Source organism: Amblyomma americanum, chromosome 7 (assembly GCF_052857255.1).
Source record: "Amblyomma americanum isolate KBUSLIRL-KWMA chromosome 7, ASM5285725v1, whole genome shotgun sequence".
In the NCBI taxonomy this organism is placed as follows: Eukaryota; Metazoa; Arthropoda; class Arachnida; order Ixodida; family Ixodidae; genus Amblyomma; species Amblyomma americanum.
In genome coordinates, this window is record NC_135503.1 from 68,364,436 (window position 1) to 68,435,559 (window position 71,124).

Genomic DNA, 71,124 nt, shown 5'->3' on the forward strand with positions numbered 1-71,124 from the left:
AGCCTGCCACAACAAGCTTTACTTATCATCATCAGGAGAAGCCACCCAGGTATGCCAGGAGAGGAAGGGGGTTAACCGATGGGGATAGAAATTAGACTAAAGAGAAGCAGGACAGTAGAAGAAAGAGTATGTAAGATTGGTCTAGGTGTTCAGGGCAGTTGTGGCAGGAGTGGTCCGAACGGTAGGGGCATAAATGGAGTGTTGGTGAAATTAGTTTGTTTGTATGAATTTTACAAAAGGTATGAGCCTGGGAAATAAGGAAACGGAGCTGTGGGCCTGTGAGAGTGGAAAGCTTCTGTCTGGATTGGAGGTAGCACTAGGAGATGGCTTTCTTGAATGGAAGGCCCTCATCACACAATTATGGGCTGGATCATTGGATCGCTAGAGCCCGGAGAAGAGTCTCGCTGGAGAACTTACTAGACAGCTCATTTCCAGCAGTTCCTGAATGCGCAGGAACGCTGATCTGTCGGTGCTGCAGATCAGCTAATACGCTCCCCTTTTCTTCTAACCACCTTTCTCCTGTCAGGGGCCCCTACCTCAACCCACCGGATAGCACCACCTTGGAGACCCTCTTGATTGCACATGATGTCAAAAAATTCTCTCACCTTTCCAGAACTCAGTAGTACGTCATGTTCACTGACTATCAAGCCGCCCTCAGTGCATTTATTTCGAAAGTGAACCATCCTCCCGGGTATAGAATCAGATCTAAAAATGGCGGCTTGTTATCAGATTACTTTACCTGAACAAAACTCGGCTAAACAAGGTGGCGGTGGCAGAGAGAGACTTTATGCCTGTGCGAGCGGTGGTAGAGCAGTGCTAGGTAACGGAACTGCCACACATATTGGCGACCACAACTAATTATTTAGATATGGCTACGGTGAATCAACTACAAGCAGTAACCCCGCCTGCAGTTGAGCACAACCTTAACCTCTGCATTTGCAGATTGTCCCATTCCTGCTGAAAAGGTCTCGCTCAGCGCCTCTCCCGCCACCCACCCCGTTTGGACGGATACATGTGGCTAATATAAGCAACACTACTACTGCAGCCGACGTGGTTGAACCCGGTCGGAAAACCCCGAGATGTAAGTCGTGCCCCCCCGTTCACCTTGTTCCTGTGTGCAAGGCCTCGGCACAATTTAGACACTCGAAACGACGCGTCACCGCGGAGGCGGAACATGGGCACCACTAGCGGAAAGCGCCAGGGCTTGGCCTCCTCCTCAGCCAATCGCTCCGCGCCTGTTCCGTCGCAACTTCCTTTTCTCGTCGTTTCGAGACACCGCCCAGGATACCAGAGGGTCGCGAAGGGTGTGTCGCCGGTTATCGTCTTCCTTTCTGTGTGTCGCCAAGCGGTAGAAACACCCTTCTAGTCCCGTCTCTCGGGGCTCCACTCGCAGTGGCGTCCGCTCCGACGCTCATATAAGCGGAAACCGGCGCCGAAGTAGACTGCAGCGCCGGCTTTCCAGTTGGACGTTCACCAGGGCAGCAGAAATAATCTAGCCTTCGCTGTACGCGGCCAAACGGCTTGCTGGGCGTACTGCGTTGGTCTACAGTTCACGCCACCAGGTCTATGGCTGTTTTGCTGTTGGTCGTTCGGAGTTAGAGGTTTTTTCCAGTGTCAGCGTCGAGCAACAATTTCGCCTTCCAGCGTTGCTGCCGTCGACTAAGGATTTTACACTCTGTCAGAAGGCGTACCTTGAAACCAAGATGATACCGAGAACGTCAGCTCTTTTACCGTTGATTCTTGGGTTGGCTTGTGCGCAGTATGAAGAGGTAAGCATACCTTGGCAGTAGATAGCACCTTTTTTTTCCTCCTTTTATTTCTAAGTAGCATGATACGTAGGCATGGTTTAAATCCATGCTAAACAAACTTAATGTAAATCGAATTTTCAAGGTGCACAGACCTTTAGAAAGCATACCTGAGTTATTCATACGGATTGTCTTTTGCAAATGAATTCGCTTACCGCAGGTGGGTTTAGTGCATCACGAGAGCCTTGGAGCTAAAGAAATATAGTATGGCAGGTTTCAGGCTGTTGACCTGTGAACAGCGGTGCAGGCTGCCTACTGTACTATCGTACATCTACTGCCTCCGAAGTACCGGTCAGAAAGACGCTCTTAACATGGTTCATTTTAAATTGTGAAGCTTGGAACTGCATTAAGACCACTCCTGCTAAACAAGGCCATGATACTAAACTGTTTACTGTAACAGTCGTTTCACACTAGGTCTTGCAAAACTGTCCATTGTTAATCACTAAGCTTTAATTCTCTGAAAGTAAATCCAATGCTGAGAAACCTACAACACACCGGTGTTCTGTCAAATATGACGGGAGGGTTTGGGGCTCAGAATATTTATCTGCAATTTCATTTCGAAACAGTGCCCTTAATTCAAAGGTGAAACTGAACAGCGCTTCTAACTTGCTCTTTGCCCTTAATGGTAACACTTTCGCTTTAATACGTACCTTTTGCTCCCACGCAGACAATTGAGCATCTCACCTCAGTGCAGTCGGAAGTAAATCAGGAGGAAAGGGAGAAGACACAAATGGTAAGCATCAGTGCCGAAGCCCTTTGTTTGCTTGTAACGCTTGGAGAGGCAACAATAGCCACAATATACTGAAACTAACATATGGTCCTTTGACCGTATGTTCACCGTTTACCGGCACCAAGAGGAAGTGAGCATGTGCGCGCAATGCATGAGCAGCAGTTATGAGAAATTATTTGTTTGTTTTTTTCTGAAATACAACTTTACAACATATTCTTTACAAAAATTCTTGTAAACGAGGGGGGGGGGGCATAACACAGCAACTGAAATGCTCTGCAGCGCACTATGGTTGCATGAGCAAACTCCTAGAGCCTACACGAAGCAACAAATCCCCTTTAAATGTTGCTCAACGCTGCTTCTGACGTCCACGATAAAGCGCATAAATTACGAGGAAAAATAACCCAAGAGCTCGTTTTGCATTTATTCGTGGAGACGGTAGAGCTTGCACTAAACGGAAGTATACGATGGCTGTCAGCGGAAGTACCAGGCTATCTCGGGAATACGTACTCACGACCGACTTTCCATCAATAATGAGCACCAGCGTCACAGTTCTAAGCTAAGGAATGATGCACAGCAGGAGTCGTAACAACGAGCAAAGTAGTCGACGACAGACTTCGTAACGGTGCGTTTTTCTCTCTTTAAATGATATTTTATTGATATCTCCTCCAACATAGCAAAGTTATCAGACTTTGACCTGAGAATTTTTGATATCGCGAGTATTGTTGTGCAACCCATAAACGACTTTTTATACTTTCGCTGAAGCTGGACTAAAGTAAATGGCGCTGTGGACGACGGCTGAATTACGGTGAACTTTTAACACGTGAGCGCAAGCAACGTAGAAGGCTCAGCAGGATTTAGTGGAGAGAGATGAATTCGCATTGCTGCACAGTACCCCGGTAGCATCAACTCCAGCAGCCAGAAAACAGCATGAGGAGACTCACGCATAAAAATAATGTAAATTATTATAATTTTAATATAGCTCGTATGGTTTGATGAGAAACTCAGGCTTGAAAAATAGGCGCACTGTTGTATGGTTTTATTTGGCCAAAAATTGCTGTTTTAGTTTACTTATATGGAGCAGGTATCGACTTTACAGAAGTGCAAATCTTTCACTGACAGGTACCAGACGCTCGTTTGAAGCTCAAGGTTTCATCTTGTAGTTAGTAGCTGTTAAATGCATCATTCGATCTGTCGATCCATCGGCAATGCAATGAGACAACCTAACAACTTCCACACAACAAGCAGAACGCGGTGTTTCAGGCCGAACTCTTTCCCCGGCAGAGGAACGAACGTCTCCCATCTTCGCCGTTCCTGTTGGCTTAGCGTCTCATATGGTTGACATTTGTTTTTCTCATATGCACTCTGCAGTTCCGAGAGATGCTTAACGAGATGCCATTGCTAGACGACGGCCAGGTGAGGATGTTCCAGGGAGACATGCTGATGACCGAGCGCGACCTGCTGGATATGTACGCTCTGCAACCTTCTCGGACCATCACCTGGCCCGGGGGCATCGTACCATACAAGATCAGCGAGAGCTGTACGTACTCCGCCCTCTTTTGCTAAGAGACACAAGAATCTAAAAAAAATTATAAGAAAAAAAAACAAAACGTTCAAAGGAACTCAAAACAAATAAGTAGTTTATGCGATTAGAATGTAAACTAGACACACCTTTCACAACAATCTTCCGCAGCTAACGAACGTATGGATCATTTTCAGAACTGAATTTGTTTTCCCAAATTTGGCTCATTTTTCTTAGGCAGCATATAGATGAACAGCCAAGTCGTTGACCAATAAAGCAGATTAAATGAAATGACTTAAGGGCGAGCTAAAACCTTGTTAATATACATAGTTGGTGTTTTAAGTTTCAGCACTGTTATAGGGTTTATAATAGTACCACTAGTATAATAGCACCAATATTGTTGTAGTACCAATATACTGTTTCTCAATCCCTAGCAGTTTGTGTAGCCCTCTCCTTCATTGAAATGCCGCAAGGGTTTGACACTATGCCCGCTACATATGCTTCGTCGACGAATATATTTTCGCTCTTAAATAGCAGCAAGTTACTTTTTTTTTCTGTATCATTCTTTAAAATTTGCATGCAAACAGCACCCGTCAGCCCTCGCCCGAACCCACAAAGCTTCTAAGTACTATTTAAGCATGCACAACGCTGCGAACGTGCGTCTGAAAGGAACTTGTGTCTGGGATATATCGGTTCCTTATCTGCATCCAATTCTCGCAGCTGTCAACGAGGCAGACTTGATTCGGCGGGGCATCGCACACTGGATGAACAACTCCTGCCTCACGTTCCGCGAGCTTCAGAAGAACGACACCACCACGGACTTCATACTCTTCATCAGGGGCACAGGGTGCGTTTGCTTTATGTCCTTTGTCCGCCGCTGTGTCGAGCATTGACAAACTGTGCAGCAACAAATAGTAACACCCTACTCATTAATCGAGCCTAACGAGATTATATGTCATCCGACCTGAGATTGAGTACATCTGAACAGACTTCACGAAAGAGCTGCATGAGTTATCCGGCCGGGTGTCGTTTGTCTTCTCAGCAGAAAACGGTAGCGCCGTGAAGGCTCTAGAGGCCCTTGCACAAGTGTTTAATATCGGTTTATCAACCAGTTAACAAGTATGATTGCACCACTGATAGCAGGTTTTTTTTTCTTCATAACCTACTATATGATTCTGCCCCGCTCATTTACTTTTCAGACTTCGCCCTCGATTGGGGCGCGGGATGAGAAATGTTTCTCTTTGCTCTTCTTGTTTAGCCGTATAGCGATGCTGGTATAAGAGCCGAGTAGCACAATAAACTTGATTTGACTTGTAGCACAATTAAAAGAACAGGTAGCAATTGTTTTCGTCCATAAAAGAGATGCACAGATGTAAAGAGATTTTCTTGCACCAGAACTTCTGTTTCTTGAAGTCCCCAAAACGTACTGTGATGATGTTACAAGTAACACATGGATAGAAAAAGAGCCCTACTCAGTTAAACCGCGATACACGATTCGCATGTTTGGTTTCCTGCTTGCCCTCTGTTATCACTACTGAGACGCAAACAGTATAAACCTGTAAAGAAACTTACGTCAGATATTCTCGCTTTTGTTGGCGTCTGTAGAAATGGCACATAGCCATTGCCGAGATATTGGCTTCTGTGGCTGTCGACACCGTAGTTATCAACCTTGCGCTTCAGGAAAAACTCTCATTTGTGCTTAGAAAACTAGGCTATTTATAGGCATTGAAAACTAAAACACAAACTTAGGGCCAGTGCGAGCACGAAGCGTGAGAACTCCAATCTTCCTGCTAAATTTCGCTGCTCAATATTTCACTTGCACGATTTTCTTTCCGTGTCGAAGCTGGAGCATCACTGATTGCATAACGCTAATATGCATTCAAGGTGCCTTTCGCAAATATCTCCGTAGATATGGTCAATAACAAGAGGGTGTCTATCTAACGAATTTTTGCGTGAGAACCGTTATATAAGCTGTTGCATTCCTCGTGGATGTGGTTTATTCTCATTTTTTTTGTTCGATTTCGTTTGTTTAACCAGCCAACTTAGTAACATGCCCGGAATTCATCACACGCAGGTGCTGGTCTCGCTTTGGCCATGTCGGTTCCCTTCAGCCGATCTCTATCGGGGATGGCTGTGAAACGGTAAGCTGCATAAGTCACGCTCAAATGTGCCGTTACTTCAAATTATACTCCTGTGCGCGCTCTGGACGTCCCTGTAAAAGCGAATCATAGCCTTCGCACACACTACTCTCAGCGGTCAGCTGTGTACCTATGTCAGCTTTATTATGTATCAGCATAGAGGCCTCACCCGAGTAAAAAGCGGCGGCGACCTTCCGGCGCCATCCACAAAAGTCCTAAACGGCTGGCGAGGGAAGATACTTCATCAATGACATCACCAGAGCGCATGAAGTCCATTGCCTGGAAGGAAGGGACGTCACCAGGCAAGGTGGTTCTATGTGAAGCGTTTGCCTGCCAATTGCGGCAGGTGGAAGGTGGTGCACGGGAAGAGCAACCTATGTCTAACAAGCGCCACCAGTCCCTTCGGCCGTCAACACCTCCAAGCATCAACAAGTTCGAATGGTATCGCATTGCCAACAACGTATAGCGGATTATGTAGCCCTGTTTTTTCGAGCGTTAGCTCTTCTTAGCTCGTTTCTCAGTTTAGCGCCGTACGCGTCGGTGTAGGCGCCGTCCGCAGCACAATGCTTCGCAGCGCGCAAAGATGCTGTGCGCCAGTTACGACACGAAGTGTTTACGTTTTGCCAGGACGTTGGCGGCGATAGCTCGGTCGGAGAACATGGCATTGCTCCAAGGCGATGCAGCGTATGGCTGCGCCAGTATGTTTAAACCGCCCAGGAGACGGTGTGGAAGGGACGTGGGCCACAAGGCGCTGCGTGTTGGAGTACTTTCACTTAGAGCATCGGATAGCAGCCTAGTAGCTTAAGCGAGAACACTATGAAAATTATTTGCTCTCATACCGCAGCCAACTTTCCAACATTTCTGCGATTTGACCTGTGATTCTTGTAACCGCCTTGCAAGTTTTCTTTTTTAAATAAATTTCCGGTCACCCGAAGTTTGCACGCTCTTTTCTATAGGTTCTATAGATTATCAGTCGCTTTCGCGCGAAGACGGTCGCTATATCTTCAACTGCAGTTTTCCCATTCAAAGCCCTTTTCTGCGTGTTAATTTGTTAATGTGGGTGCGGCCTCTTGAGAGCGCTAGTTGTGATTGGCTCTTCCCGAGCGATGACTTTTAAGCACAGCCTTCGACGCAATAACGCTATCATCAGAGACAAAGAAATGGCGAGGCAATCACGGTAAAAAACGCGAAACGGTGCCCAAGCTCATCAAATCTCCTCGCTTATGCCACAGGTTTGTATCGCCACAACTATACAAGCTATGCGCGAGGCCATGCAAGCTACGTGTACGTGTATTCCGATTAATTCACGCACACTGGAGGGCAGGTCTTTCCACTGCAAAGATGTTGTTGATTTCTTTTATTTTTCCCTTAAAATTCAATCAGGGCACGGATTAAAGGAGTATGCGCATTGATTTCATATCGTTTGTTCGTGACTCATCACAATTAAGCACGTTTAACTCCATCGAGAATGCAGTAGCTAGTTGTATGCCTTCTGATACTTTTTTTCGCGTCAGTTGGGAAACAACCGCCGAAATGTGCTTGCAGCCATCTCAATATGCAAAGCAGATTAAACCTTTTCACTGATAAAAACGACTATGATGGCGATATCCAGATGGATTCCTAGCCATTCCATGCTTTGTTCCACTCAAGGTCGCAGGACAGTCTGCGCCTTCTTTGCTATACCGTGGGCTAGAGCATGCAATCCCCTAACTCTCAGGTTCCTGTCTCGTTCTGCAGCTAGGCACTGTGGTGCACGAGATCGGGCACGCCATCGGCTTCCTGCACGAGCAGTCGCGTGCCGACCGCGGCCGCTACGTGGTGGTCAACTACCCGAACATCCTGCAAGGCCTGCGCAGCCAGTTCGACACGGACCAGAACAAGCGGCAGTACGGCGCCCGGTACGACTACACATCCGTGATGCACTACTCGCCGACGGTACGTGCTTTCGTGCGCATATACATTCGCAGAGACGGAGCATTACCTGGTATGGGATCTGTGACCTCTGCGTCAGCAGCTGAACGCAATAGTAGCTCAATCACTGCGGCGGCGGCTAAACTTTAGAAGCTGTCAGCTGCAATCTCTTTTTTTACAGTGTGTGCGCTTAAAGACATCCATATGTATCTGTTTTATGTCGTCATAACTGGTTTATGTCGTCAGAGCTGTACTCGGAGGCTGCACTAACTCATTCTTGAACATCATTAATGCACTTGGTTCTTCGAAAATGGCTGGCTGTTAATAGGCGGCAAACGCGGTTCTATTGTTGCTCACATAGACTGGACTCGGATAGATTGGACTGGAGGTAAACTGGGTAGTGTGCTGTGAGTAGTCTTGAGTGCGCGTTTGTTGGTTTTCCTGTGCTTTGTGCGAGTGTCTCGCACTGGACTTCATCGCAGTCACATTTGGGTAGTCTGCTAAGCTGACTGGGAGGTAAAGCTTTCTAGTATTTTTTTAGAAATTGTCTCAATATTCTTTGAGCCTGTTCCTGTGAAGCGTGGCAGCGTTGTTGATAATATGGTGGACAATAACCGGACTTTTCTAATGCACAGCAGACCGGAACACGGCATATCTTCCCATTTGTACGGGCACTTGCTGCATTTCATTGACGATTCGAGTATACAAAAAAATGTTAGTTATACAAGCTACTGTGTTTCCTTACGCAAATGTAATCATGCAGCTGAGCGATTATGAGACGAACAGGCCAACGCACTGGAATGAATTGCGCTTAGGGACGACACACAGTAAGAATATAGGACGAAGGCTCGTCCTGTCTTCTTTTTGTGTCTCGTCCTTTAGAGCAATTCATCGTAGCTTGGCAAAATAGAAACCAACTAGCCAGACAGCATACTTTCCTGAAGCCACTGTGTTCTCCTGTACGCAAATGTGTAATGCAAATTATCAGAAGACCCATGATAGTAGCTTGGAGTTCCAGTGCTAATTGAAACCTGCTTCAGACCATTCATCTTTTGTGGGAGTGTAACGAGCTAAATAATTTGGTCGACATCGTACGTAGCGCAAGATGATACGACCGGGACAAACAATGAATTAACAAACAAATAATCTTGCTACCCTGCGCTTCAGTCCCCCAGTCAATCTCACGTAGAGTAACAATGGTGCCACTACGAAGTTTCATTACAGATGGCAGTAGTGAGCAGCTATCAGATATGAGCTGACTACAATACGCACGCGCGTGAAATAAACATGACGTCACAATACGAGCCTTAATAGGCGCAGCATCTGGGTATTTGCCGAACGTCGATTCCTAAACATCAACGCTCTGCGCCTTTCTCGAGTGGACGAGTGCAATGTTCCTGGAGGTGTTAAGTGGCAGCGGCGAACTGTGTCGATGCAGGCATTCGCAGCGTCGCCGGAAGCGAAGACACTCAGCCCGCTGAACCCGCTGCTGGCGCCGCTTATACGCCGACAGAATGGGCTCACGTTCCGCGACCGGCGCAAGGCAAACTTCCTCTACCAGTGCGACGGTGAGTAGACCTAGAACCGTTGCATGCGAGACTACAGGCCACAGCCCGTCATATTGTATGAAGCATTTAAACGCCGGATCAAGCCTGCACAACACTTCTCTTCAACTTAACCCCATCTCCCCTCATACCGTTTGTTTCGTCAGTCCAGACAGAGAGAAATGGGATCAATTTGCCGAGCAGCACAAAGCAAGCGCTCAGTATATCTTGCGCCTGAATGAGCAAGGAGAGTTGGTCTTCCAGCTGCACCGTCTCCACTCCGGGAGGCAGTTGGAGAGGGAGTAAGATTTGAGAAGGAGAGGCAGGAAGAATATGAGCGGAAAGGAGAAATGAGAGCAGAATTAAAAAATGACGGGGGGGAACAGATCGAGTGGATAAGGGGACCGGATAATAACAACAACCAATAATTATTGATTTACAGTGCCTAGGAATAGCGAAACCCTTTGCGCCATGGGCGCACTTTGGAAAGGGAGGAAAAAAAATGTGAAAAATAGAGCGCAAATGCAGTATATGCCGATACATCGCGACACAAATAGTGAACAGAAGTACATTGCAAGGTGGAAGTTATATCATGCAAAAAGGATGGTTTAGGTTTATGGGGGTTTAACGTCCCAAAGCGACTCAGGCTATGAGAGACGCCGTAGTGAAGGGCTCCGGAAATTTCGACCACCTGGGGTTCTTTAACGTGCACTGACATCTCACAGTACACGGGCCTCTAGAATTTCGCCTCCATCGAAATTCGACCGCCGCGGCCGGGATCGAACCCGCGTCTTTCGGGCCGGCAGCCGAGCGCCGTAACCACTCAGCCACCGCGGCGGCCCATGCAAAAAGGAGCACTTATTTATTTCCAATGCTGCAGAGCCCTCGCGGGCTGTTACATGCGTGCCTCAGTAGCGATAAGTAGCCTCTCTTTTCGCTGAAGCCATTCAACCGCCCGAAGAGGCATACGCTAAGAAACTGCAGGCTATATTTGAATTCCCCCCAAAGTGATAATAGCGACAGCACCCAACATGCCAAATTGGAAAAGAAAATCGTTTTCTTAAAATCATTTTAAGCGATTAAGACTTCACTCTATATAATACAATTAAGCGATCTTACATGCTTTATTTTCTTTTTACGTCGCAGCTGCGTGCACCACCAAGCCCGAGTGTGCCAACGAAGGGTTCGTGGACCACACCTGCAAGTGTGTCTGCCCGCCCAACACTGAGGGCGAGCGATGCGAGAGGCTGCGTCGATCGTACTACAGTGAGTGCATGCCAAACTACACTCGCAACTAAAATGACGGTCGGCTGGATACCATTCAGTGACCGATCCGCGTCCGCTTCACTTTCCCTCCAAAGGCTATTTCATTCGTTCAAAGCGGTCATTGCGTCTCGAGTTTAGAGCCCGTTGTTACCTTTAAGAAGGCGGCATCAGTCAGTCAGTTCTTTTGTCACTGAGTCAGTAAGTGCATAGGTAATAAAAAACACGAATAACGTGCCTTGGCAGGAGCTACGAAAAGTTTTCGTCACTTTGAGGGCATAAAGCGAAATTTTCATGCTTGGTTCTTCTTTTATGTTTGGCTTCCTGCCTGAGATTCACGTCATAAACGTAAGTCCTAAAAGCACCCAAGGCCAAGAAATCTGGATAAGCGACTCTAGTTTGTGCGTCTGCCACCGCGTGCTGCATGGAGCTGAGCATCAAAGATTTCTGAGGGAATTTTGAATGTTAAGTACACCCCATTGATTTCGTATGGCTGTCAGAACTCTTCCATTAGAGCGTTGAAAGCACTTTATAAGGCACATTATGCCGCGCGTAGGAAGAGGAGGCCAATAGTATAAACATCTTCATGCACCACTTCACGGGGGCTTCAGGCTTTTCTTAATTGCGCATGAAAATATTCCTATTCAGCTGTGCGGAATCTGATATTGGCGGCCAACAGATGGCGCCAGCAGGTGATACCCAGGGAACCTGGGAATGAGATCATCGTCATCAATATTTATTTACCATAAATGGTCCCTAATGGGACATTGCATAAGGAGGGAGAACTGAAGGTGATCACAGGTCACAATAAATCGAACATGTAAATATAAATATAAACATATAGATGCCAAAGGTTCTTGACCAATGAGGGATTTAATGTACCCTGAGCTGTAAGTAATATTTGAATGTGATAAAATTAGCTGCCCGATTTTGTATCACTTCTAGCTCCTGAATGGGTATTCCAAATAGTCGATGAATACCCTAGTTTATTGTGGGCGAAAGTTTGATACGCGATTTTTACTGAGCGCTAAGTAAAACCAAATTGTTTATAAATGCCTGCGGAGGCTGACGTGATGTGCCTTTGCCAGATTTTTTAAATAGTTATTTCGATGCCTATGCACTTCTATGATTCGACCTGAACTATGATTCGACCAAAACGGATCTTTTTTTGGGGGGAAAAGTGCCTTGCTAGAGAACACCGCCATAAATGTGCTGTCTTGCGGTAATTTTCGTCGCAACCAACACATTCGTTCAATTTCTGTTTTTTTCTTTCGAATCTGCATCATGCATAGTATAAAAAGAAAGCTATCTGTTCGTGCAAAGAGACATGCCTATTCAGCGTATATCTCTTGTGTTTCGCAGCTCGGCCCAAGTGCGGCGGCCGAGTGATCCGTGAGAGGACGATCGCATCTCCCGGCTACCCGAGGAGTCAGAGGCCGCAGGACGGCGTATGTGTCTGGTGGATACAGGTACGCTTTCCCTCTATCAGTCTTCCAACATCCCCCCTGTCGGCCAGATAAGAAAGTTAAGCCCTGCAGTGACTAGCGAACGTGACAATTGGTTGCATTATACCAACACGAGTTGCAGCAGCTAGTTGGCAGCGCATGTTTTGTAGTGCACAGAGAGGTACATTTAGGAATTTTTCCACTCATTCTTCATCTCGCAATGCCAATGCGAGAATGCGCATTGGCATCTTGCGCTGCCAATGCACCACTGCAGGCGCCAGAATCACAGCGCTCTCTGCACGTATCTTGCGCTTCGATCCACCATAGCGTGCAGAATATTAACGCGAAAGAATAGTAAAGACAACCAAACCCACAAAAAGCGCTTTGTGTCGTCTTTTCTATCCATCCCTGTCCACTTTTTGCGCGTTCGGGTGGAGTGAAGTTTGTGAAAGAAACTAACCCACCAGTTCGACGTGAGAAAATTCTTATCTTGGGATTCTGATTGGCCGGCTTCCGTTCGCTAGCTTATCACGACCGCCTAAAAGCTAACGGCCATGGTGCCAGCTGATGAATAAAAGACCTCATTGGCGAAAGGTTTTGCGATTGCAGACCTACTCCTTTATTTTAGGCTGAGATTGGCATGCATGAACTACTGTTTCCTGCATGAGGTCACTACCGCTTGAATGCGTAACGTGCGCGTTAATAAATCCTGGCAGACTAAAAAAGGCAGACTTTATGGAGGCACCTGAAATGGATCCCGAGTAAAATGGTAGGTGGCGCTTCACGAAAATAGCCTGCAACGTTAAAAGCGGAAGGATAGCCTGTTCTTTACAGCATCACAACTGCTTGAAGAAGTTGGTTGTCTGTATAACTCAGCTCCATTCAAAATGACATAACTGCCGGCCGTGATTTGGGGCACTTTGAGCTGTAAAATGCGATAATCTTGGTGACATCTTTCGCCAGCAGCTATTCGTTTGCACAAGCCTTCTTGGTGCTGCAGTTCCGAAAACACAATGGTCTTCAAGAAGCCTAACAATTTCCGGCAGTGGTTACTTTCTCTCTCAGTTTCCGATACTGTTGATAAAGCCAGAGAATTTTGTTGCTTGTCTCATGTTGCAGAATGAATCGTAGCGGCAGATGACATAGTTCACACTGTGTTTCTACATCACATCACTGCAGGCTCCGGCCAACAGGAAAGTACAGCTCACATTCCGAGCCTTCGACCTCTACGGCCGGGTTCGCAGGTTCTGCATCTACGACCGATTCGAACTCAGACTGCAGTCGCTGTATATGGGACAGACGTGAGTATGCGCCGAATGCACGCCGCTTTTCGTCAATGGTGAACGTGAAGTTTCTTCAAAAATATAGAGTTCACCCATCCATAACCACAAGCCAGATCTACTGCTACACTCCACATACTCAGGCAGAATCATTCTAGCATGTGCCACCACTGTGCCAAGTCTAAGAGCTCACAGACTATCAGCACTTGTCAACTATAAACACTCATGAACAAAAAAATTTCTATCTAAAGAACGCGTTAATGACAATGACATCAGTCACATTTGGCAGTTGTAATGGTTTTCTTCTATTTATTCTGTAACAGATTCACTCTCGACTACAAAGCGACAACCCTTCCTTTTTTACATGCTCGCAAACGTGACCACGTAGTTAATATAACGACGATACGGTACGCGAGAAATTACTGCACAGTTATCAGTATGTGTCAGAGGCTGTGCACAAAAAGCGACACACAAAACAGAACTGTGGCACGACGGCCACTTGAACGCCATGGAAAAGCTTCTATGTCCCAACTCTTATTAAGTGCCACTAATTGTCATGCCCCAACTGTTATTAAGTGCCACTAATTGTCATTTACGCATGCAGGTACTGCAGTGATGAATTGAAACCTGGAAACGTGGTCACTTCCGCGGGTCGTGACGTCATCATCGAGTACCGGCCGTACGCCAGCTTCAAGCGTGGTTTCGCCGCTGAAGTAAAATTTGTTCCAGCTTAGAATAGATTAGTTTCCTACAGTTCTTATTCACACGTCTTCGGCATTTCTGCGCTACCAGTTTACCTGAATATGGAATAGGGAACAAGTGACGTCAAACTGGACTTGTGAAAGCTATAACACATCCGTCAAACTGTAGCTACGTCGCTTATTTTTGTTGAAAATCACGTGCCTTACTACACCTACATTCAAGCAAGCACTCATGCACTAGGAGCAAGAACGGTAGCATAAATCAATTTTTTGACTAATAACCTGTCTCATCACCTTCACGCGAACTCTGGAAAACAATTCAGCGTTGTTTCAGAACTGAAGTATTTTTGTGGATTTTCTTTTGTAAGTTCCAGTAAGGCAAGTTGTTTGCTTCAATTAACGACATTTGGATGCTTACAATGCATGGTTTCAAAGCGCCCCAATTTATTCCGCTCTGGAAAGAACTCGTAACATGTTTCTTGTGTAACAGTTGAAAAATAAAAATACGCCCTGTATGCGGAATATTGAATAAACTGATCTCTGGGAGATTCAGAAAAGCTGTTTCAGTTCTGTGCGGATTTTTTGGATCATTCACTCTTAAGCGCCACTGACGTGCAAACAGATGATATAAAGTTTAAATCCCGTTATACATAACAGCAGAACTCTATTAGCAATACCAATGTATGTGCGTATTGTGCTCGCAGTCGGCATAGGTCATCTCAAACATGCGTCTTACAATGCACATCAACTTGTTGTCCTAAACAGCAGCATTCCAAAGTGGTAGTCTTGCTAGACGCAAGTCCGCTGTCTCATGGGTGAGCCCACGGGGCAGCCGAAGCGTGCCGCGAAGTCGGCCATGTGTCTCAACTGTGCGTCGAAGCTATCAGCTGTAATAAGCCCATTCGGCAACTGAGCATTGCACTCAGAGCTCGCCCACTTGATGTAAAAGAGCCTCCCCTCCGATATGGGCGTATTCGCAGCGAGAAGTCCCTCGCGGCTCCATTTGACAGTGTCCACAGCTTCCACTACAGTGGCGAGAGCTGCTGCCCACTCGACCAGACCCCGGTGGTCGACTTCTCCAATGGACATGCCGATGCCAGTGCTAGCACCATCGTGGGTGCGATGGATGCAGTCGTACAAGTCTAGAATGTTTTGCACAGTCTTGTTGGACCACAGACTGCTGCTCTCAAAGAGCACTGACCACAGCTCCTTGGCCATGCTGGCTGCGACGACCGGTAGGTCCATGAGGCGCGTGTCCTTCTTCCACATCCTAAGATCTGCGTAGGCTCCAGCGTACGCGACGATCTTGAGACCACGTCGCGTGACGTCGGGTGATGCCAAATCACTCTGAACTTCATGCAGTCTGCGCGCAGTTCGAAGGCGCGTAATGTCGAAGTCGAAAGAGCGCGAAAAGAGCAAGTTCCAGGGAAACGAGTAAGTCATTCTGGGCGGCGGGCGGTCGACGACGCCATCGACATCAGGAAGCTCAAGCGCGAACTGGTTGAGAAGGTTCACTGCGGAGCTGACGTCTCGCTCACCAGCAAACAGAGAGCCGGAAAAAACCTTGGCTTTAACCGCCCCCTTAATCCTAGCGAAGACGTGTTCCAAGTGGTCTGCAGTCCCCGCACTGCTGACGACCTGCGCACGGAACGCCTCCTCCATGGCGGACAACTTCCACGTCTTTGCAGTGCACCAGCGCTTGTCCCTCAGTGCGTCGTACATGCTGGAGTGTTCAGTGTAAGTGTAGAGCTCGGTCACAGTATGCTGGATGACATAGAGGCTGCCAATAGTAGCGTTTGCGGCTAAATGCCCGAGCGCTTTATCAATCTTGCCATCTCTTTTCCGCCTTAAGACTCCTGCGTAGGGATATATAGGCCGGATCAAATCCCTCAGAATGGCACGCCATGCCACTCCCTCCAAGCCACTGAACGGTATGTCCTCCAGGCTAATTTGTTCTGTGTCTTCATCTTCATCGTAATCCGGAGGGGGCAATTCAAGCGCTTCAAGTCGGGTTAGTGTCTCATTAACTTCAGACCCGTTCTTCAGCGCTTCCAAAATAGCAGTCAAGCATGCTTTGCAGGCAGTAGCTCTTTCCTTCACCGAAACTCCTCGCCACCGCAGCGTTAGCGCAGACGCATTGTGTGGCACGTCCAGCTTGTCGTCTCTCATGGATACTGCTACAGGAGAGTTGAACCTAAACTCTATGACTGCCATGAACCGGAAGATGCTCGTGAGGTTCTCCAAAGGCGTATAAGAGCGAGAAAGGTTGGCAGCGGCAAGGACAGCACTCGTGAACTCGGGCAGTGCAGAATGAAGACTCCAGTCCTGGTTGGAGCAGCTCTGACCAAGTTCCCAAAGTGTCAGCCCTATGGGCGTATTAGCTACATCCGGCAGCTTCTCGACGACGCCCCATTCGATCTTGAGGTCATCCAAGTCGAGTGGAGCGCGCGAGCGTACGGAACCGTGGGGCTTGGCCACGCAGACGTGGCCGTAAAAGCTCCAACAAGGATCGACACTGACGTTGACGTCTTCCAGTAACATCCTCGCCTCATCGGGGCAACAGAAATCGGAAAAACCCACCTGTTTCTCTTCGCGCCGGCTGAGTAGCTCTTCGGCAACTAGAAGCATTATGGCGAGCAAACCACCGCCCAGCACAACACCGATGACAAAGTTGTCAGTGCGTTTCTTGCTGTCGTCTCTGCGCTTCGTAGCAACGGTGTGCTGAGGCTCGGTCACAGGAGCGTTCATGCCAGCAACTTCTTCGCTGGTTACCCGACACGTGCTTTCACCACGTGGGAGGCTTCGTGCTGCCGATGTGGCTGTGGGCTCCAAGGGCAATATGGTTCTGCATATTCATATGTATGATGCCCTATCTCAATGGCAACATGCGAGCAAAAGATTAGGTTCCGCAATGGTTAAACGTGCTCGCCAATTTGGCATCGAGTCAAGAAACGTAAAAATAGCAGATAAATCACGACGGGAGAAACTAGTCATGTTTATGTGATGGCAAAGGAACTCCAAATGTCGCACATCAGAAAACAAAACATTTTTGTGGAAGTCCTGCATACTTGACTCCAAATCAGATCCAGAATCTCAGACCCTCTGGAGACGACCCTGACGCAGTAGCTTTCAAAATGCACACTCAACAAGTCAAACGATTGTATCAGCGTCATCAATCAGCAAATTCAATCATAAATGTGCTTGGACATAAGGACCGAATTTTAGCTCGAATATATCGCCGCAGCCTTCGGTACAGCGCTGCAAAAAACTGTGGGGATGACGGGGCAGTTCCCGTAACTAACGCGGTCTGTCGCCGTGCATACCGCGAAACGCACTCATTTAGCCTATCGCTAAATATTCTTAATGCAATGACGAAGAGCAAACAGGACTAAAGGCAGTCATAAGGTGTTTACTGGAGCAAAGACAAAAAATAATGACTAACATTGCATTTACTTTTGTAATCAAGGATAAAATAACATTATCTTTACAATTAGTTTTCGCTATCAGGAGCATAGCCGCCCACATACTTATCCTGAGAACGCATTACGCTCTGTGCCTATGGGAGATTACTCTGCGGCATCAATGACACAGACTGTAACAGATCTTGGCATTTTCCAAACTAGGCATACTAACTACAACCTTTGTCCGTAAAGTTTCTAGACTGATTCATTTTCTCCTCTAGAAATGATTCCTCAAAAACAAATGTTGGTGCGTATGTGTAGCGCTACCTTCTCGGGCTAGCCTGACCTAAATATGTTAATTGCTTTGAGAGCCGCTAGATGGCAATACATGTAGAAAAATACGTTGTCACTAGTCGTCTGCGCTTCCACTATGAGTCAATGTGGAGAGATGGACGTCCACCTCGAACAGCGTGTAAACAAAATTCTGTGTGAAGCGTGGCAAGAGAGCCACACAGACGCATGAGCTCCTTCGTGACGCTTACGGCAACGAGAGCGGGCGCGAGTTTTCGAGGGGCACAAGAGGTTCGTTTCGGGGAAAACGTCGGTGGAAGACGACACAATGCAGGGGCGCCTTTCAACCTCACGGAAAGAAAACAACGTGGCTCCGATCAGAGAAATCGTACAGCAAGACCGCACCATTACAGTCCGCGTGCTATCAGATGTTCTGGACATTATTAAGACAACATGCTACCAAATTTTGCGTAAGAACTTGGGGAAACGAAAGCTGAATGCCAGACCTGTGCCGCACACCCTCACACAGGACCAAGAAGACACGCGGGCACCAGTGAGCGCTGATTTGCTCTGCGAGGCAGAGAAGGATGCTGCATTTGTCGACAGCGTCATTGCTGAAGACGAAACATGTTATTTTCAATACGATTATCAAAAAGAGGCAGAGCGCCGAATGGCGGTCCACAAGCTCTCCGGCGTCGAGTAATGTGCGGCGACAGAAGACCAAAAAGACGATGCTGATAGTTTTTTTCGATGCTAGAGGTGTCATACTCCACGAGCTCATCCCACAAGGGTAGACGGTGAATCAGGAGTTTTATATCCGCGTGCTCCAACACATGCGTGATACTCTGCGATGCCGTCGCCCTGACTTATGGGCATCTGGACAATGGAGCCTTCTCCGCGATAACGCAAGGCCGCACACTGCTATCAGCGTGACAAAATTTCTCGCCAAGCACAGCATTACGGGACTTCCCCATCCGCCACACTCGCCTGACCTCTCCCCATGCGATTTTTTTCTGTTTCCCAGTGTGAAGAGAACCCTAAAAGGTAGCTGGACGGGGAGCTTGGAGGCCATTCAAGACATCACAACACAGGAGCTGACAGCTCTGACAAAAAAAGAGTTTTTCAACTGTTTCCTAGAGCTCAAGAAACGTTGGAAGCTGTGTATAGACTGTAAGGGAGACTATTTCGAAGGGGTGCTGCACAAATAATTTCAATGTTAAAGGAATTTTTTTAATGGACTCAATCTCGGAACTTTACGGACAAAGGTTGTAATAAAGTTAAGTTGTAGGCTGTCGTAAGGATGTCCTATTGCGATAATTTTCTTGTTGCGGAATGCGCAAACAATTAACATTTGAAGGCGAATAAATGTTCAGCAAAAGTGTCACACGAACAGATCTATTGTCACTGTTTTAACACGCTGTTTTTGAAGTAGTTCAATGCCATGCTAGTTTTCCGCTAGCCCACTTTTCACCAGTGGACGGTCAAAGGAAATTATGGGGGTACCTAAGCAATTCGTATGATGTGTAAACCGCTCGACCAAGTGTAATAGGCTCAATGCATCAGAGGACACCTCAATTGCTCTGTGAGTTGGTAGTAGCGGCCACCTACTAATTGAGGCAGTTATGCGCCTTTCCTTTTCTCAGAACAAGCGCAAGGTTTAGACTCTATTGATTTTGAGGAACGGAAAAGCGCATAACTGGCTCTCTAGGTCAGTGCACCTCAGTAGTGCTTTGAGGCACGTGGCTCTTGAAGGCAGTGACGGCCTGTTGCTACTAGAGTCACTGGAAAAAATTCCAGTGACTCTAATTGCTACAGGAGAGGTGATGACGTAGTTTGCGTGCCGCATTTCTGCCACGGGCTTTTCATGACGGCGGGGTGTTCACGCAATGAGCCGAGTATTGCTCTCGCGCTAAAACTGCTAAACACAGTTCTATTAGTTAAAACAGCCAATAACCATGTAATACATGCGCGCAAAAGTGATCATCCGTTGTACACTGCCCCTATGCTTTAATATCAAACGCTTTCGTTGCTCTGAATCATCGTAGATTCCATGTTGTTTTTCATATTGACTGCTGTGCTTGACCGACTTTGTAGGAAAGCAGGAATATCCTTCCAAACCACCACTTAGTCGTCCAGAATCCTCTGAAAGGTAAGAAAACATCTTATTCATGCAAAGATGAGTTCACGATGGCCGGCGCGTTAATTCCTAAAGGAAGTGTGCAGCGCGTTATCAATTAATTTTCGTAATTTATTGAGCCCACAGACAAAACTAAGAAGGCAAAGAAAAGTTTCTCGCGAGCGATAGTCCTTTCAGTGCTCCAGCTTCAAATGTCCCTAATTTTCTGACCCGCCTTGTCTTGTGCACGAATCCAAATACAGCAATGGTGGCTATGTTTCTTATGCCCACAAAGACCAAGGGTACATTCAGGTACCCTTTTCTCCTAATTCCCCTCACATTAATCTCTGAGTCATTTCTTTTTTTTTTTTCGACTGCATTATGTTTACAAAATCTCATTTACCAGATCGTAAGCATTAGGAAAATACACTTATGGGCTCCGCCCTGAGAGACTGATATGAGCAATGAAAAAAAACTCGTTTTGAAAGTGACAATTACAAGCATAATTTTTCTGTTGTTGTTGCTCAAATACGATGGCACATACCCACGGTGGGGGATTGGCCAATTTTTCAGTTATTCAGTGGGAAGCAAATTTCTTCTTCTTTGTTTGAAGCCGTCTAAGGGCTAACCTCCAGTTAGCTCTAGGCACCAAGCACGCGCAGTTTCCCGTTTAGGCCATAAAAGAAGTCTTGCCTCGCAGCTAGCTACGCATCAAGCCAGGAGCCCAGCAGTGCATTCGGCATTAACGAGTGACACCTTCCTAAGTCTGTAAACTACGTAATCAGAGTAACCTCTCTTGCCGCGTGGGTACATTGTCGCGGTTGTCTTCATATTCGTAGCACGGATAAATGCTTTTACAGCAGTTACGTATATTCCGCTAAGTAGCGTCCTTTTCACGAGGATGCCTAGTTGCATCGCAGCTCAAAGTCCGAACGGAAAAGCACGCTATTATAAGCGAGGGCTCCTTTCCTTTCTTCAGCGGTAGGTTACATCATCAAATAAACTATAAATTCAAATTTCTAATGCTCACTTGGTAGCAAATAAGGCAAACAAGCAATCTTTCGCTGTATTATAAAGCGTCTCAATGTGGAAAGCTCGAAGAGCGTTTGTTAAATACTGTTATCAAATGTTTAGTCTATAGGGTCATAAATAAGAGTCGTCATTGCCTCCGAAAGCGATCGACAAAGCCCTTGTGCACCGTAAACACCGGCCAAAGAATATTCCAGTACTGGGCTCCACAATCTAACCCCTTTCTACTCAAGCTGTTTATTCGGCTCGGAATTTGGGTTTTCAGTGGTGAGAATACGTAATGGCTATTTATCTCGTAGCACATTAGTACTACAAGGCTGGTTCTTACCATGATGGCGTCCATAGCAGCGGCATAAACTGGAAAACAACATGTAGGAAAACATACGTGGTAACATTCTCAGAACTTAACGACGCCGTCGCAGTGCAGGTCATACCTTTTTTTGTGTTCCACGCAATGCACAGGCTTCAAAAGAGCTATATTTAGTCGATACCAATTTTATAAACGTTGGCAACAATGGACCGCGCAGTGCTGTTCTGCTCCCCTGACCAACTATAGTAGCATACAAAGACAGCACTTTTCAATTCTTTCCAGGGTAACTTTTATAAACCGGAGTTGAGCGAGTTGGTACATACTGCTGGGAATAACAGCGCTGAGACGAGGGACAAAGAAAGAAGAAGACAACAGAACCGGCGCTGACTAACAACTGAACGTTTATTAGAAAAAAAAACATGCAAAATATACTCCTTTGACAACCACGGGCGCGTGCGCAACACCAAAAGCCACAGTGATAAATCAATCACTTGAATCCAGATACATTAGTTCACAGTCATGAACTGTTACAGAGGGGGTGCTCACGCATGAGTCAGTGTTTTTATGAATATGAAACGCTCCACTGATTTCCCTAAAAACCAACTAAAAGATAAACTAACAAGGAAAATCAGTGAAGCGTTTCATATTCATAAAAACATTGACTCATGCGTGAGCACCCCCTCTGTAACAGTTCATGACTGTGAACTAATGTATCTGGATTCAAGTGATTGATTTATCACTGCGGCTTTTGGTGTTGCGCACGCGCCCGTGGTTGTCAAAGGAGTATATTCTGCATGTTTTTTCTAATAAACGTTCAGTTGTTAGTCAGCGCCGGTCCTGTTATCTTCTTCTTTCTTTGTCCATCGTCTCAGCGCTGTTATTCCCAGCGGTAACTTTTATGCTGAAAATTAGAGCTAGAACTTCAACATAATTCTTTGAACTTACTTATTCAAGTTTTAATTCTCTAGAAATGAAAAAGGTGTTGGAAGGTCGAATAGTAAAAAAATAAAATAAATGCCTGCGAACTTCGTCGCAGTAGTAGCCGTATTACCGAAGTTCCAAATTAACTGTAAACAAAGCGCACGAAATTCAAAATACCTGAGCACAACGTGCTTTCTAGCGCCAAAACTGCCGCAGTGCGATCTGAAAAACACAGTGAGCACGATGCTCCTATTCGATGGCAGTTTTCGAACCTCTTTTACCACAACAGAATTCTTTTTTACGCACAAGAAGACGACACAATAAAGACAAGGAAAGCAGGATGGGGCGCGACTTGCAACCATTTTATTCAGAAATAAGAGATTACTTTTACACCCAAAAAGGAAAGAGAAAATCAGACAGACTGGCATGAGAAGGGAAAAAAACCGAAAAGGCACAAAGGAAGGGCGCAGGAGACTCAGCCATTATCTAACACATCTAGAAGGCCAAAATATTTGTCATTAAATGTCACTGACGGAAGGGAATAGGTCTACTTAGGGCAGGTAGTGGCCGCTGATCCGGATCATGGGAGGGAAATAACTAGAAGAATAAGAATGGGGTGGAGCACATGTGGTGTGTTCTCTAAGATCATGAGTGGCAGTTTACCAGTATCCCTCAAGAGAAAAGTGCAAAACAGCTGTATCTTGCCAGTACCCAAATACGGGGCAGAAACGTGGAGGCTAACGAAAATGGTTCAGCTTAAGATTGTCCGGATCCCGTAGAGTATCTGTTACAGGTCCAATTGAACTTACTTTTGGAAATGTGGCGGAAAGTTTCAAGGTTGCTTCACTTCCGCCACCGGTTGGCCCGGTGTTGCACTACCTCCGGATCGGCCTTGCCTTTAGCGCGTCTTTACTATCCTGTCTTTCTATCCCATCTTTCAACTCTCCTACTATCTGAACGTGGTAGCGATTGTGGCTCGGCTTGAGCCATTGAACAGGCCTGTGCACTTTCCTTTTCTTTCTTCCTGCAACAGACAGACAGACAGACAGACAGACAGACAGACAGACAGACAGACAGACAGACAGACAGACAGACAGACAGACAGACAGACAGACAGACAGACAGACAGACAGACAGACAGACAGACAGACAGACAGACAGACAGACAGACAGACAGACAGACAGACAGACAGACAGACAGACAGACAGACAGACAGACAGACAGACAGACAGACAGACAGACAGACAGACAGACAGACGGACGACGGACGGACGGACGGACGGACGGACGGACGGACGGACGGACGGACGGACGGACGGACGGACAGACAGACAGACAGACAGACAGACAGACAGACAGACAGACAGACAGACAGACAGACAGACAGACAGACAGACAGACAGACAGACAGACAGACAGCTTAAGTTAAGGACAACGCAGCGAGCCATGTAAAGAAAAATTGTAGGTGTAACGTTAGGAGACCGGAAGCGGGCGGAGTGAGTGAGGGAACAAACGCGTGTTAATGACATCCTAGTCGAAATCAAGAAAAAGAAATGGGATAGAGCAGGGCACGTAATGCGAAGGCAAGATAACCGCTGGCTCTTAAGGGTAACAGAGTGGATTCCAAGAGAATTAAGGCAAGCGTAGCATGCAGGGGGCGGTAGAAAGTTAGGTGGGCGGATGAGATTCAGAAGTTTGCGGGGATACGGGGGCCGCAGCTGGCAAAGGAGGGTTAATAAAAGAGACATGAGAAAGCATTTGCCCTACAAGTGGGTGTAGTCAGGCTGGTGATGATAAAGTTACAGACGGCACACTATCACATCCTGTCTATGCTCTGTCCTGTATTCCTCGTCCTTATCAGGCCGCCTTTGTGCGCGAAAAAAAAGAATTCTCAGAATGAACTAATTAGCACCACAACACATATTACTCCTGTACATTGATGCAGGAAGATGCATCAATGAGGGAACAATCCGTATGATCCTGCACCCACACAGACAGTCTTCGGCGCTACAGTCCACGTGATTCTTATTAGGATCTGAAGAGTTATGTTTGGTGCACCCGCAACTGGCTATCTTTTGGTTTGACAACATAGACAAAAGTATTCATGTCAAAGAGTTGTCATTAAGCTTCATCCGTTCCCTTTTCCATATATAGTTGTGAACAATATAACAGGGAACAAACCTTTTGCACAAAATTGCGAATTTTTTAGTTATATTTCACTAAATTTTTGAATAACCTTTGAATAATATACATCAACCATAATTAAATGAAAACTCCTAGCATTCAGCAGGAGTTCTAATTTTCCTCTACTTTTTATGTGCCTACGTTCATGCCCACGCGTAACTTCAAAATCATGCCCAACATTCTTGGAGACAAAAATTTTGAATATCAAATAACTGTAAGGTGCTGCTATAGAAATTTTGAAGGCAATGGCGCAGTCTTCCGATGTGTTGCAAAATCTTTCTTTTAAAGTTTTTCCAACACTCGCATCGAGCAGTTAAGACAGCCATAGGAAACTAACTGGAAACTCTTATAACGATAGCAAAAACGGCTTATGGCTTAAGGCATTTATCGAAGGCCTTTCTATCAAAGGCACCTCTTTTCACTAAAGGAGCGAAAGCTCAAAGGAGCAGTGACGAACCTACACGGGGCAGCCCAAATGTGAAACAGTCGTTGAGGCTTAGCACCCTGTGCTGTACTTGAAGCAGCGGAAGTGAGTGTTTTCAATTACATTTTAGTATTCTGTTCATTCGTAGAGCTCAGAAAATTTTTATACTAATTGCTTCCTTAATAGAACTGCTACAGCTACCCTCATCAGCAGCAGCAGGTTATGTATTGCCTTGGCCACCAGGAACACTCGATGCTGCTCAGCACATTTACTGTCTTGAAATTCGAGCATAAAATATAAACTGCCGTACAATAAACAAAGCCAGACACACCTTTCATATTTTTTAACCATGGTTTTCAACATTGCTGGCTACATCTATTTTTTTCACTGCTTTTATTTTTTGACGTTGGATGGCACTGCGATCGCAGGTTCTCGAAGGCCGCGGCTTTGTGCTCCAAAGGTCTCGGGCGGGCGCCTTCACCTCCAAGGCCCTTAGCGCAAAGGCACAACATTTGTGTCGTGTATCTGGGCATAAGGACCTGATTCTCAAAGGCCTTTGCCATGCCCATGTGAAGGGGTATAAGGCTATTAGGGACGCCGTAGTGAAGTTCTGCGAAATTTCGACCACCTGGGGTTCTTCAACGTGCACTGACATCGCACAGTACACGGGCCTAATAGCAAAAAAAAAAATGCAAGCCGGTTGACAGAAGATCTGCGGATATGTTGATTTTTATAGTGAAATCTTACAATGTATGAAAAACTGAGCTCATAAACTGTTTTTCGTTAAAAATCATTTTGTCCAAAATTGTTGGGCACGGTAGTTGTTTTCTTGCACACGCGCTTTGAATTCGTGAGTGAAGCAAACAATTACTGCATGTAGTCCCATTTGCGCATTACCATTTCATAATGTTTTGTGCTACCTGCTAGCATGAGTGCGTCCAGTAAATTGACGCGAGCCACGACATGGTACAATAAACCTTTATCCATGCCTGCTACACTGCAATTGAGAAATAAATAATTTTCTTTTTTTTTAGCCCATGAAGCCGTTCACTTTCCATGAAACGCGCTCTCGGTTGTGTAAGACAACGCAGAAAGAATTTTTTTTTAATTCAAGCGCGTACAGGTGCACCGCATCTCTAATTGGCCAAGTTTTGTCCCTAAAAAGTTCGGTGTGAAGTAATGCCTAATTTAAATCGCTTTCGGCAGATTATACCAGCTTTCCCCTAAAACTAAAATGCGGTATAGGTCAGAAGATAATTTTAGCAATTAAATGGAAGTTTCGCATGAACAAAAAGGAAAAAGGCGTTTTGCTTCACGTACCTTTGTCGAAAGTGTCCACAACTGCGTCTGGTGCCACACGTTGAGCCTGGGAAAAATGAGAAAACAACCCAAAAGCCTAGATTCAACGTCAGAACACTGCCTCACAGCTAGAGGGCGCAGTCTTTTCTTGTAAGCTGGACTGCAGTTCGGTATTTTAAGCTGCCTCCTGCTGTGAAAGGGTAAAATCTGTTAGACCTGGTAAACTGCATTTTCGAGACACAAGTTCACACACCGGCACGAAGACATTACTAGGTGAACTCAAGGAACATTACCGAGCAAATACAGTCAGCTTTGCGACCAAGCGCGCAGGCACAGGATGGATCATTCACTGAAACGCTTTGAAGTCAAGTGTGTAAAACTTTTAGCAAATTACTGCTGGTGCTACGCAGTGGACATTTAATACTTAAACGACCTAAAGATAGATAACTCGCTTGTTTTTTATTACAACATCTAGAAACGCACTTTGGTCTCTTTGGTGGGCAGAAAAAAAGTTGCTTTGTGACTGCCTTTATAAAGTTCTTTTCACGGTCTATTTCTCGTTCCTTTTATCACTGATAGCGACCGCCTGTGACGCCACAGCTCACTGCTCGTAACCGATGTCTGTAGATCGTTCTGATGCAAGAGGTGAGGCTAACGATTTGCAAACACGCAAAAAAAGATGAATCGAGGAAGGAATCATTATGAACTACGGCCTCTGGCCACAATTATGCCCAAAATCAAGTGCAAGCTTACTGTACAAATAATACGTCGCGAGTTCACTCTGACCACCCTCCGAACCAAAACACCCCGGTGAATGATAATGTCAAGCGTTAAATAAAGCAAAGAAAAGATCTGAGCCTTGCACGGTATCTCACCCTTAGTTGAGCCAATGTACTGAGGTAGTCTGCAATGCAGCGACAATAAAGAGAATCAATCTTCTGCGGCTCCAGATCACGCGAAATCAATTGCAAGCCTACGTTTATACTCTTATGAAAAGTGCAAATTGCATAAAATATCTTAAAAGCAAAACATGATGCCTTGTACTCACCGAGCAGCTTTCGGTTCACCTAGAGCACGAAAAACCGACGCAAGACAGAATATTACTGGGTCTCTCTATTGAAAGAGCTGTTGAAATGGCAGCTCATGGTTTGCTGGCATAGAGAGAAAAAAAAGAAAATGAGGCTCACGTCGTCAAGGCTGTATTTGGCTGAAACGACATAACACGCGCGCTGTCACTTCAGACAATGTTAGTCGCAAGCTCTTGTGGCGCAGAAAACGACAGCTACGAGTGCAATGTCATGAACACCGACTTACTTTTTACCGGTACAATGTAGATTGGAAACAGGGCTCTTTCACTCCGCATTCCCTGCCACAGAAAAGGGGAACACACATTTGATGACCTATGGACAGATACGTTGACGTCGAGGTGGACTGTAGCCACCACAGGATGATAAGGTCTCGAATTAGCCTAGACATGAAGATGGAACGGAAGGAACTAGTGAAGCGGAAGAAAGTGAAAGCTGATTTTTGAGGAAAGGAAATTACGCAGTAACTGTCTCGCATATCTCGGCGGACACCAGAACCGGACCCTAAGGGAAGGGGTAAAGGAGAGAGTGAAGGAAGAAAGGAAAAAAGAGGTGCCGTTGTGGAGGGCTCGGGAATAATTTCGACCACCCGGGGATCTTTAACGTGCACTGACATCGCACAGCACACGGGCGTCTTTTGGTTTCGCCTCCATCGAAACACGGCCGCCGGAGATGGGTTTGAACTCGGGTACTCCGACTCAGTAGACGAGCGCCTTAACCACTGAGCCACCGCGGCGGGTGAAGCGGAAGCCCATTAACGAATCAGCGTTAAGAGGGAGAGTACATAAATTCAGAATATAGCTGCAGAACAGATATTCGGCTTTAACAGAGGGCGACGATCTTAATGCTCAAGCAATAAACGATAATCTCACAGCTATCATTCACCATCAGTGAAGTAATCATTCACCATGAATCACTCACCATCAGTGAATGTTACCAGGTACGATTGTCCTCTCTTGGAATCCATTCTGTTAGCTTATGGGGCCATCAGTTGTCCTCCCTTCGTACTACATGCCCTGCCATTCCCATTTCTTCTTAATTTCAGCTAGGATATTATTACCACACTTTTGTTCCCTGACTCACTATGAACGATTCCGGCCTCTTAATGCATGCTACTCCTATCATTTTTTAATAACGTTCTTTATCGCCTAAGGGCATAAAGGGAGTTGTTAAGAAAATAAAATGGGTAGGGTGTTAAATCAATGTAGGAAGGCTGGCCGATCGAACAAATGCGATGAGGAAGCCATCATGTGGGCCCTGCGTCCAAGCAATATATGAGGCCGCCGGCAGACGCACTGCTGCCAGGTGCCGAATTCTCGTTAGCTTCAGCGCCGGACAAACCCAAAACAAGCGGTAAATATCCACCTCGGTATTTTGGGAGGTGCAGACAGGACACCCTAGGCGGGGATATAAGGGTAGAAATTGAGGCCACGTCCGTGTGACGGCAGGAGTGAGGGCGGCCCGGACCCGGTTCCTCGGAAGCACAAGCTCTTATCATTTTCCCTTCCATACGCAGTTCCACTGCTCAAAATTTAAATTGCACCCTTTACGCTAGCCTGTAAGTTTCTGACCCCTACTGGAGTACTGTCAAGATACAACTATTTATGAGAATACATTATAGGTCCGCTTCACGAGGAAAGTCGACGTCTTTCCGCCCGTGTCACGAAAAAGGAGGTGGCCCACTCGCCACGTTGGCAGACCTGCCGACTATAGCAGGTGGCGATGAAATTAATTCAAGTAAATTCAACGCAATTGCCTCCTGCCCGCTGTGCACTGCGCGTCATCTGATTGGTCGAGAGATAAACAGCCTTTTGAAGAACTATCTGTGCAAGCATGAGCCTTTCGGGAGCTCGTGACTGGCGACCTGGGTATCCCAAGAAACACAAGTGGCTGTGTTCGAAGCAGCCACAAGCCTGCGCATCGCAGTGGCGCATCACTTAACCGCTGCACCACTGCGCCAGTAGTGGTATGAGGACTCTCCGCTATCAATGTACCTATGAAAGAAAAGGAGTACTCGCGAAGGTGGTATTTCTAACGATATCGCATGGTACTCGGACGCAGGTAGGCTAAGCATCGCACAAGTTTTTTATCATTTCTTCTCTGGCGAAGCTGATAACCTGCTGTTCATGATCTGAGAGTACCTAGCTGCCAAATGCATTCCTCGACGTTCTTATTCTCCTGGTAATTTCACTTTCATTGTCCTAATATGTGGTCACTACCTGCCATAAGTAGAGATATTCCCTTTCCTGCTTAAATCACTTCGCTATTTAGCTTAAAATACTGTTTCCTTCCCAGTCTCTAGTACATTATTTTAGTTTTCGGCATATTAAATCTTAAACTCACCGCTACCCTTTGCCTGCTTTTTTCAGCACATTTACACTTGTCTCTTGTACAGACTGGTTGTGGAGTGGCTGCAGGACTGCTGATGCTTCGACTTACGTTAAATTCTTTCCGTAATCTATGAAGTAATACAAGCATTCCGGAAACAGGGTGTAGGTGAGCCTTATGTCAAAATACTGGAAAATATATATAGTAACTGGACCGCTACCACAGTCCTCTGCAAAGTCAAAAATAAAAATCCAATAAGGAAGGGCGCCAGGCAAGGAGACACGATCTCGCCAATGCTATTCACCGCCTGTTTACTGGAGTTATTTGGGAACAGTTGGGGATAAGAGTTAATAGAGAATTCCTAAATAATCAGCGATTCGCTGATGACATTACTTTGCTAAGTCGCTCAGGAGATGTACTGAAAATAATGGTCAATGAGTTAGACAGGCAGAGCAGAACGGTGATTTTAAAAATTAACATGCAGAAAACCAAAGTAATGCTCAATAGTCTAGCAAGGGAACAGCAGTTCACAATTGACAGCGAGGTGCTGGAAATGGTAAAGGAATACTTAGGGCAGGTAGTGAGAGCTGATACGGATCATGAGAGAGAAATAACTATAAGGGTAAGAATGGTGTGAAGCGCATATGGCAGGTTCTCTCAGATCGTGAATAGCAGGTTACCAATATCTCTCAAGAGAAAAATGTAGAACAGCTGTATCTTACCGGTTCTCTCGTACGAGGCAGAAACGTGGAGGCTAACGAAAAGTGTTCAGCTTATGTTAAGGACAACACAGCGAGCCATGGAAAGAAAAATTGTAGTTGTAACATGAAGAGACCGGAAGCGAGCCGAGTGAGTGAGAGAACAAAGGCGTATTGATGACATCCTAGTCGAAATCAAGAGGAAGAAATGGGCTTGGGCAGGGCATGTAACGCAAAGGCAAGATAACCGCTGGTCCTTATTGTTAACGGAGTGGATTCCAAGAGAAAGTAAGCGCAGTAAGGTGCGGCAGAAGGTTAGGTGGGCGGATCAGATTAGGAAGTTTGCTAGCATAGGGTGGGAGCAGGACAGGGTTAATTGGAGAGACATGGGAGAGGCCTTTGCCCTGCAGTGGGTGTAGTCAGGCTGATGATGATTATGATGATGAATCTATGAAGGCTGACTATAGATATTGGTTATATTCTGTGCTTTTTTCTATCACGTGACTGGTGATGTGATAACTGTCGGTCGATTCCGAAAGCAAGCCTATTCCTTTGGTTAACAAGAGAGTAAGGTTGCAGTAATTCTGTTAGCGATCTCCTTTATAAACACCCTGCAGGCTACAGACATTAAGCTGATTGGTTTGTAATTTTTCAAGTCCTTGATATCTGCTTACTTATGGACTAGAATATTGTTAGCATTCTTCAAAGTTTTCGTTTGCTGACGCTCATAGGGAGTTCCTTATACAGGGTAGCAAGAATTTCTATGCCATGGCTATGTAAGGTTTACTAACTTAACGCTGCACATTGGTCAATCAGAAAGCCGTAATTGGCTGCTCAGGATAAATTTTGATCACTCGCGGTTCTTTAACGTGTACTGACTTCGCACACCGCACTATCGCTAGTAAGCGAATGTCGCACACATTCATTTAGTCGACAATAGTAAGGTTTGGTTTATGGAGGGTATAACGTCCCAAAAGGCTATGAGGGACGACATAGTGAAGGGCTCCTTAAATTCCGACCACCTGGGGTTCTTTTACGTGCACTGACATCGCACAGCACACGGGCCTCTAGAATTTTGCCTCCATCGAAATTCGACCGCCGCGGCCGGGATCGAACCCGCGTCTTTCGGGCCGGCAGCCGAGCGCCATAACCACTCAGCCACCACGGCGGCAGTCGACAATAGTAAGCAAACGTCTGGCTCATAATTCTGGACAAACATTATCATGATCTATAAGACCCTTGTCTACGTACATCTAATTCGTTGCTTTTTTTCATACGTTACCTTGATGACATACTTTGATCGCAGAAAACCCTGAAAGAAACAGGTCAAAGAAGTTGTTGAATAACAATTGGGAAGCCATTTCATGAGCGATCATTTATGATCGTTCAACGCTACACGGGATCATATTTGTTGAGAAAGCAGCAAGCTTATGCTTGCTCAGTGTTCGTGCCAACTTTAATCGCAGGTTCTGCAGCATTCGTTAAAAGGCGCTCACTCGCTGCTGCGGCATAGTATATCTGGTCGTCTCCCGAAATCATGAACTATCTCAAAAGTTTTCTTCTGCTTGGATTAAGTCTGGCGCATAGCGTTATTCACGCCTTCAAAATGCTGTCACAAAGGAAAACAAATACTCACTTCAAGCGCCTTTGCCATTGCGACGAAACCTTGAAACCATGAAATATACAGCAATAAGTTGTAATAGAACGCAAAAAAGTTTTTCACGCACGACTAGCATCACAAGTAAACGTGACTTGATTCATTATTTATTAGCAGTGGGTATAATTCTTGAATACGACATAGTGCCTTCAACGATTCCCGTTAAACGGGCGTAATTCCGTCTGCTTGTATTAAACTATTCGTACCACCATCGCTAATGCGAAGGAACACGAAGTCTACATGCCATTTCAACGCATTGCGGATAGAAATACCGTAAGGCAAAGGAGTAGGCCATAAGTGATACGCCTCAAAACATTGAATATCTCTTAGCAAAAATTTCTAGGTGTTCCAGATCTGCACCTTCCCTTTGAAAGAGGAGATATTTCACAAGAAAATCGTATGATGGCAGGTCAAGTCTGTATCTAGTTAAACCGAGTTCGCATAATTGTGCTCATTTAGGGCTTTTCCACATGTAAAATAATGGTGCTTGCTGATATTTCTCACATCTTAATATCATGCCGATAGGCCACACGAAGTTGTACTAAATTTCAATGACCATTTTTACAAGTGTTTTGGGACTTTCTATTCGTTTCATCAAAGAAGCATTTCCCTGGGGCATTTCCTTTCAACTTGACATGTTCTTTAATAGAAACCGCTCTTGTACACTATACATTTACTTCGGCCTTTCCACTGGTTTGTGCTCCTGAGTTAAGGTTTTACTAATATTCAATGCGAATGCTGGGGATACCTCTTTCGCTTTTATAGTGGTACTTTAATTCATTAATTAGTCCGCCCACTCTCTGGTTTTCCTTATTGTTTATTTGCATCGTTTTATTCTGGCTCCGCTAACGACAATGGTCCCGCCAAAAGAAGCAAAATTAGACTCACGATTGATCAGCTTCTTGAAAAGACCCTCCGATATGGAAGACTGCGGTGAAATAAAGACGGAGTTACCGACATGTTCACCTAACTCTACCGTTGAAGATGGCGTTGAAAATATATGACTCAAATGCTGCTACTGCAAATTTTCGAGTCGTGACATGAGGGATTGACTTCACGTATGTGAAAAAGATTAGATAGTTGAATGCAAGCTGAAGTGGACAGGGAAGAATGAATCTGTCAGTAGCTATGGACAGTTATCTTTTTTATCATTCTATACATTTTTTTTAGAAACACCCAACAGTCGCAAATTTAGGTGTCACGCACCTCATACTGGTCGGTAAATCTGTAGAACCCTGAAACAAAAAAAACTAGAATAAATCGGAGAATATATAGAATGAACGTGGAAAAGTAAAAGAGAATTGAAATCATTGGGTCGGATGAATCTGTCAAGTGCACTTTCATGAGCACGATTTTTCAACCAAATAGTATCGCTATCCTGTAGCATACATAATCAGATGAGAAAAATAAACGTCTGCTCTACTCACTTAACTATTCACTTCGTTGCCTATACAAGAATTTAAATGCGCAAGTTCACCTCTTGGTTTATTTGAGAAAGCATTTCCTGACTAGAACTTCATGCAACCACAAACAGCAGCAAGGACTTTTAAGACGTTTTTAACTGTACTGCAGCAGGCTTTTGTTTTTAATAAAAAAAACTTAACAAAAATATATTGCACCCAAAGTCGTTCAAGTACTTACGATATAGCTTGGCATACACCTATTGAATTAAACAGAAAGTGGAACGACAAATATTTTCATCACAACTGTTGCAACTTCTCAATCGACGCATCATGATAAACTTACCTCCTCAAAGAGCTTTTCAGCTGCGTGAGGCAACACAGAGAGAGTTTAAAAAACAAATTCTGGAAGAAATTGCGGCAGCATCTAGACGTTCGTGGAGAAAAATAAGTTGTTAGACCTCCGGACGCACAAAAATGAAGAACAAATGAGTTGAAAAGTGCAAAACTAAATTGTGGTATACGACAGAACTAAAGTTGCACGAGATGTCAAGTGTCAATGACACTAAATAAATGCTGATTGGCTGACACGTAGCGCCCAGTCAGAAAAGCACCGCCTCCGCGTACTGACGATGGATTCCTTTAAGTGATATAGCAACTTTTGGCAATCATCTGTGTGTCAGCAACAACCATCGAACAAAGATAGTTTTCACATGTTTCGTCAAGACTTGATAGGGATCTATTTTTTGCAGCACTATTCCAAACATTATATAGAGTTGATTTAATTTGCTCGAGCCATTACATATATACATGCTCCAAAAATTTTTCACCTTACGGCATCAGTCTGCTCTTTTAAATTGTGCCTCAAATGGCTAACTGAAACAACGAAGAACTATAAATTTCGAAGAGTGAAGTTGGCGAGGAACGAAGGCTTGCATGTTTGGTGTCAAATCGCGCCAGTCTTCCCCAATCGAACAAACAACGATAAACTACATAATGTGGTCACTATCGGTTCACTGTTGCATGACATTGGAGGTCTGCCCATTCGACCTGTCACGGAAATGTTTCGTGTAGCACTGTACCCTTCCTTTTTCTCGCCGCGTTTACCTGCTAGTTCCTTGTTCCTGCCCCCCCCCCCCCCCCCACTCCTCCCACTTACGAAACTGACATTCCCAAATAGGGTCGGAATCCACTCAGTTCAATGACACGCTGCTCATTTGGCCTGAATTTTGTATGGCACTAATTGATCCAATCAAGTTCAGTTCAGTGCAGCATTTCTAATTCAGAAAAGCTGCCTGCGAGGTCGATTCCGACAGTTTTGTTTTGTTTCGACGTACTGTTTCAGAAGAGACATGTATTTATTCATTCATCGCTCAGTGTGTTAGGATTTGTCTCGTCGTAATGACGCTGTGCCTGAGTTCTGGGCCCTTCACAAGGTTTTGTAACGCTGAGACCGCACTCGAATCTAACCATTAGCGGATGAAATCCAGACCACACCGTGATACAGACCACTCAGACTCGTTCGCCAGCAGACACTTGATTGGCCGGATGTGTTTTGTGTATGAAGCAGTTCGGTCTTGTATAAGTTCTCTTTGTACTTGCAGTACTCCTTAGAGATGATACGTTATTTGCTATTCAATAAAACACATCTCTAAAACTTGTAATATCTTCTGTGTCGTTTGACTTAACGAAATCGAGGTCACTGCAGTAATTTTGTGTTAGCTGTAGCGTGAGACAGGTCTTCACTTCGAACTAGAGCGCATACAGAAGCACGTGTACCAAATGCTCTTATCGAAAATTAGTAAGCACACCCATTCAAGGCGAGAAAAAAAAATGAGAAATAACAAGAAAATTACTTACGTAGTGGGCGTTTTGATATCTGTTATGCGATAAAAGATAAAAAGGGAACACGGTGCCAAATGTGCGGGATTATGGTCTACTGGCCCGATGCAAGCAAGTTTTAAATTCGTTATCAGGATAAGCTACAATGAATAGATACCATAGCTTTGCGCCTTTCTTGCTCAACCAGTGAGAATATCTAACAGCCGTCCTTCACACAATCTATCTACTCGCCCCAAGTTGTGGTCGAAATTTCCGGAGCCCTTCACTACGGCGTCCCTCATAGCCTGACTCACTCTGGGACGTTAAACCCCCTTAAGCCATAAACCATATCTAGTCGCACTTCCCGTTGTTGTCAAAATAAAACTCCTGATAGTTTCTAAAGTAAAAATGGTCTAAGTTAGCTATCTTACCAATTCGCAAGATTAAAAGCTCCTGCTGTTCTCACTCCACAGCTTAAACAGTGACGTGTAGTGCCCGAGCTTCTTTTTACAACGAAGGAATGAACACTACATCTCAATCACTCACGTTGCCGCTGCAGAGGTGTGGTGACAGAACGACTGTAAAAGATTTTAAGGACAAATAAAGCCAGCCATGTAAAGAACAAACTATTCGGCAGGTCTTGATCAACCGCGCAAAGCAGAATTCAGTAAGTGAAATCCACGATGGAGTTATGATGTGATATAAGGCGGGACGTTTCTTCGGACAAAAGAGAGTTTTGTTATAGTGTTGCGTTCTTCGAGTAGTGCCAGCCATGTGCTTAAAGAGTCAATACTAGACACAGCCTCAAGAATCTCAAAACCATCTGTAAATTATCTGCCTATCACTCTCTGTCATGCAGTATATTTGTTCAATACACAAGGCAGCATCTCTACCGCATTACATTCCGCTCAAATCGCAATTTCAGTGTTGATTCATGCATGAAGTTTATTACAGGATTTAAAGATATTAATAGAAACTTATCTCTGCTACAAACCTGCGTGCATGAATTTTCATTCTTTTGGAGCACAGCTGGAGAATTTGCGCAGCTCCTTTTAGCCGTAAAATTTGCAATGTTCCGGCTACTGAAGAGGGGCTCAAAAAATATAAACCGCTTGAGCAGGTTGTCCTCTCTTCAGTCGCAAATGTCTGCATCTTAACAAAACATAAATACTCACAGTCTACAACAAGCCATCTGCCGTTAGGCTTGTAATGCAGTATTCTACACCAATAATTTCATTTAACATGTCTGTTTATTCGATGGGCGTTCCTTTCGATCTTGACACCCGGTTCTTCACGTAGCGCTGTGCACTCAAGCTCATTCGTCTCGCAGACGTGTCACAGCTACAAAAGGCCGGGAAAACTCAACGGGACGTAGTAGTCATGATCCCCAAACCAGGCAAGAAGCTGCAGATCGAGAACCTCAGACCAATCTCCCTTCTTGCCTTGGAAAGCTGTATGAAAGGATCGTCACGAAACGCATCCAGCAACACCTAGAAATCAAGAGGCTCTACCCGGACACCATGTTCGGCTTCAGGGCGAACCTCTCGACGCAGGACGTACTTCTGCAGCTTAAATAAGAAGTCCTGTAGACAATGCCCAAACAAGGGGAGAACGTAGTCATGGCACTCGACATAAAAGTGCCTTTGACAACGTCGGCCACGCCGCTATAATGGGGGGGGGGGGGGGGGGGTAAACAATACCAACCGCGGGAGAAGAATCCATGACTATGTCAAAGACTTCTTGACCAACAGAACGGCCACGGTGGGACTAAGGGAGCTGAGGAGTGACGTCTTCACCACCCCAAGCAAAGCAACACCCCAAGGCTCGATCATCTCGCCCATACTCTTTAATGTGGCGATGATCGTCCTTGCGAGAAGACTCAGCAGAATCCGGGGCATCCAGCACGTGATGTACGCAGACGACATCACGGTCTGGGTTAACCATGGATCCCTGTGGGAAAAGCAAGAACTGCTACAACGAGCAACAAAATGCGTTGAAATATACGTGAAGAAAAGAGGACTAGCTTGCTCTACAGAAAAGTCCGAACTATTGAGGGTAGGAAGACATCCCACCGACGCGCCGCTCGAAGTGAAACTAGAGGGGCAAAACATCCCTGAGAAAAACATGATAAGAGTCCTAGGGATGTGGCTGCAAGCAAGCAGAAAACGCAGCCACACACTCTGCCTGCTCGGCAAGTCGGCCGAACAGGTAGGCAGAATGATAACCAGAGTCTCCAACCGAAGACATGGAATGAAAGAAAAAGACACGCTGAAACTAGTATGAAGCCTCATAGTCAGTACGGTCATCTACTCGCTGCCATACCACCCCATGATCAAAAGCGAAACGGAACAGGCCGAGACAATCCTAAGGAAGGCCTACAAGACGGCACTCCACCTACCAAGAAACACATCGAATGAGAAGCTGCTGCAGCTAGGAATCAGCAACACCTTTGTGGAGCTGGCAGAAGCACAGCACGAAGCACATCTGCAACGACTCAGAAACACAGCTGCAGGAAGAGCGCTCCTGACAAGGTTGGGTCGCGACCCAAGGGGGCATCTCGATCGATCCGCCGATATACCCGACGAGATCCGTAATACCCTGCCGGTCAATCCCATTCCGAAAAACATGGACCCAAATCTCCACGCGGCCAGGAGACAGGCGCGGGCAGATTATGTGGAGAGGTACTTAGCCAAATTAAAAAACACAGTCTTCGCAGATGCAACCATGTATCCATGGAATAGACGCGAAAGCTACTGCAAGACAGCTTCGGTGGTAGTTGATAACGCAGGCAATCTAATCACTTGCGCAACTACACGTCAGGATAGCGGAAGCGGAGGAGGTCGCTGTTGCGCTGGCAGCGGCTGAGGGCTATCGAAAAGACGAATCATTGGTCATCCTAACGGACTCAAAAGAGACATGCAGAAACTATACAAAAGGTAGAATCTGCAGGGCTACCTTAGCTATCCTGCGCGAAGCAGTGCGCCTCAGAAAAACAGCAACACACAAATTAATCTGGATTACGGCACACACGGGGATAGAAGGAAACGAAAGGGCAGACAGCTTGGCTCGAGAGATCACGTACCGAGCCGAGCGGCCATACGCCCTGGGACAGCACTTCACCGTGGAGATCGGATTTTCAGAATACCTAAACTATCAAAGAGGCAGGAGAATTAGATACTCCCCGCCACACAAGGGCCTAGCACAACAAGAAGCAGCTAGTTGGCGGAGGCTGCAAACGGGAACATTCTTTAACCTACATATACTTACCAAGATGTATCCTACACAGTACAGGAACACATGCCCGTGGTGCGGAGCAACCCCCACGCTTTACCATATAACCTGGGAGTGTAAGCGAAACTCCACATTCCACCAACACAAAACCCCGAGTGCGGAGCACTGGGAGAGCCGGCTCACCAGCTGCGAGCTCGCTTCCCAAAGGGCAATGGTGCAGCACGCAAGCGAAGCAGCGCGACTCAGTGGAGCCCTGGACTAGGGGCCCAACCCTGCTTTGAAGGTCAAGAGTCTGCAGCGATGAAGACGAAGACCGAACGCTAAACCCTTAATGGACCAAATAAAGTTTTTCTCTCTTTCTCTCTCTCTCAACGGGACTGCAGCATGACTGGGCGCACGTGCACACAGAAAAGGGCACACACACGCAAACACATAATCACGCAAGCACAGAGCACTCATTGCTCCTTGTCCAGACCCGCCAGACCTCCGATCACTCACCGAGACAAACTACAACGACGACAGGCACGTGTCCGACGACTCCACATTTCATGATGGAGCAGGCGTGTACGTGCTGGGTCACTGGGCTTATTCCAGCTAAGCACTGTACGCTTGACTAGAACCCCCACAAACAGCCACTGCCGGGCACCCTTCCTCGGATCCCTCCCGCTGTGATCCCTACCACCCCCTGCCCCCGCAGACGCATTCGGTCGGCCGCCTGCGGCCCCCGCTGCCTGCTGGCTGAAGCGCGCCTCGTACGGACGACAGCTGCCGGCTGGTTGGAAGGGAGGCGGGCGAAAGACGGAAGTCGATGGCCGGCACCGGCTGCGCGCATGCTAATTCACGACGACTGGGCGCAGATCACGATCCGTATATAGACTACAGCCGCGAGAGCCTGCCCCGAGTATCGCCCGGAAAGCAAACAGGATCTGCGTGAGCTAACATGTGTTCGGGAGAGTGGCAGCCTGTGTCAGACGCTAAAGGGCTGGACGAACGCTTGTAGGCACTCCTAAAAGACAGGCAAGCTCCGTATCGTGTGCTACAGGGCTCATTCGAAATGGCGTTCGTCATAAAGGGCCCTTGCCGTAAGCGGCGCCAGTTATCTCGCCCCAGTTTCAATAAATCAGCTAGCAGATCTGCCAAGGCGAATTCCGAGGCTTTTACCTAGATACAAGCAAGCTATCGGAAATATTGATTTCCCCCCTTTTCCCACCTGTGGAAACTGTGGGACGGTGTAGTTTGAGCTACGGTGGTTTCGACCCGAGTAGTGGATAGCTTGCACTTCCGACTACTCCTTTGCACGTAACGATTAAAAAAAAGAAACAAGAAACTAAAGTCTGAACACGTGACTACGCGCAAACGCATGCTACATATAGAACCATCGCTCACGCACAGGCATCAGACTAAGCGAAGATAAATTACATTAAGAAAATATAGTCGCATTTCAAAACAGTCGCTAACCAAACAGCTGGTACATTGCCTTCACCATTTCACTATCCCGATTGCAAGCCATAGCTATAGTTTGTATGTTCAAGTGCGTATGAATGATACTGTGAGCTTTAGATGTCCTCCGCAGTGCCACCATTCGTGTTTCTTTCCAGACATTCGAAATTTGGTCAAATTTTAACTTCGCTGACGGCCACTGCACAGCGTCCTGTTTCTTTACCTTCAAGTGCTCAAATCGACCATTATTTCACTCCGACTTCCAGCCGCCGCGGTACTTCAGTGGTTAGCGTGCTCGGCTGCGTATCCAAAAGACGTGCGAGTGCGATCCCAGCCGCGGTAGTGGCATTTCGATGGAGGCGAAATGCAAGAGCCCCGTGTACTGTGCGATGTCAGTGCACGTTAAAGAACCCCAGGTGGTCGAAATTGTCCGGAGCCCTTTCCTACGGCATTCATTATAGCGCATCAGTCGCTCTGGGACGGTAAACCCCATAAAACAAAACCAAACTTCTACTTCGGAATATTTCAAACCACGAATTAAATCACAAGTCTACTAGCCGAACTGGCTAACCAACTATAGCACAAGGCTGCTGTGGAACGTCACAGGATCAGAATCCGAAAGTGGCGGTAGCCATTGAAATTCCGAAAGCCCTCCGTTACAGTGGGTTTCAAAGTCCGCAATACGGCTTTCGCACGTAAAATTACAGCAAACCAAAAATCAAAATATTCTGCAAAGGCCCTTTAGGCAGTCACGCTGCTCAGACGCTGTGTATTAATTTAAGGAGAAAAAAAAGGAAAAAAAACAATTCGTTTTGTTTTGTCTCAACCTCCGAGCTAAATGTGAAGTTGACTCTTCAGCTGCTTTGTGAGCACTGGATGTGCTCGGAACGCAGTAGGAAAAGCGCAACGTCCTTTTCGCTCTTGTATCTTAATAAATACTTAGGCTCACAACATGTATTTTCGATTGGTATAAAACTCAATTATCAGCCAGTCTCGTGTAGTGTCTTCTGCACTTTTGAGTCCTTCCTTTTTGGCTGTTATTTTCACCATAAATGAGCGAAGTGGATGAGCAGCAGAACCTCCTGAAAACTACTGCATTTTTTTATTACTCTCGCCATTACTGGTACCGGTTTCTGCTCTGGCTTTTGTTTATTGTACACAAATGCCTGACTTCAAAACCGAGGGAAAAACACTACGTTTCGCGTGACTTTGTCTCAAAAGTTAAACCCGCGTCTTTACTGCAGCTATCAAACAGTTCCACTCGTAACAGAGGCGTCTAAATGCTACAGCTGTTTCTCAGAGAGGGACGAAGAAAACTTTGTTTTGCGTCTTAGGCCTGGGGTCCTGACATATGTTTATGTACCAGCGCGAAGTCGTCAACGCGCTTAAAGAGCAAGACTGCCCAAAGGCAAATAAAGATACACGTGGAAACGAAAAACACAGAACGAAGGAACTTCGACCTGCACTTGAGCATGACAGCGAAGTAGACGGCCAATTCGGCTGGGTGCCATCCAATACAAGCTAATATTGAGTTGCGCCTTCGGTCAGCCGCAGACTCCTTGCACTGGACACTTCACTATACGCATCAAAATCTCAAACGGGGCAAACGCGTTATAAGCTTACACACACTCTGAACGAGTTTGCATTCCATACTGACATTTTCAGGTACTCATTCTTTCCGCGGACTAAACGCGAATGGAACGCTTTGAAAATGTACACATGTGCACCGTCATCCCTAAATGCATCTATCTCGCTCGGTGAAAACAAATTACATCTCAATAATTCCTGTGTTAATTTATCATTGTGAATTTGTTCGTACCTCTTTTTTTCTACACTTTGCGGTATAATTATCTGTCCAGCTCAATTCTTGCAGCGTGCACTTCTTGGTAGTCCTTTTTTTACTTTCTTTCCTGCTGATGTGCAAACTTTATGCAGATTATTGTGTGTATGCTTGAATTAATGACCATTGTCATATTTGTATGTCAGTGTACCTTAAATGCCCTTTCCGTTAGGATCTCGAACGGCATTGACTGTATCATGTGATACTGACAGTATAAGATGTATTTCACAGTATATTATTCTGTCATATAAATGATATAGAGCATATAAATGATTAATGTCATCATATAACTAGCGCTTGTCCGCGTCGTTCCTTTTCCGTCCCTCGTGCTGCTTTTGCGCTATTTTTCATCTTGAACGTTATCCAACTCGGCCAACTTTCGGCACTGCTTCTTATAAATAATTAAATAACACCTTCTAAACATTGAAAAGTAATAGTTATATATATGTCAAAAAAGACATGTTTACGTAAATATGAAAAAATACGCGAGCCTAGGCAGGGATCGAATCTGCGGCCTACACGATATAAGCACGACGCTCTAAGCGACTGAGCTAGCAGGCCGGGTGTCGATGCAGATCACAGTTTTCCCACATTTAGAGACCTTCTGCTTTTGAAAGTACTACTACTACTACCGCTACTACTACTACTACTACTACTACTACTACTACTACTACTACTACTACTACTACTACCGCTACTACTACTACTACTATTACTATTACTACTACTACTACTACTACTACAACTACTATAGTTTTTCTTAAGGAAGGGAAATGCGCTAAAAAGAAGGCACGGGTGAGAAGAGCACAAGGACTGGCGCTTGTCTTTGTGCTCTTCTCGCCCGTGCCTTATTTTTAGCGCATTTCCCTTCCTTAAGCATGTACGACCGACTCGCCCAACAACGTGCACTCTTTACTATAGTTGTTCGTTCTATATATCCTTATTCCAACGTGACCATAACATTAAGAGAATTGCCGAATAATTACCACTACAAGAGCAGTCGATCGCTCAAGCAGTCGAGTGTCTCTATCTGTGCATGGCTGCCCGTAACTGAGCGGCGGGCATTTTGAACACGGGTTCACGGGGCGGAGACACAAATTTTTTGGGTGTCCGTCTTTTTACTCAGAAAGAAGCCCTACGGACTTAGTAACCTTGAAAATGAGCTCAAAAGCACAGTGTGCAGTGTTAATAATTACAAACGATTTTGTATTGACACTTCGGCCTCGGTCGTCGCCAGAGCTGAAGTGCTCCTTAACGTCACGGTCGACCAGGCAACTTGGACTACTAAAATATTGATGACGTAAGCGTACAGGGACATTTAGGCAAATTACGAAAAAAAACAGTTTCTTTTTAATAATAAATAAGCGCTACAGGAGCAAATGCAGTCACCCACAGTGTAACGAAGTGGTTTGGTTTGAACTAACCGTGGTTTGAACTAACGTTACAGCCTGACAGCCAGAGCATATGGTATATGCGCGACCATAACCTTCAGCATGGAAAAACTGCTCACTCATGCAACAGGCAGGGAGTTGGATTGCGTGCCTGCCGTAGTCGATTCCATGTTCGCGGGGACGGAATTGTGCCAGTCACGCACGTCCATCGAGGCTGGACTTCGATTCAACGAGTCATGACGTGATGGTGTAAAATGAAAGGAAGTCGCCCCCTCCGCCATGCCGGATCGCCATTAAGAGCTCTCTTTGAATGCCTAGAGCGGCTCCGAATGGCTCCATTTCCGTACACGAGCGCATGCATCGCGAGCACGCTGTGCCTCGAGACGGCCGCCAGTTTCGAAACAGGCCAACGGAAGCTCGTCAGTCGCAGTCAGTGACGGGTAAGGCCAGGCGGTTCCTATAAAATAGTCGTCAGTTCGCTTTTTTTTCAAGTCCGTACTTTATAATACACCACTCTGCGCTGTTATTGTCGAGCAGCATTTCAGAATGACGCTTGTGTAGCTTGACGTTCATCTGAGTTGAAGGCGCCCTCTTTTCATCAAAACATGGGTTCGCGCTAGTTGATGGTTTGTGCCCAATATTCGGAACAAAATCACGAAGCCGAGACGTACAAGATAACCTTGAATGCAGTGTTCTCCTTTGTGCCCCCCACTTGCGCTGCTTTTTCTAATATTCGTCACAAAATACTAGCTGAAGACCAAGACAGCACCTTGGTTTGGGAAAATCAAACAATCTAGTTCAAATACGGCATGGCTGCTAAAAAAGATTCGTTACATAGTGAAAAACCTAAACACCGATAGCGAGTGAAATAGAGATTAATAGTTAATCGCAAAAGCGTATGGCCAGTTCCTCCTTTCTCGAACGTATCGGTGCCCTCGAAAGTTTTCGGAACACGAAATTTGCAACAACGCCTAACTACTGGGCAGCCTAAGCATGCAGCCATGAACTAAAAGGTGTGCACGCTTTGTAATTCCCAGCGCTACCTGCGCAATACTCCGCTCGATTCCTGGCTGCGCTCTAGTCAGCGAGGAAACTGACGTTCGTGAATTCGGCGTTCCAAAAAATGTTGTGCGCCCTTGTACAGCATCGTCCTCAAGGTCCCCTGGAATTCATTCCTGCCCTCCTGAGCCGCCGTGGTGGCTCAGTGGTTATGGCGCTCGGCTGCTGACCCGAAATACACGGGTTCGATCCCGGCCGCGGCGGTCGAATTTCGATGAAGGCGAAATTCTAGAGGCCCGTGTTACGTGCGATGTCAGTGCACGTTACAGAATGCCAGGTGGCCGAAATTTCCGGAGCCCTTCATTACGGCGTCTCTCATTGCCTGAGTCGCTTTGGGACGTTAAACCTACATAAACCATAAACCTTCCCTCTTGTATGAGACCCAATCAGACACCGCACAAGCGATGCAAAGCCATTCAGAGCACTGTTCCATTATGTGGAGTCGCTCGATGCCTTTTGTCACATCGCTGAACGGGCGGAATGAGCTTCCGCGCCTCGCTTCTCACTGGCGCAGCGCAAGCGGTCTGACTTTTCTGGAAGCGTGCCAGTGCACGTGCAACGTCGGTGTTCTCTCACCGAGAGAACGGCATGCTGCTCTCTCTTTAGAACATGCCTGCCGAAGGCACGTTTGAAACAGCCTCCTCACCAGACTGTTTTGTTCACTGAACAGCCGCCTTCCCTTCAAGCCGGCAGTTGGCCGCTCTAGCATGACGTAGCGCCATTTTGTGTCCGTCTCTTATTTGGCTGTTATGCGGGCACTCCGCGAGAAAAATGTGTACTGGCTATACTGGCTGAAGAATTGATACATGTGACGCCTCATAGCCACCTTGTATGCACTTTGGTGGCTACTGAAGTCGTGATAGCATACGACAATGTGTTACGTGGCAAGATTCTTGACAATCGGGAACGTATGGGCATTCCCCTACAGGTCTTAAAAGCGGTAGATAATCTGCAAAAGGACGGGACGTTTTCTGTTTGGATAAACGGGCAACAAATTGGCTGATACACCTCAAAGAGCGGCGTGCTACAACGTTCAGTTTTAGCATATTTGCTATTTAATATCACACTTATAGCATTGGCGTGGAAATTAGCTTAAATGCCACAGGTGCAGTTCATTATTTAAGCTGACGATGTCATGATTTGGTCTGCTCATAAACAGCTTAAGACACATAATTTTTCTGCAAGAGGCCTTAAATACACTAGATGAGTACGTCCATGATGCAGGGCGGGAACTATCACCACAATAATCCAGATATATTCATGTTGCAAACAAGAATGGAAGAAAGCAATTGGTAACGAAGAGTCACGCTAAAGATTGCAAATCGGGCTTCACAAGAGGCAGACGAGTCTTAGAGTTCTCTACCTAGGCATTCATAAATCTGGCAAAGGAACACAATCGGTCCATAAGATGAACAAATCAGTAGCGACTTCCTTGAACTTGATCGAACGCATTTCGTCTAGGGGAGGAGGAGCCGAACGGAGACGGCAAGGCGTCTTGTACAATAGGTGTTCCAGCCCAGAATACCGTATGCTAGGCCCAATTCCAACTACATACGAGGCGACAATGGGCGAAGTTGGAAACAGGAATAAGGAACATAATGTGCGCCAACATACGCATTCGCATACGCATACGCAAACAAACATACGCATTCAGATGCACTGAACACACGATGATGCTGAGATCGCTGAGCAGAAAAAGTCGACAACCTTACACACACAGCTTCAAAACCTAATGCACCGCCAGGTCCCCTTTTGATGCCCGCTCCGCTCTCCCCATCTTAGCATCAGCTTTAAAGAAAAGGGCACGTGCTCTTATCCCTCCGTGCACTTTCACTATTCCTCATAACGTAACGAGATTGGAGGAGGACTATCTAAGAAGGATAAGGGCTGGGGTGGCCCTTACGCCGTCGGTCACATGCCGAACGGGCTCTCATGAGGATGCTGGGCCCCCTACCTGCCCGAGGTGTTCCACACCGGCTGCTGAAGAGGATGTACGCCACCTGCTGTGCACTTGTGTAGGGACAAGGACTTCAAGGACACGTATCTTGCAGGACGTGGGACTAACGGCGACAGGGGGGGGGGGGGGGGCATTTCTCCAAGTGGATGACAGAAAATAACAAGAGCAGGAGCATGCTCCGGTTCCAGCACGAAAAAACCTTACATGATTTCCTAGAGTATACACGAGCACAAATTATGTCTTTATAGGAAGTGCGCGAAATAAAAAAAAAACCTATAACATAAGCATTCAAAACTTCTCACACATGTTACTAGCGCATATGCAAAACCCCTCATGTAAAGCCCTCAAGGGCCCTTGAGGTATCTATAATAATATAAACAGACACGGACAAGAGAGGGAACAGGACGCACGCTGGTCCTCTTCCCTCTCTTGTCCATGTCTGTTTATATGCGCTAGTAACTTGTCCTGTTCCCTATTTTGTCCGTGTCTTCTTATATGCGCTGGTAAAATGTGTGATTACAACCAACGAGCCCAATTGAGAGCCTTAGCAAAATTTCTCTCCGTTCAACCTACGTACAGTAATGCAGGTGCATGAAATGCTTAGTGCTGCGGAGATGGGTTGATCTGGTAGCGCTGGTTCTCCGTCGACGCTACTCACGTTTTGGCGCGGTGTGCTAAAAGTCTAAAGAAAAACGAATGTTTTCTTTTTTTCAGAACAAATAAGACTGAACATATAGGATATTTTTGCCAGCGCAAACACATCCGGCCTGCTAGCTCAGTCGGTTAGAGCGTCGTGCTAATAACGCGAAGGTCGTAGGTTCGATCCCTGCGCAGGCCAGAACTTTTTGTCTTTTTTTTTAACGGAGTCATTTTGTTAGCTATCTAGCTTCATAAATTTTTGCAAGGAGGTTTATTGCTAATCGGAGGCGGAACTCAAATTTCTATCGTCATGAATGCGCACCTACAGATGGCAGCAGTCGTATTGACCATCCCATCTGCTTTACATCTGCTATCACGCTCAAGTGCCCACCGACATTCTTCCTTTCCGCTTCTATCTGTATCACCGTTTGAGAGTTAGCGTTTAGTTGCTTTTTTTTCTCGTTAACCAAACTATAGAGGTATTCCTTGAGGCACGGTTGTTGCCTGCGTTAGCAACTTCTTGGGGGTTGTATTAAAGTGGTGTAAGGTTTCAGAAACACCCGCTGTGAGCGTCTGTAACGTTGGTAAATGGTTGAAAGTTGGAAAAGTGATGCACATAACGACTGCGCCTATCCTCCGATTATGAACTTATACGACATTTCGGTTTTGCGATAACTGAGAAAGCTTCAAGGACAAAGCTTCAAGAACACAGCACGAAAAAGAACAAGCAGACACTTTAATCAGGAAGGCTTTCAAGATGGCCCTAAATCTACCAAGAAATACGTCAAACGAGAAGCTCCTCAAGTTGGGAGTCCACAATACATTTGACGAGCTAAAGGAAGCTCTAATAGGGGCCCAAATGTACAGGCTCCAGCAGACAACCAGCGGCCGAGCGCTCCTCCGAAGGCTGGGCTACTTAAGTGAAGAAGTGGAAGATAGGGTTGCGGGCATACCTGATAACATTCGCCAAACACTCAGGGTGTGCCCAATCCCTCGCAACATGGACCCTAATCTGCACGCAGAGAGGAGGACTGCGAGAGCAGAGTATGTAGTAAAGCACTTAGCTGAAAAAACAAATGTAGTATACACAGATGCGGCTTTGCATCGATGGAACAGAAACACGAAGGAACACAGAGTAGTATCGGTGGTGGTGAACCATCAAGGGGACCTAGTCACCAGTATATCACAGAGCGGCTGCAGAGTATCCGAGGGGGAAGAAGCTGCTGTTGCGCTAGCAGTAGCTGACGGATACCGCAGAAATAAATCGCTCACAATAATCACTGACTCCAAAGAAGCATGCAGGCACTACACTAATGGTAGGAACAGCAAGGGAGCGCTACGCATCGTCCTCCAGGCGGGACCCTCGAACAAAGAAATTCAGCACAAAATTTTCTGGGTGCCGGGGCACACCGGGGTGACTGGGAATCAGAGGGCCGACGATCTAGCTCGCGAGCTTACCAACCGACCAGATACATCAAGTGACCATGAGCCCACCACAACGGTGGAACCATCGTACGCGGAAATTCTAAATCACTACAGAGGACTGAGGATAGCGTATCCTCCACCACACCAGCTATTAACGCAATATGAGGCAGTCGGTTGGCGTAGGCTGCAAACAGGAAGCTTTCATAACTTACACATACTTCACAAAATGTTTCCGAACCAGTACGCGGACGCATGCAAGTGGTGTGGAGCCACCCCCACTTTATACCATATTACATGGGAGTGTAAAAACAATTATTCATTCCATAAACTAAAAGAGCCCAATGCGGAACAGTGGGAGAGCCTACTCACCAGCAGCGTGCTGGCGGTCCAAAAAAGACTGGTCCAGCATGCGTATGAGGTAGCAAGACTCAGTGGGGCCCTGGAATACGGGCACCACCCCTGGAAGACTCGGAACTTCAACATGAAGACAACCGGGTCCCGCTGAATCAACCAATTTTTGGCGCCAATAAAGTTTCTCTCTCTCTCTCTCTCTGCGAGAAGTTGTTTACATTTTTCACACTTGTGGTTCCTGTTTTTTTCTTTTTTGTTTCTCCATGTATAAAAACTGTTTTCAAGTCCCTATTCTTGGCGCCTAACGCGCTTCCGCCAGTATCTAAAAGTCCGGTCTTTGCTCTTTTCGGCCGGCGTCTGCCCCTAGTCAGGGTTAAGGGCATTCAGTTAGTGTAGTTTTTCTCCGCTCAGCATGTCTCGTGAACGAGGCCCTATTCCCAAGAGCGTTTCTTCGCAGATTATGCTGCGATTTTGCAGTTGCCTTTTCTATCCGCGTCGTGCGGCTCACATTCAAGAGCAGCGCAGCTCTCCATGTAACGTCATATAGCCGAAAGAACGAGCTGGATAAGAGATAAGTGTCTAGCCACAAGCTGATACCGCGGTAACACGAGCCATATCCCCGAAGTCGACGTTCTGACGGGGAGTATACGCGTAGATACAGGCTGTTCTGGGCGCCTCTTTCCGCCCTACAATGAACAAAGCAGCGAACAGATGGAATGCTTTGACTCAGACTATGCTTGCAATGCGGTAGCAGCCCCAGCTGAAAGCCGAGAGAGGCAGCCTATCTGCGTGAAGCGAAGGTGACAGATCAAGTAACGAAAGGTTTCTATATGTATATACGGTGCACTCCAGAAGCACCTTTAACGAAACCAAAACTTTCTCTTCTTTCCTTTCGAGGTTAAAAAAATCAATATTTTAATATTTGAAATGATTACTGCATCTTGAAATGTATATTCTCATCTGCCTGGTCACATTGTGGTTCCAGACTCATCAAGGATTGGAATAAATATTTTTTGAATATACAAACCGGGATCCGCTTAAGAAAAATATCATGCATCAATGCATGCATCCACGTCTTCAACTTTTGACAGCACAAGAAAAGCTTGCTAACAGTACCAGGCAAAAATCTGCTTCCTGAAACAACGAAATCGCACTTCAGTCTTGTCATATCTGCTATAGGCATACTTCTCTCAATTCATAATGAGAAAATTCCAGTAATTTAATTGAATGTACATTGCACGTAATAATGATGGCTGTACTTATGCTAATGCGATTGAATCGTGGCGTAAATTAAATGCTGTTTTTTAAGAATTTTGGTTTTTCAGAGAGGTTTTCAAAATTACTTGAATAATAATATTGAAGCAGAGCTGCAAGACAAAACGCTGCGAGAATTCAGGATACATCGAGCTCACGGTACTTTTCTGTACACTCTTTGGTTACATAAGTTATCGTTAATAATGTTATTCTGATAATAAAATTCAGAATAATTGAAATATAATTTCTTGTAATGTCAACAAATGCCGTCGTGACTAATAACACATGTTAACCCAAGACTCACTGCCGCTTCATAATTTTTTAAATCTCGCACCTATGATAAAATGAAGAATTGTAAGGATAACGACCACTGCATCATGCCAAAACGGTCTTTATCTTTATTTATTTTGAGAGCTAGACATGTTAGATGCTAGTCACAATGAACCTGCCGGTGACTTGACATGGTGTTGACAGTCTTCTCGATTGGCGTACTGCGGATTGCACAAAATCCGGCATGAGCTGTGCATGCAGTTTGGCTTAAATATGCGCGGTATCTTCTCCGGGCGAGAATAAAATGGAGAGTGAGGTGTTTGCGTATTATCTTTTAGCACGAAAGAACCATAATTATTATCGCCAACACGAGCCTTGCCCCGCGAACGACAACGCATAGTACTGGAATGTTTTCGTGAAGCGGAGTTTTCAACGGCAACCCTTCATTGTCATCCCCCACTTTACTATAGTCAATGTTGTGAACAGACCGCAACATCATGTAAATATCATATTAAAATAAATACCTTCATTCACCCCATTTTTTTGTAAACTCAGACTCTGGAACGATAAAATGTTTTTTGCGTATTCTTTTAAAGGACCGCCACAAACATCGAATGGTAATATTGTCACGTTGGCGTTGGCGTATAGTCAGTAACGGCGTTAAGCGACCGAGAGTCAGAAGCGGCGTAGCCCTGGACAAGAGCGCTTCCTCGACACTTCGTTCTCTTCTTGATCGGCGCGTTCGTCTTCCCGAGCGCTGTCGTCATTAGCCCCCTTAGATGATCGGTCACTACTTTGAAAGAGCGGCCATAAAGGAATGGTCTGAGCTTCGAAACTCTCCACACGATGGCGAGGCATTCTTTTTCAGTGGCAGAGTAGTTGGCTTCTGTCTTCGATAGTGCGCGGCTCGCATAGGCGATGACACGTGGTTGGTCCCGCCGAACTTGAACTAGGACAGCGCCCAAACCAACGTTGCTTGCATCGGTGCGGACCCTGGTGTCTGCAAGTTCATCAAAGTGCGCCAGCACAGGGGGTGATTGCAGGCGGCGTTCAAGCTCTTGAAACGCCATCTGCTGTGGTGGTTCCCACCTGAACGGCACATGCGCCTTTGTCAGATCAGTAAGGGGTGAGGCAATGTTAGAGAAATTCTCCACGAAGCGGCGGTAATACACGCATAGTCTGAGGAATCAACGAACTTCCTTCTGATCACGCGGCGGTGGAAAATTGGCAATGGCGGATGTTTTCTCGGGATCTGGAAGGACTCCTTCGTAGTTCATGACATGGCCTAAAAACTTTAACTCTTCGTATGCAAAATGGCATTTTTCGGCTTTTAGAGTAAGGCCTGATGACGTTATGGCCTGCAATACTTCCGGGAGGCGACGCAGGTGCTCCTCGAAAGACGGGGCAAAAACGATGACGTCGTCCAGGTAGCCCAGACAAGTTTGCCACTTCAAAGCCGCAAGAACGGTATCCATGAGCCTTTGGAATGTCGCGGGTGCCAAACAGAGACCAAATGGCATCACCTGGAACTCGTGCAGGCCGTCTGGATTGATGAATGCCGTTTTTTCGTGGTCCCTCTCGTCTACCTCAATTTGACAATATCCAGCCTTCAGGTCCACGGAGGTGAAATATCTGAAGTTGCATAAGCGATCCAAGGCATCGTCAATTCTGGGTAGCGGGTACACATCCTTTTTGGTGACGTTGTTTAACCCACGGTAGTCAACACAGAATCGTAAGGTGCCGTCCTCCTTCTTCACAAGCACGACCGGTGCCGCCCACGGGCTCCTAGAAGGTCGAATAACGTCGTTGGCGAGCATTTCTTTCACTTGTGTGCTGATAGCTTCACGTTCTTTAGTGGGCACGCGATAAGCTGATTGTCGTAGTGGTGGAACATTTCCATCAGTAATTATGCGATGTTTCGCAAGATGCGTCTGCCCGACGCGTGACGACGACGCGAAGGCACCACGGTAGCGATCGAGCAGTTCGCGCACTTTGTCGCGCTGCTCGAGCGGCAGGGTTGGGTTAATGTCGTACTGAACACCAGGATGTATATCAGGCTCAGTCGTTGAAGCAGTGGTTAAACTGTGCACACACTTAGTTTCACTAAGAGTGTCAATATATGCCCCAGTCGTCCCCTTGTTAAGGTGCTGGTGTTCGTTGCTGAAATTTGCGAGAAGAACGTTCACCTTGCTATCTTCGAGGAAGACAACCGCCCTGGCGACGGAAAGCCCTCTGTCCAGAAGCAACAACTGCTTGCTTTCCACGACACCCTCAATTTGCCGTATGTTCTTTGAGCCGACGGTTACCATTACACTGGAACGTGGAGGCACGGTCACGTGTTCGTCTAGAATGTGCAGCGCCGCTGGGAGAACACTATCGACGGATATGGCCTTCTCGGTGGAGAACTTAACGGACTGCGATTGCAGATCAATGACGGCACCGTTTTCAGTCAGAAAGTCCATGCCGAGTATGACGTCCCGAGATCACTCGGCTAGCACTACGAACGTTGCCAGAAATGTTTGGCCTTGCACGGTTACCCGCGACGTGCATGTTCCCGTTGGCGTGATCAAATGGCCCCCTGCCGTACGCTTCTGTGGGCCGTCCCAAGAGGTTGTGACCTTTTTCAGTGCCGCCGCAAATTTTCCACTCAGCACGGAATAATCGGAGCCAGTATCCACCAGCGCGGTTACATCGGCGCCATCGACCGAAATCTCTAAGTCGGCTGTTGCTAGCGTCTTACTTTGGGGATGTCGAGGAATTCGGTCTCGGCTGCAGTGCCTCGAAGGAGTCCGGCATTGAGGAAAGGCGTCGTGGCCACGGAGAGGTACGTGAGGATATCGGCTTGTCTTGAGGCACTTTGTCTAATGAGTCGGCGGTACGGCTAGGGCATTCGGCGTTGTGTGTGAACTGGAACTGTCTTGCGGCGATGGAGGATCTTGCACATTTTGTCGTTGAGCAGCCGCAGCTCCAGAGGCTACTACATCTGGTTTCCCCTACGGGAACTCCGAGACTGGTCTCGTCCTGGAGAACTGTAGCGACGAGGAGATGGTTATCGAGAGAAGCGACGCTGTGCTGAGCCCGCTTGCGAGATGTAGTCCGCGATCTCGTGCAGCTGTTCTCCACACGTCGGACGAGGACAACCGACGGGGAATCCTCGAAGACCCATCTCCTTGTATGGGCAGCGGCGCCAAACATGTCCAGCCTCACCGCAATGGTAGCACAGCGGCTGATTGTCTGGTGCACTCCAGATATCCGTTCTGCGTCGTCCTAGGCGCTGTGGAGAATTCGGCTGGAGAGGTTGACTCCGCATAGCGGCGGAGGCAGGTGCATCCTAACGTGGGTTCGGCTGGGACGGAATAAAACGACGGGTGACGGCGGCGTAGCTGAGATCAGAGTGCTGCGGCTGTACCGGGTCTGGGAGAGGTAGTGGTGTGCTCGTGTTTAAAGCTTGTTGCACCTCCTCGCGAAGAACATCAGCAAGTGTGGCAACCTGAGCCTGTACCTTAGCCGGAAAGAGCTTCACCAATTCTTCGCGCACAATGGATCGAATTATCTCATGTAGAGATTCTGCCGAGTTCATCGTGCCTCCCTCCACAGTGGTCGTGTGCATCGATGTTGTTGGGCGCTCGTACTGTCGGGCCCTCATGTCAAGAGACTTCTCGATGGAGCTCGCCTCCTTTATGAAGTCAGTTACAGTCACTGGAGGACTTCGAACCAGGCCGGCGAACAGCTGCTCGTTAACCCCTTTCATCAGGAAGCTTACCTTCCTCTCCTCCGACATGCTTGGGTCCGCACGTCGGAAGAGTCGCTTCATTTCTTCGACGTACACCGTCACACTCTCGTTGGGGAGTTGATTTCGGGCACGCAAAAGCAGGTCAGCCTTCTCCTTGCGCAATGTGCTGTCCTTGAACACTTGGAGAAACTCGGATTTGAACGTATCCCACGTTCGAAGGCTAGATTCGTTGTTGATAAACCAAGTCCTCGCGTAGTCTTCGCGGGCGAAATATACATGAAGAATCTTGCAGTCAGCGCCCCAGTCATTGTAGATGGCCACCCGATCGTACTGGTCCAGCCAGTCTTCGGCGTCCTCGTGGGGTTGGCCGTGGAAACGCGGTGGCTCACGCTGTTGGTGGAGTAGGACCGGCGGATCTGTAACTGGGTTGGTATTCATTGTGGGAGCCCTTAGGGGTGGATTAGAAGGGAATAGTCCAAATTCGGGAGGTAGGCCTTGCAATCGGCGACTGCCCTGGTGGACTGGCGTGTCTACCTTAGGTATTTCTCCGGGACTTGAACTGCGACTTGAAGGGGGCGTACGGTACATTAACAACGGACCCAGCACCTCCACCAGATGTCACGCTGGCGTTGGCGTGGAGTCAGCAACGGCGTTAAGCGACCGAGAGTCAGTAGCGGCGTAGCCGGCGTAGCGGCGTAGCGCTTCCTCAACACTTCGTTCTCTTCTTGATCGGCGCGTTCGTCTTCCCGAGCACTGCCGTCAATATGTAAGAGCTGATCAGCCATGTTCTAACAATAAAAAGTGTATGTGTCATGTTTTTCAGACAATTCAGCATACGGGACCACGACTGCTACAAGCAACCTGTTTTTTCCTGTACTACTGGCTCACTGAATGCCGCCAAGCTGACGAAGCGAGCCTAGTCGAGCGCACGGTAATTATCCTGAAATTTCTTTAACTCATGAGGATGCTGGGCCCAGTACCTGCCCGAGGTGTTCCACACCGGCTGCTGAGGAGGATGTACGCACGCCACCTGCTGTGCACTTGTGCAGGGACAAGGGCTTCAAGGACACGGATCTTGCAGGACGTGGGACTAACGGCGACAAGGGAGGTGGATTTCTCCAAGTGGATGACAGAAAATAACAAGAGCAGGAGCATGCTCCGGTTCCAGCACGAAAATACCTTACATGATTTCCTAGAGTATACACGAGCGCAAATTATGCCTTTATAGGAAGTGTGCGAAATAAAAAAAAATCCTATAACATAAGCATTCAAAATTTCTCACACATGTTACCAGCGCATATAAACAGACACGGACAAGAGAGAGAACAGGACGCACGCTAGTCCTGTTCCCTCTCCAGTCCGTGTCTGTTTATATAACATGTGTGATTACAACCAACTAGGCCAATTGAGAGCCTTAGCAAAATTTATCTCCGTTCAACCTACGTACAGTAATGCAGGTGCATGAAATGCTTAGTGCTGCGGAGATGGGTTGATCTGGTAGCGCTGGTTCTCCGTCGACGCTACTCACGTCTTGGCGCGATGTGCTAAAGTCTAAAAAAAACTAGCCTTTTTTTTTTCAAAACAAATAAGACTGAACATATAGGATATTTTTGCCAGGGAAAGCACATCCGGCCTGCTAGCGCAGTCGGTTAGAGCGTCGTGCTAATAACGCGAAGGTCGTAGGTTCGATCCGTGCGCAGGCCAGAACTTTTTTGCACATCTTTTTTTTTAACGGAGTCATTTTGTTAGCTATCCAGCTTCATAAATTTTTGCACGTAGGTTTATTGCTAATCGGAGGCGGAACTCAAATTTCTATCGTCATGAATGCGTACCTACAGATGGCAGAAGTCGTATTGACCATCCCATCTGCTTTCCATCTGCTTCACACTCAAGTGTCACCGACATTCTTCCTTTCCGCTTCTATCTGTATCACCGTTTGAGGGTTAGCGTTTAGTTTCTTTTTTTTTTCGTTAAGCAAACTATAGAGGCACTCCTTGAGGCACGGTTGTTGCCTGCGTTAGCAACTTCTTGGAGGTTGTATTAAAGTCGTGTAAGGTTTCAGAAACACCCGCTGTGAGCGTCTGTAACGTTGGTAAATGGTTGAAAGTTGGAAAAGTGATGCACAAAACGACTGCGCCTATCCTCCGATTGTGAACCTATACGACGCTTCGGTTTTGCGATAACTGACAAAGCTTCAAGGATTGTCTGTGAGAAGTGGTTTGCATTTTTCACACTTGTGGTTCCTGTTTTTTTTTTTTTCGTCCATGTATAAAATCTGTTTTCAAGTCCCTATTCTTGGCGCTTCCGCCAGTATATAAAAATCCGGTCTTTGCTCTTTTCGGCAGGCGTCTGCCCCTAATCAGGGTTAAGGGCATTCAGTTAGTGTAGTTTTTCTCCGCTCAGCCTGTCTCGTGGACGAGGCCCTATTCCCAAGAGCGTTTCTTCGAATATTATGCTGCGATTTTGCAGATGTCTTTTCTATCCGCGTCGGGCGGCTCACATTCAAGAGCAGCGCAGCTCTCCTTGTAACGTGATATAGCCGAAAGCACGAGCTGGATAAGAGATAAGTGTCTAGCCGGAAGCTGATACCGCGATAACACGAGCCATATCCCCGAAGTCGACGTTCTGACGGGGAGTACGCATGGATACAGGCTGTTCTAGGCGCCTCTTGCCGCCCTACTATGAACAAAGCAGGAATGCTTTGACTCGGACTATGCTTGCAATGCGGTAGCAGCCTCCGCTGAAAGCCGAAAGAGGCAGCATATCTGTGCGAAGCGAAGGTGACAGATCAAGCAATGAAAGGTTTCTATATGTATATATGGTGCATTCCTCAACGAAACCAAAACTTTTTCTTCTTTCCTTACGAGGTCAAAAAATTCAATATTTTATTACTTGAAATAAATTCTGCATCTTGAATGTATATTCTAATCTTCCTGCTCACATTGTGGTTCCAGACTCATCAGAGATCGGAATAAATATTTTTTGAAAATACAAACAGGGATCCGCTTAAGAAAAAATATCATGCATCAATGCGTGCATCCACGTCAGCAACTTCTGACAGCACAAGAAAAGCTTGCTAACAGTACCAGACAAACTTCTGCTTTCTGAGACAACGAAATCACACTTCAGTCTTGTCATATCTGCTATAGGCATACTTCACTCAATTCATGATCATAAAATTCCAGTCATTTATTTGACTGTATATGGCACTTATTAATGATGGCTGTGCTTATGCTAATGAGATTGAATCGTGGCGTAAATTAAATCCTGTTTTTTGAGCATTTTGGTTTTTCCAGCGAGGTTTTCAAAATTACTTGAATACTAATATTGTGCCAAAGCTGCAAGACAAAACGCAGCGAGAATTCAGGATACATCGAGCGCACTGTACTTTTCTGTACACTTTTTTGGTTACGTAAGTTATCGTATATAATGTTATTCTGATAATAGAATTCAGAATAATTGAAATATAGTTTCTTGTAATCGCAACAAATGCCGTCGTGAGTAATACCTAATGTTAACCCAAGATTCAGTGGCGCTTCATAATTTTTCGAATTTCGCACCTATGACAAAATGAAGAATTGTAGGCATAGTGACCACTGCATCATGCCAAAACGGTCTTTATCTTTATTTATTTAGAGAGCTAGACATGTTAGATGCTAGTCACAATGAACCTGCCGGTGACTTGGCATGGTGTTGACAGTCCTCTCGGTTGGCGTACTGCGGATTGCACAAAATCTAGCATGAGCTGTGCATGCAGTTTGGCTTAAATATGCGCGGTATCTTCTCCGGGCGAGAATAAAATGAAGAGTGAGGTGTTTGCGTAATATCTTTTAGCACAAAAGAGCCATAATTATTATGGCCAACACGAGCCTTGCCCCGCGAACAACGACAACGCATAGTGCTGGTATGTTTTCGTGAAGCGGAGTTTTCAACGCCAACCCTTCATTGTGATTCCCCACTTAACTATAGTCAACGTTGTGAACAGACCGCAACATCATTTGACAATCGTATTAAAGTAAATTCATTCATTTACCACATTTTTTTGTAAACTCAGACTCTGAAACGATAAAATGTTGTTTGTGTATTCCTTTTAAGGACCGCCACAAACATCTAATGGTAATATGTAAGAGCTGATCAGCCAGGTTCTAACAATCAGAAGTCGCTGTGTCATGTTTTTCAGACAATTCACCATACGGGACCATGACTGCTACAAGCAACCCGTTTTTTCCTGTACTACTGGCTCACTGAATGCCGCCAAGCTAACGAAGCGAGCCTAGTCGAGCTTGCGGTAATTATCCTGAAATTTCTTTGACTGACTGACTGACCGACCGACTGATTGACTGACTGACCGACCGACCGACTGCGGATGGATTTAGACCGCCTAAGGTTCTTCGATGTACAGTGAAATCTAATCATCTGGACGTTTCTGCATTTCGCCTCCGTCCGAAATACCCGACGCGTTGGCTACTTAGCCAAACTACTCGGCTTCTGTTACAGCCGCGGAACCTTGGTTTAGATGAATGCGAAACGCAAAGCGGTGCCCGTGTGCTGGGCAATGCCTGGACTGTCTACATAATCACATGGGGTTTTTTTTCGTGCGCCGACTGCTTCGGGACATTAAACCCCACAATTTATAATTCACCTCCACCAAAACGCTGCCACTGGGGCAGAATGGTGAGTGCCTAGAGTAATTATAGAGGGCTGCTATATGATGTCAAATGAATTTTGGTTGTGCAATCGTTTGGAATACGAGCAGTCCAGATGTATTTAATGACTGACAAAAATGGCGACAAGATGCATGCTAATGCAGTAAATGAGAGCTAGCTGTGGAGACACAATCACGTTTAAATCCAATTTCTTCATGATAGATAAGACTAATGAATTGTCAGCGGTGATAATCACCACTTGTTATCAGGAAGGCCCTTTGTCACAAAGTTCGCTCCTGCTCAGGACTGATTCCTAAGTTCCCGTTCTCGGCGCGGTTCCCGTTTTCGGAGCGAGAACTTAATATAGCAGGACTACAGCTACAAGCTTGCTGGGTTTTTTTTTTTTTAAACCCTTTAATGAAACAAAAAGGACCCGCAGGCCACTGCGCCCGCACATGGCCCCACTACACTCAAACGTTCGTGTTTCTGCGGTCATGATGACATCGGCAGCCTGGTCCGTGGCGGCCTCCTGCCGGACAGGGTCCTCAGACGGTAGCAGGGTCTCCCCCTCCACTCAGGTTGTGACGTCCTCCAGGCTCTGCTGGGTAGGATCTGCCGGAATTTGGAATATGATGTTGGCGAGGGTTACAGTGGGGTGGTTGCAGAGGGTGTAGGAGGGGTTGGTGAAGGTTTCGTGGCAGCGGGGCCTAATATAAGGGATTTGCTGTAGTAGGATGAAAAGTTGGGCTAGTTGGGTTACGTTAATTTTACAGGAAAAATACAGCGCGAACAGAGACGACGGACGAAGAAGAGGTGCACAACACAGCGCTTGTGTTGTGCAGCTTTTCTTCGTCCGTCGTCTCTGTTCGCGCTGTATTTTTCCTCTAATATAAGAAGATGGGAGGGTTCGCATCTGGAGGTGGTGCCTTAGGGTTGGGTGGTAAATGTGAAGAAAGGGGTGGGGACTGCGGTAAATCTGTCTCTCGGCTCCGTAGGCCTGTGTCAGCTTACCGAACATGCGCATGCGCTCCCGGGATAAATCCGACGCGGGAGGCGTCTGCGCCCGGTGTACAGGAACTCGTGCTTAGCTGTTGACGGCCTCTACCAGCTCATATGTTCTGGAGAGTCTGCGAACGTCTTCTTTCTGCGCCTCCTTCTTCCCCAAAGCCCCTGTACGGGAGTCTGACTGCGTGTACTCTTACACTCCCGCGGGTGGTACAGCGCTGTCGACATGTCTCCCACTCGCAGTTACATGGCAGCGGCCACTTCGAAAGCAGGAATGCTCGCTGTTGGTTCCCGCCGCCCCGTGCCGACCCGCTGGTGATTTAGAGGGCTGTAGCTTCTATCGGTGTCCCTTCTCCATGAGCGCCGAGAGTGTTTAATGGATTTGGGCACCGCCTTTTCACCGTTTCTTGCGTTGAATATAATTTCCCTCCGAAGCCCAGCTGCGGCATTTGCACGCCGTTCCTTTATATATATCTGCATTCTTTACAGTGCGTTCTTCTTTCACTCCTATCTTGTTCCCTTACCTTACAACCCGGTTGAGGTGGTAGTGGTGGTGAAAACTTTATTTGAAACAGGGAAGTTTGGGACACGCAGGTCCTTAGGCCCCCGCACTGCCCCACTGCACTCAAACGTTCATGTCCCGAAGGCTCATGACGCTGGCAACCCGGCCTGCGCCAAAGGCTTGCTTGGCCCGGCCCTCGGAGCGCAATAGTCTCCCAAGTCTCCCTAGTGGTAAGGTGCTCCGGGCCCCGTGGGGGAGGAGTCTGCCGAGAAATGAGACAGTTACTGCGTTATTTCCTTTCCTTAAAAGCCAGTGCTATTACCGGCGCAGCTGCGGGGAAAGCTTGCCGACAACCATTTTTTGCATTCGCATCTGACACGTCCCGCCAGCGAACACGACCCCTTCTTGCCCAGGAATCTTCGTAATTACAGCTAGCGGTGTAAATATAATTCAGCGGAGATCAGCGCTGCTCGGGCCGCGTACATTGTCTTTGAAACAATTACAGAATCATGTACAACAGAACATCTCTGAACACTCAACTCCCGAAGGCCAGTCTGAACTGGTTCGCCAGCCCTGGCGAGTCGCCGTAGCCACTGTTGTCCTGGACTAAGGGACCCAATCTCGACAAAGGCTCCACCTGTTATAGCAAATAAAGTTTATTCTCTCGCTGTCTTTCCAACGTCACTTTTCAGAAATAAGATTTGAGAACTGCGTAGACGTTACGACCGGTGCTCATGGCTGCCTGAAAAGTGAAAGAAAAAAGCCGTGGCACACAACACAAGTGCATTCGCTGGCGCCAAACAAGGCTAAAGATATTACGAATACATGTCATGCTGGTCTCACGTGATGTGCCTCGCCTGACATTCTTTATTACTACATTTCTGTTTCCTTTTATCTATTTTGTTGCTAGTTATCCCGGAAATCAATCTTTTTACATACTGCTCTATTGCCTTAGCGGCTTTACAGTTTCTTGCACACTGCTTTATGGGCTTTTAGATTAGTATCAAGCTTCGAGTCATCATTTTTAGCTTCATTTTCTTTCTACGGATATTTAAGAGGCGCAACAACCTCTCCTCAGACAAGAACCCAGCGCCAAAAATGGCGGTATTTCTTCCACCTTATCACCCTCAGAGGCCACTGTAAGGGAAACCAGATGCATGGACTACGTCAGAAGTCTTCCCGGAACCCTACTCCTGTCAGATAGCATTGGCCCGCTTGTTCTACAGCGCGCTGAGAAACAGTACACCCAACACCCAAGATTTCCTTTTGCCGACGATCAGCGGGGATAAGAGAGCCCTAGCTCTGCCTAAAAGTGTGGACTCGACAAAACAAAGATACAGAAATAAGAACACGTTGCCAGCAAACCAGAACGAACGAGATTTTCGTGCGCAGCCGAAGTTTCTGCACTTCTTCCAGCGGCACGTGCGAAGGAAGCATATTAGAGGCAAAGGCTCGTCCGGCAGACACACCGCAACGCTGAGTTTAGCCGTCCATCTTGGTACCAAGGCAAAGTAGGTAAGCGCTCCAGGGCTGAGATTTGCCATTACGTTTATATTTACGTTCACCTTCCGTCTTCCTGTCGATGGCTACAAACGCGTAGTTAAAGTCGCTAACCGTAGTGTATCTGAAGTTAGAACCCCCCCGCCGAACCTGTGGACGAGGGTTCAACCCTAGCTGTGGCGTTTCGCTGTGACAAAACGCAAAAGGCGCCCTTGTGCTGTGCGATGTCAGTGCACGTTAAAGATCCCCAAGTAGTCGAGATTATTCCGGAGACCTCCACTCCGGCCACGGAGGAAGACTAGTCTTGCTCTTTGACTCCGGCACGTCTTTCACTCTTTGTTCTTTCGCTCCCTCCTTTATCCCTTCTCTTACGGCGCGGTTCGGGTGTATGTGAGACAGTTACTGCGCCATTTCCTTTCCTCAAAAACCAATTGTCGTAGTTGCCTTGAGGTGTCGCGTGGCCGTTATAACAGTCATTTTCTTTTGACATAACATGCGTCTGTAGGAAGTGTCTCCACCATATATATGGGTGGCTCAACTGTTTCAGCTAGAGTCACGCACTCCGTAAGCAGCTCTTAGTTATGGACGCGTGTAAGCGCTGAGAATCAAGGAGGACTGCCAGCCAGCCTCTAACCGCGGACGCGCAACTCCTCGTCTCCCAGGCCATCGTGCCAGGGGTGGGGAGAAGCGGCTTTTCTGGTGGAAATTAAGGTTGTTCAACCAATGAATCAATCTGAAAATCAAGGTCTTAAGCAGAGTTCCACGAAGGCATACGCGTTCCACTTTTCCTTCATATGCTTTAGAATAACGCTGGAGCTTGACAATGTTCCACAAGCTGGCCCTCAACTAGGGTCGTAAAACGTGTTATTTAGCATCCCTAGAACCCGCCGCCATGGCTTACGGTTACGGCATTCGGATGCTGAGCATGAGGACACGAGGACGCAAGATGAAACCCGCTTCGTGCCACCCTCGTTTCGATCACAGCCCTCTTCTTGACGAACACCGGCGCTACCCGGTTCCTATGAAGGGACTGGGTAAAGCTGGCGAACGAACTGTCCTTAGGGTCTTTACAAACACCGTGCTGTGCCTGGCGGTTCTCAAGCATTTTGACTCTTCATTTGACAGCCGCTGCTCATTCTGTGGGGAGGTGGCCGACACCTTACACATGGTTTGGGAATGCAGGCAAAATCCTTCTCTTCCCCCCATCACCCCTTCCCCTACCCGAGAGGACTGGGAGGCGGCTCTGCTCGGCTGCCAGGAACTATCGGCCCAACAGGCCCTGGTTGGGCGCACCTGCGCATTGGTCAGGACCAACGGGATCCCGGAATGAGGGACTCCGCCTTCTATTGTAAGGGGCGAGACCCACTAGGGGCCTCTCCCCAAGCACCTCTCTGTACATATAAACAAATGCTTTTCACCACCACCACCGTTTTGATAGAGGCGAAACGCTAAAGACGGCCGTTTGCTACGTAATGTTAGAGCCCGTTAAATAACTCCAGATGGTCCAACTTATTCTGAAGGCTTCCACTACGGAACTACTTTCTCTTCTCCTAAACTCCTTCATATATTCTCTCAAGACGTGGTTGAGATGTCCACCGAGAATGAGAGAACTACTGTGGTTTTCTCTTGGCCTCACCAATTTAATTAGGAAGCCGTAGCTAAATTACTCCTCCCTTTTCTGTTTTGCAGTGCTTTGCAAATGTTATGGTGGTGGCGGAGGTAGAAAGGAAAGCTATTTACAGGAGAGAGTGGGGACTGGCCTTAAGGGCCAAGCCCTTGCAAATTCTAGGAGAGGTCCCTAGTCTGGGACCCCTGTGGCTTCCGCGGCAGCTCGGCCCTAGCGACGAGGGCTCTTTGGCTCTAACGTAGAGCACCATCAGCTCTGACTCCACCTTCGGCGCATTGTTGGCGACATGAACAGGCGTCCAGTGCCCTTGCACCTCACGCCTTGGACCGCGATGTCATCGCGCAGTGTCATTGTCTTTCTGCGGAGGCTGGGGACAGCAAATTGTTCGAACTTCCTTGTGCTCAAAGATCGCACAATCAGGACGATGCCTTACATTTCTCGCTGCAAGAACGATGCACTGTATAACACTGTAAAGGCAGACTTGACACAGAGAACCCACTCCGTCTGGCACAATGAATACACATCACTCCATCCTTCCTGCTGCAACAAAAGAAAAATAATCCGCTATTCGCAATTGCAGCGGGTGCGATGGGCTACAGTAGCCATGAACACAGGCTGACGCTATGTCGCGTGATCTAACGGCGATGAACTAAACAATACACTTAATCAAAACAACGAGATCACATGAGCAAGAGCCGCTGATGGCGTCGTTCGCGTTGCTTCAATTCTTCTAGCACAAGCGTCATCCCATTATTTCCTTTTTTATTTTAGCGTTGATGAGTCTTTCGATGTGCCAGGTTCAGGAACTGTCCCCGTGTAACATACAACTTGTCCTTCCACAGTGTGTGCAAACGGATCTTCGCGCTCCTGTGCCACATTGCGCGACTAATTTCTCAACTAAGAAATAACAACTGGATGCAATGCTGCGCATTTACCCTATTGTGAGTCATTATCATGCGGACAACCACGCGATCGCGCGTGGGTCTCTAGCACCTCACGGCTCCGCCACGGCGTTGCCAGCTATGCCTCAAGTAAAGGGTGCCTACTTGCCTAAACTCATGCTGAAAATCGAAAATTGGTTTTTGAGGAAAGAAAATGGCGCAGTAGGTGTCTCACTTCTCGGCTGAAACCTTAACCGCGCCATGAAGTAAGGCATGAGGTAGGAGGGACAGATGAAATAGAGAAAGAGGTGCCGTAGTGGAGCTCTCCGGAATACTTCTCACCACCTGGGAATCTTCAACGTCAACTGATATCGTGTACCACACGGGCGCCGTTTCTGTATAGGCTCCATCGAAACGCGCCTATCGCGGTCAGATTTGAACCCGGGTCCTCCTGTTAAAAGTCGGGTTCCAGTGATTGTAATAGTGACACAACTTCAGCGCTGTCACTGAATGCCGAGTCACCCCCCGTAGCTATTTGATTATACCACTTGCGAAGCTGCGCTTCGAAACCCATCTATTCACTCTGGCTCCTTTTCGGAGGTGAACACACGGTGGTACCGGCAATGAGCTGGCCGGCCAGCTATGGGTGACGCCGTGCAGTTTGTGTTTTCATTTTTGTTTCTACACTCAATTCACGTTTTAAGCTGCGCTGAGCAGTTCGTCGGAAGAGAGCAGGTGGCGTGACAATTTTCTAACCTCTGAAAAATGGCCCAACCAGAGCGCCAGGTTTGGATGCACAGGTTTTATGAACAATATCGTAATGGCAGTATAAAAGCTCTAAACTCTCCACGGTTGGCGCCCTCTCGCGGTTTCCGACACATACGGCAACCCTTGAAGGCCATCTTTACATCTATTGGACGTGGCACCAGTTACATAAAAGACAACCCACCTCCCCTCCCTCCCACTCCAAGAGAAATGAGAAGAGGCATCCCAAGGACCATATTGTTACATGCTTCAATGCAAGCGATCCATATAGATAGGACGCATCTAATGAAGAGGCAATCACGAATAGTAGCGAAGCCATTGTACGGAGGTCCTGGAGCTTCATTAGTGGTTTCCTGCGCTAGGCTTATGGTTGTGAGAAGCCGGTAGAATTATAAGAGGAAAGGAAGAAGGGAGGAACGAAGTAACGAATGCTTTTGTCCTGGACAATGAAGGCAGCCGACTGGAAGACATTGTCCGTTTCGTCTGCTTTTGTTTTCAGCAAGGGGCACTGTAATGAGCTCATTCTCGGCGGCTCTCTGTGTAAGTACGAAAGCAGACGGTAAGCTACCGTACGCCGAGGGTGCCACGATTCAATGCACACGCGTACATGCACAGATTTTAGGCCGGGTTGCGAAATATTTTTCATGCAAATGTGTGAACCGAAGCTTCCCGGGACACGGCTTTTCCGGAAAATCCTGAAAATAGACCCCCTTGCTGGGAAGCAGCGCCTGAACAAAGTCGCAATGAACGTCCGGTGGCGTTCGTATGTGCTTACATCGTTAATGACACCGGGTTTCAAAACGGATGCTGCGAGGGCTAAGCGTTATACTTGACGGCGCACATGCAAAAGAGTACACATTTGAAGACGTGCACTCGGGCTTCGCGCAAACACACCCGTGTGCACGGTCACACACGCGTCACTAAGCGGTGCGCAATCGCCGTTCCTTCTCACCCACATTGCGTGCAACCCAGCCATAGCGTTTAATGAGACACCGCAAGCTGCCCTGGCCACGTGCTCTCCGAGACACGCACTTCGTCAAGGTCACTCCTTTGTTAGAGCGTCCTGTCTCGTGTGGTAACATTGCCGAGTACCTACCGAGCTGAAATAAAGAAAGAGGAGGAAGAGTGGCGGCATATATATGCCAGTGAAAACGAGTCGGACGGCTTCTTCGAATAAGTGACCGTGCGACGCCTTCCTCCCGCTTCGGGGCTTGCTCGTTCGGTGCTGGAGTTGTTGGGTCTATACCAAACTGGTTGGTGCGCTGGAAAAGCAAGCCATTCGGGTGTCGTAGCGGCCAGAGTGAGTGTCGTCTTCTGCTTCTGCGCAGTTCCCTTTGTCCCTTCTGGGCGGAGTCGAGGATTTGTGATGAAGACTGCCGTGGTGTTTCTGCTGACAGCCTGCCTCCTGGCCAGGGCCAGCGCCGGCAGCCGGGCTGAGAGCCGCCGTACGTATGCACCTAGTCTCACTGGGGTTTTGTTCACTGTCTGCTCCATCACTGCGCATGCGCACTCTGTGCCATAACTTGTTGACAGTAAAACGAAAGCTACGTGCGCGGGGAAGTGGCTTCCAAACTTGCGATGCTGAAAGCCGAACGCATGAGAATGGCACACTTGTGGAAACCGTAGCCTCGCACTCGCCCGAAATGTGAATAAGTCAGAACTTAGCAGTCGGAGTACAGGGGTCATCCAGCCATGTACTGCCGGTAGTAGAGTGTGTACCGCACGAGAGCTGCTGCCAGCGGGAGTTCCTTGCGAGTATTTGGCACTAGTCCGAAAAAGCTCGGGTGTGTTGGTCTATTATGCACTCAATGGGAAATTGTACAGTAGGCAGCAAGAGCTTTCGGATAACTGGCCTACATTCCAGGTACAAAGGGCATAATCCCCTCGGATCGGGGCACACCCATTTTCTGGACGCTCTCCTAAATTAAGAATGTCGTAGATTGGGGCATACAGCATCTAATAAAATGTTCCATGCAAGCAACGTCGAAAAAAAAACGCCTCGTAAGATTTTGTCAGCGTCATTTCGCGGCCCCATTATAGCCGTCAGCAACAAAACGGAACAATAAGCGACTCAAAGGCACGGGTTCGAGTGAACAACTCATCCTTGTGTGGCCATAAGTGCTCAAGAAAACAGATATTAAGAAGTAAGAGATGAACGCAGTTATGAGCTCTTCCTTGCTTTCTTTCGTGTATCACACGTGTGGATCATTTCACTACGTACATTGAGCTCGGACGTGCTTGCGCATGTCAGAGTGGATGCATATACTGACGTTTCCGATTTGATAATTACCCATTCAAGCTGTGTGGGTGTCTCCATCCGTCGCGTGGCTAGGCCAACGGCTTTGTGGCCCAACATGTACGCGTTCATTACCGTATACTTAATCAAACAGAGCGCAGCATGGTCATATTAGGTTGTTTCTGAAAGTCATGAATATCACGACATTGCTTTACCAGCTTTTGCATTCACCGTCGTTGCAGTATTATTAGGCAATACCTGCGATAAAGCACACTAGATGCCGACCCGCCCGTAGACTCGGTCTGTACATAGGCAAAGCAGAAGGCGCATGAGAGGTAAATGAATGTATAAAAACCCACTGGTGCGCCTTAGTTGCATCTCTCGTCACATCTCTAGTGCTGTTGGTGATAAACAAATAATGCAGCCCATGATTACACTTGTCAATCTCTTTGGTCATCCACGATGATTTCTCTATTAGAACAAGCTGATCGAAGACATTCTTTACACAGTAAATAATCAGGCATTTGTTCAAAAATTGGTCTTTCTTAGCACAAACTTCCCGTACAGTGATAATTATCTTATGATCGCAGTTACATTTGCATTTGTATTTCTGCGATTAACAGGAGTTCCAGTTTGTTCGGTCATTTCAGTTGGGCTTTTGTATTTGCGTTGCAAGGTTTGAAGTGTAATGTTTGGCTTCCATGTAACCGTTCACTCCTTTGTGGACTCCTCGAAAAGGACCTTTCGGGTGTATTGGTTGCCATTTTCGCTTTATCTAAAATCATTCTCTTTCCACAGTTTAACGTTGCTCTTTCCAATTTCGCAGGGGCCCAGTTTGACCAATGGAGGCAATGCATGGTGGATAAGCTTCCCACTGACGTAAGCGCATCGAACTATAAGCAGTTGCATCAAGCACTTGTTCCAATTTATTCATAGCACCCTTTGGAGCTTATATTTTTTTTTCAGTCCATAAGCCCTCGTATGTTGTTTAGACTCTATACTTGTCAAGCCTGTACATTTAGCTTGACACTGTTAACACCGTAGCATTTTGTCATCCGATAGATCAAACAATGGTTTTTGCTAGAGCACGCTGGTACAACCTGCTGGTCTTGTAATCAACTGAACACAGAAAATATATTTGCATCGGAAGGCATAAAGGAATATGACAAACAATGCGCACCTTGACGAGCGTAGACGTCGACTAATGAGTAAGTGTGATGACATATGCATCAGGTCGGGGGGGGGGGGGGGGGGGGGGAGCCACCATGGTAATCATGGAGTGATAATACCGATAATTACGAAGTCGACGTCAGTGCATGAACAAATCGCCGAGGCTGACTTATGCATCCCCAGCAATTCCGGACAAAAGGATTTTCTAGCGTGTAACCGTTTATGAACGCATTTTTTTTTTCATATAATGTAAGATTTCACTATAGCAATCAATATATCCGCAGATCACCCGACGGCAATCCTGTATTTTTTTTTCTAATCATGTTTTTGCTATCGTCAAAAGCGTTCCCCACTGGTTTTCTATGAGTCTTAACTATTCGATGCGGTTAATGTAAACACGTCAAGAGACAGATTTTGCTACATATCAGAACAATGGACCATAACAGTCTCTTACAATTTTTCAATTTTCAAATTTTTTTCCCTAGAAAACTGGACACGGTGTTTTTCATTAACGCCGTACTTCTGTCCCTTTCCAGAAAGCCCCAGTGTTTCAGGGCTGCCACAACACAGCGGCTGGAACAGAGATGCGCAAGTTCAGACAGGTAAGAAGAAAAGCTTGTACTCCATTTGGTGCATTCCATCAAGCTCTTCGTTCGCAAAGCACAATTTTTGCTTTTTTTAGCAGTTCGCCCGCAAATGCCTCGACAATAATGGCCCTAAATATTGATAAATGCTAAAGATTCGAAGTTGCGCTTTCTTTTTCTTTCACTGCAGGCGTCATTCTGCTTATTCTGCTTATCCCGCGGAATGCGCGTATTCTGCTTGAGAAGAAAAAAATTAACGGTGTCCGCACCTGGTACGTAGTCAGCAGAGCCCACCTACAGGAACCTTTTCACTGCGTTAGTCCCAAGAAACACGCTGTGCGGTGAACGCTCACTTTTATAGAAGACTTCACGGCCGTTTTTCTTGCGTTGTAGAATCCAGGCACACCTATTCTCTGCCACGTGCATTTGTTTTTTTTTTCTTTTAAAGACAAGTCGGGGTAACATTATTATTGTAAATCAGTACGCTGGTAGGTTCCAGTAAGCGCACATGAAACAAATCACCTGTCCCGTGGCGAGTGACGCATACGGAAAGTTTTAATGCAAAAAAAAAAGTGCGGATAGTGAAAATAACGCAGGTCGGTTATATTATTCTGTAATTCTGAGAACACACTTTCAGTATTGCTGAACAGTCTGCAACTTTAGATAGCCCTCAAAGCCGACAATTTGCTATCAAGCACGTATAGCCTTCGTAGTGTATCCCATAAATCATGGCATGTTCGAGGCATCTATATAAGTGCACCTCATTGATAGGCAGCTAGCTTACGGTCCGTAGAAAGAGACGCCGCTCGCTTTTGCAAAAATTCATGTTTTCATATAGCCGGTAGCAGTAGTCTGACAAAAACTGTACTCCGACTAATCATCCACCTGGACATTCCAAAATGTTATTCGCTTTGCCATGGCATCGCGACTTAAGTTACTTGTTTGATTAGAACTCACCTGAAGCGATAAATGCTTAGTGGCCAATGCGTAACCCCACATAACCTCACGTATGTATTAACCACCAAAGCGCACACATTACGCAATAGCGCTGCACACGCGCAGTAAGTTCGAGAGCATAGCAGATGCGTTGAGAGCACATAAAGGGAAATATTACGTCCATATTATAATCCAGCTAGAAATCTGTTGTGATTGTATGGGGGCTGGCATGAGAGCTATGTATGCCTCTGTCCAGCTCAGTGCCGCAACTTAGTAAAATACATCTTGTTTAAGCGAATTTGTAGTTCTTGTAGGTTGCTGTGAAGCTACAAAGGCAGCGTTAGGAGAGGGTAGGACAAGACTTATATACGATGATGCACTTTCAACATTTCAGGTGAAGTTTAAGAATGCCTAACGACGTACTCCACATATAAGATTACGTGCTTCGGAAACAACCAATATAGTCCAAGATACGCCGAGTAGTAAAACCTCTTGTTTTTTTCATACCAGATGCGTCTCAGTAACGTGCGCCAGAATGCAAGTGCACGGCTTCTGACACGTCGCCCGAAACGATAGGGAAAATTTACGCCAACATTTGCAACCAAAACATTGAAAATCATAACACGATGTGCAGGAACTTGCCTGAAACAGTGGACTTGACCGCGCAGCGAAAGACTGCAGCCACCTGCGCAGACATCTTCCTCGAGAATGCTCAGTTTTCCCTTCTTAACGGGCACAATTGTGCCTCCATGGTCCTAATTCTAAGAAGCATTTAGCCACTCAAGCACCGTAACTTTCACGCTTCAGATGTTCCTCTAGTGAGAAGTGGCCTGCTTGATTCAATAGGCGAAGGGGGTTTGCCTCTAAATTTTACCCTGGGCTGTAATCAGCAGTAAGGTTCCAACAACGCGTTCAATATACAACTAATAGATGCGGCGTTGAAGTGCTGGCAAGCTTTCTTTATGTATAGCGTTCGCATTAGTCAATTAACCGCTCGCCCAACATTTATTCAAAGTGCTCCATATTCTGCATGTATAGTGCTGCTGGATACCTCGCGATGTTCGCTTACAGCGAATGTACTGCGTCTGCTTCAGGCTAAAAATTTTGTTTCCAAACGACGTGCACCGCAACCAAACAACAAACATACGAGCAACTAAGTTGACCTTTTTGCTACCTCTCCCTTTCACTTGCAGGGCCTGGAATGTGTTCTGGACAGCTACCAACTCGTAAGTTAATTCCTCGGCCACGCCTTTACACTTTCCTTCAACCTCTCGCGAAAAGGGCGGACGAATTTTTGTACTCAAGCATTCCATTAGCATAACGAGTGGAGCGTTGAGCTAGTTGCTTTTGGTTCTAGTAAACTACATAACGTTGACACTAC

General features: G+C 46.7%; 3 protein-coding genes and 1 non-coding gene across 8 annotated transcripts in view; 3 read left to right on the plus strand and 1 right to left on the minus strand.

The window, feature by feature from the left end:
- Nucleotides 1–1,359: 1,359 nt before the first annotated feature.
- Nucleotides 1,360–14,897, plus strand: LOC144099291 (astacin-like metalloprotease toxin 1). Of its 2 annotated transcripts, XM_077632476.1 has the most exons (12): nt 1,427–1,562; nt 1,645–1,769; nt 2,473–2,538; nt 3,904–4,072; nt 4,775–4,901; nt 6,129–6,195; nt 7,930–8,127; nt 9,542–9,671; nt 10,794–10,913; nt 12,273–12,379; nt 13,535–13,656; nt 14,240–14,520. In XM_077632476.1, exons 2-12 carry the CDS (start codon nt 1,704–1,706, stop codon nt 14,367–14,369), a joined length of 1,302 nt encoding a protein of 433 aa, XP_077488602.1. In that variant the 5' UTR covers nt 1,427–1,562; nt 1,645–1,703; the 3' UTR covers nt 14,370–14,520. The 2 variants fall into 2 exon arrangements, with proteins under 2 accessions (XP_077488601.1, XP_077488602.1); XM_077632475.1 differs by having other exon boundaries at nt 1,360–1,769; nt 14,240–14,897.
- Nucleotides 14,898–20,012: 5,115 nt separating this feature from the next.
- On the minus strand, nt 20,013–39,205 carry LOC144097195 (uncharacterized). Of its 2 annotated transcripts, XM_077629945.1 has the most exons (16): nt 39,031–39,204; nt 35,848–35,879; nt 35,341–35,359; nt 33,827–33,846; nt 33,722–33,740; nt 33,287–33,315; nt 32,969–33,008; nt 32,060–32,088; nt 31,706–31,735; nt 27,627–27,678; nt 27,500–27,519; nt 27,361–27,379; nt 27,188–27,216; nt 26,334–26,379; nt 21,502–21,530; nt 20,013–20,170 (listed from the first exon to the last, which is right to left on the minus strand). In XM_077629945.1, the coding sequence occupies exons 1-16, from the start codon at nt 39,080–39,082 to the stop codon at nt 20,153–20,155; spliced, it is 483 nt and encodes a 160-aa protein (XP_077486071.1). In that variant the 5' UTR covers nt 39,083–39,204; the 3' UTR covers nt 20,013–20,152. The 2 variants fall into 2 exon arrangements, with proteins under 2 accessions (XP_077486071.1, XP_077486072.1); XM_077629946.1 differs by lacking the exons at nt 33,722–33,740; nt 33,827–33,846 and having other exon boundaries at nt 39,031–39,205.
- Nucleotides 39,206–46,983: 7,778 nt separating this feature from the next.
- TRNAI-AAU (transfer RNA isoleucine (anticodon AAU)) lies at nt 46,984–47,057 on the plus strand. Its single transcript has one exon. It is a non-coding gene; the product is annotated as a tRNA-Ile (tRNA).
- Nucleotides 47,058–61,410: 14,353 nt separating this feature from the next.
- The window catches only part of LOC144099292 (uncharacterized), a 15,085-nt gene continuing 5,371 nt past the window's right edge, over nt 61,411–71,124 (plus strand). The window contains exons 1-5 of one of the 3 annotated variants that reach the window (XM_077632477.1): nt 61,411–61,559; nt 66,146–66,262; nt 67,880–67,932; nt 68,760–68,825; nt 70,937–70,969. In XM_077632477.1, coding sequence (XP_077488603.1) covers nt 66,184–66,262; nt 67,880–67,932; nt 68,760–68,825; nt 70,937–70,969 — 231 coding nt within the window. In that variant the 5' untranslated portion in view covers nt 61,411–61,559; nt 66,146–66,183. Of the gene's footprint in view, nt 61,560–65,950; nt 66,071–66,145; nt 66,263–67,879; nt 67,933–68,759; nt 68,826–70,936; nt 70,970–71,124 lie in introns of those variants that run through there. The other 2 variants (XM_077632479.1, XM_077632478.1) reach the window with 2 other exon arrangements.

Coding starts and splice junctions, on each gene's coding strand:
- LOC144097195 (XM_077629945.1), bottom strand. CDS start 39,082: ATGAAATGTGGAGTCGTCGGACACGTGCCTGTCGTCGTTGTAGTTTGT. Junction 32,089..32,968: donor TTTCAAGAAGCTGATCAATC/GTGAGTCTAATT, acceptor CATGGTTTCAAG/GTTTCGTCGCAATGGCAAAG. Junction 27,520..27,626: donor CTACATTGTACCGGTAAAAA/GTAAGTCGGTGT, acceptor ATGTCGTTTCAG/CCAAATACAGCCTTGACGAC.
- LOC144099291 (XM_077632475.1), top strand. CDS start 1,704: ATGATACCGAGAACGTCAGCTCTTTTACCGTTGATTCTTGGGTTGGCT. Junction 9,672..10,793: donor CTTCCTCTACCAGTGCGACG/GTGAGTAGACCT, acceptor TTTACGTCGCAG/CTGCGTGCACCACCAAGCCC. Junction 12,380..13,534: donor TATGTGTCTGGTGGATACAG/GTACGCTTTCCC, acceptor ACATCACTGCAG/GCTCCGGCCAACAGGAAAGT.